The 72,089-nt window shown below is 31.6% G+C and overlaps 4 protein-coding genes across 4 annotated transcripts in view; 2 read left to right on the top strand and 2 right to left on the bottom strand.

The window, feature by feature from the left end:
* LOC133819709 (myosin-6-like) overlaps window positions 1-9,816 on the bottom strand; it is a 14,246-nt gene extending 4,430 nt beyond the window's left edge. Inside the window, exons 1-26 of the mRNA XM_062253014.1 lie at window positions 9,246-9,816; window positions 8,350-8,478; window positions 8,036-8,179; window positions 7,660-7,805; window positions 7,414-7,570; window positions 7,182-7,240; window positions 6,877-7,036; window positions 6,294-6,443; window positions 6,082-6,218; window positions 5,842-5,988; window positions 5,644-5,745; window positions 5,192-5,249; window positions 5,011-5,112; window positions 3,900-3,937; window positions 3,648-3,774; window positions 3,357-3,527; window positions 3,138-3,269; window positions 2,924-3,033; window positions 2,768-2,828; window positions 2,379-2,556; window positions 2,040-2,245; window positions 1,702-1,821; window positions 1,344-1,442; window positions 403-633; window positions 132-271; window positions 1-8 (exon numbers count right to left, since the gene is read on the bottom strand). The exon at window positions 1-8 is cut by the window's left edge and continues 107 nt beyond it. Of these exons, the coding sequence (XP_062108998.1) occupies window positions 1-8; window positions 132-271; window positions 403-633; window positions 1,344-1,442; window positions 1,702-1,821; window positions 2,040-2,245; window positions 2,379-2,556; window positions 2,768-2,828; window positions 2,924-3,033; window positions 3,138-3,269; window positions 3,357-3,527; window positions 3,648-3,774; window positions 3,900-3,937; window positions 5,011-5,112; window positions 5,192-5,249; window positions 5,644-5,745; window positions 5,842-5,988; window positions 6,082-6,218; window positions 6,294-6,443; window positions 6,877-7,036; window positions 7,182-7,240; window positions 7,414-7,570; window positions 7,660-7,805; window positions 8,036-8,179; window positions 8,350-8,478; window positions 9,246-9,248 (3,115 nt within the window). The 5' untranslated portion in view covers window positions 9,249-9,816. The remainder of the gene's footprint in view (window positions 9-131; window positions 272-402; window positions 634-1,343; window positions 1,443-1,701; window positions 1,822-2,039; window positions 2,246-2,378; window positions 2,557-2,767; window positions 2,829-2,923; window positions 3,034-3,137; window positions 3,270-3,356; window positions 3,528-3,647; window positions 3,775-3,899; window positions 3,938-5,010; window positions 5,113-5,191; window positions 5,250-5,643; window positions 5,746-5,841; window positions 5,989-6,081; window positions 6,219-6,293; window positions 6,444-6,876; window positions 7,037-7,181; window positions 7,241-7,413; window positions 7,571-7,659; window positions 7,806-8,035; window positions 8,180-8,349; window positions 8,479-9,245) is intronic.
* A 26,575-nt stretch (window positions 9,817-36,391) lies between these two features.
* On the top strand, window positions 36,392-37,571 carry LOC133819708 (small ribosomal subunit protein uS2m). Its single transcript, XM_062253013.1, has 2 exons — window positions 36,392-37,091; window positions 37,196-37,571. The coding sequence occupies exons 1-2, from the start codon at window positions 36,493-36,495 to the stop codon at window positions 37,233-37,235; spliced, it is 639 nt and encodes a 212-aa protein (XP_062108997.1). The 5' UTR covers window positions 36,392-36,492; the 3' UTR covers window positions 37,236-37,571.
* Window positions 37,572-48,695: 11,124 nt separating this feature from the next.
* On the top strand, window positions 48,696-51,359 carry LOC133819705 (uncharacterized). The gene is made up of 2 exons (XM_062253011.1): window positions 48,696-49,786; window positions 50,798-51,359. The coding sequence occupies exons 1-2, from the start codon at window positions 49,210-49,212 to the stop codon at window positions 51,046-51,048; spliced, it is 828 nt and encodes a 275-aa protein (XP_062108995.1). The 5' UTR covers window positions 48,696-49,209; the 3' UTR covers window positions 51,049-51,359.
* A 313-nt stretch (window positions 51,360-51,672) lies between these two features.
* LOC133819706 (uncharacterized) lies at window positions 51,673-52,247 on the bottom strand. The gene is made up of 2 exons (XM_062253012.1): window positions 51,989-52,247; window positions 51,673-51,895 (listed from the first exon to the last, which is right to left on the bottom strand). The coding sequence occupies exons 1-2, from the start codon at window positions 52,175-52,177 to the stop codon at window positions 51,770-51,772; spliced, it is 315 nt and encodes a 104-aa protein (XP_062108996.1). The 5' UTR covers window positions 52,178-52,247; the 3' UTR covers window positions 51,673-51,769.
* Window positions 52,248-72,089: the final 19,842 nt, after the last annotated feature.

Below are 72,089 nucleotides of genomic sequence, written 5' to 3'. Positions count from 1 at the left end.
CTTCAAGCCTGAGAATAGATTATGGCAAATATTTATTTAAAAAACATTAAACTCAGCAAAGCAAGAAAAAAATATTATGAATAATGAGCGAAAGGGTGTATCTTGGCAAAAATTGATAATAGATATAAAACCTTTGCATGGCAGTCTTTAATGCAATTATCTTTGACTCTGCATCCAAAGCCTGCTTTAACCGCTCTTCACTAAGCTTGCTAGATTCTTCAAATTTTTTCTCTGTTTCATCAATTTTCTTTTCCAGAGAATTCACCATAGCCTACAAAGTGTCACAGCCAGCGTAACGTTATTAAGCATCAATGAAAAAGTTTGTAAGCAGGTATCACTTCTTTTATGAAGACCCAATATCTGATTTGGAGCAGCAAACGAATATGAGTTTGATAACCCTACCTTGAGCTGCTCATTTTCAGCAGCAAGCTTATTCATCAATTCATTATCAATAACTGGAACCTCCTGGATGACTGGAACCTCTTGGATGACTGGAGCCTGTTCAGCTGCTAACTTTAAAGCCTCACGTTCCTTACAAAGAAGTTCTGTTGTTTCTTTAAACTGGAGTTGCATCTCTTGCAAAGCAGAATGCAGTTTTGCATTTTCCTGTGTTTTAGCTTCCTCAATGTCAGCCTGCATTAATGATGCATCAATTAGAATACAATAAGAAATAAAGATATACAGTTCCCAAAAAGCTTTTTATTTTTGCATCAGATAAGGAACAAAAAACTTCACAGATATAAACCATTTTCACATAATCATCTTTTACGGATATTTTTGTTTTCAAACATCAGCAAAAGAAAGGAATATATAGGTTGAAAATAGTCTTTTGGAGAAGTAAATAGTGAAAAAGAATTACACACTAAGCTTTAGAAATTTTATAATAGGTTGTTTTACAATGAAGATAAATATTTTGTGAAAAAGTTCAATACTGGAATCTTGTCAACCCTCCCCAAAATGGATAGCATAAAGTAATCTGTCGTTTGGTGAATAGGATAGTGTAGCATTGGATTAGACAAAAAAAAGGTGTTCATTTGCAAACAATATAGAAGATGGATAAAAAGTTGAAAAAATCATTCTATTGTTTCTCAATGGAACTTAGTTATCACATGCTAAGTGGATAAATTTAGTAGTTGAATTAATCTTTTTAATATGTTTTCTAAATTACATAGCCAAAACACATGGTAAAAGCATCAAACTCAATCAAATCATATCCATCATTTCAATCAAACATGATACAAGTACCATAAATATCAATTGATCTCTAGGAAGATAACAACTGGAAAAATAAAAGCAGAAAAATAATCTAAAATAAAAATTAGAAAAGAAGAAGCAAAGCTTACCCTCATTCGTTTCTCTAGCTGCAGACGCCAGGTCAATTCTTCAACTTGCTTTTCCAGCTTATTTTTGGCAGCCTGAAGGGCACCAGTTTCCTTAGCAGCCTGCAAAAGATTGGATGATATCAAAATATATTAAAAAACATAAAATTATTGTCAATACATGAACGCACATGAGTTCTAGGTCTAAAATCAGGAAGAAGAAGAAGAATATAATTTTAGCAAGAGAATTTCGCAAATTGTAACCTCAAACAATTTCATAAAGCAGTAGAACAAGCATGACATCAACAAATAACACTAGAATAGATCTCAATGATGATGAGAAAACCTTAGAAAGGGAAAAGAAATAATAAAAAAGAACAACCATTTTGAGCTTTCGTAATTCTCTGCGTGCAACTTTTCCTCTCCAAGCACATTGTGTGGTCACTGCTGCTTTCTTTATCCTCAAATAACGGCAGCGATTTAAGTATTTCCGGCATTGACTCTGACATAGTCCATAGACAAGAATAAGTTAGCATAGACAATATAGAAAATGGAAATACAAACCACTATCTTTCAATTTAATACTTCTAAAAGTAAAAAATAATCAGTCATATCCTATAACATGCCATGTGCCCATAAATTCAGTTGGCATATTGCTCAAATTTCAGTTGAAATAGCTCTTTATAGTAACTGTATATCAATTACACATGATATCTTTACCTGGATAATAATAGCAGCCCTTGTCTGCTTCCGGAACTTAAGGTCACTACGAGCAGCCATCCCACGTATACATGTTTGAATTAAAACAGCTGAAGAGTACAACTTTTGGTATGCATTTTTAGAAAGACACATGCGATAATGTGTCTGGATTTTAACAGAAGCAGCCTCCCTTCTCTTGCATTCATACTGATAGCGTGCAACTTGTCCTGCCATAGATCCAAAGAAACAAAACATTAGTCATATAAAATTTTGTATCAATGGATAATAGTCTATGTTCAATAGTCTCACTAACAAGAAAGTGACTTTCACTAACAAGAACAAGTGGAAACTATTGTTTACCTCTACAAAAGGCTTGAATCTGAATGGAAGAAACCCGTAACAAGATAAAGCTTTTCTGAGCAAGATAAGATCGAACTTTCCTCTGTATGACACTTGCTGATCTTCCTAAGACCTCACTTCGACAAGCATCCAATTCTGCCATCTGGCCAGCTCTGAGAAACACTTTGGTTTTACCAATCTGTCATTGAAATAGTTAAAACACAAACAGATCAGAAAAATTTTCCATTACAGGTAGCTTCTAACCTTAGAAGTAGAATAAGATTAGTTTATAAAATTCTAGAACCTTTGAAACTAGGACTGAACTGCTAAGGAAAATAAAATTCGGGGTGGGTAATTAGGAACAACAGTGGATCAAAATAAAAGGCAGTAAGTAATCTACAAATGATTACCTGATAACCCTTGAGATTCACCTTCTCTAGAAGGCGCTTACAAGCAGTTACTTCATCGCAGCTAAAAGTAGACAATTTTAAAAATATACACATCACTTCCAGAAATCCAAAAAATAATACTAATAATAATTATGTCCTGAATTTTGATTAACCTACCTCCCAGCAAAGACATTAGGTGCCAAGATGCCAAAACGACCTACAAATTCACGAAATGGCTTTCTTGTAGGATATCCAGCACAACTAATCCTGATGGCCTCCATAACTCCCTGGAATAAGATATTTATCAATTACATCATGTGGATAATGCAACCAAACATAATCAAATGATAGTGAAACAAAAACATCTGAAAGACCATAGTAATATACTTACCCCACAACGAAGCTGCTGCAAAATATTGTTATTCTCAAATATAGACGGCTTTAGAAGATTATTGGGCTTTACACATCTTATGTAGTGTGGCTCAGTGACACTCAATGTTTCAAGCAAAGATTGTAGTTGTTGCTGTAGAAAGTACAAGAATGATGATAGTCACCATCAAGGAACTGACCTTTTTTCCCAAGGATATACATATTAGGACAGAAAACAGACCTTAAAGCGAGAACCTATTGAAGAGAATTTTGATGATTTGGAAGATTCTTCTGGTAAAGGAGGGAACAAGCCTGAAACAAAAGAACAATTGGAAGCACCCAAAAGTTCTTGATGTTCAGCAACAACATAATCTTTGTTCTTATCCAAGAAGAGCTCCGTTTGATATGTAACCTGACAATAAGATTTTACCGTGGATATATATATTGAGCAATTTTTTGCATCCTCTTCTACATGATTAAATGATTATGACATTTTATAATATAAATATATAAAATTGAATTTTACACTTACTTCTCCAGCATAATGACAAATTGTGAAGTCACTGCGTGCTAATTTCGGCTTGCTAAATCGTTTGTGGTCTTTATAGGTTTGATACAGCTTCTGCGCAAAAGTCTCATTTGTTGATCTTGGAAACATACTACAAATAACACAAGCTGTCACAACCTCACTAACATAGAACAATACATCTAAAGTAAAATGTAAATATTCCTATCTTAAAAAAATGAATGAAAGAGGTTATTCCATAAAAGCTTGTATATATACCACGCCTCATCCAGAAGAGCAATGATTCCTCCAGGTTTCTGAAATAATGGAAGTACATATATATTAAAATAGAAACAAAGAAATGAACTTCCAACTACTCTCTCATTCATCAAATGATAGATTCTAGCAAAGAGAAGAAAAACATGTCTATCAAATGACAATGTCCAATATCAAGCAGCTATTGTATAGCAAAAGTCAACATGGAATTATCAAAAGCTGAAGTATGTGACAATTAATTATTTGAAAGAATGTGTATGTATGAATTGCTATACTGAATACTTGTGTGTGCAAGAAAGCCAACATGCTCTAATACCCTTCTTAATTTTTGTGAATTGAAGGGGCCCAAGGTAGAACAATTTATATGCCTCACCAACTGATTGAAGTTGAAAAATCCCCTCAAAAAAAAGACCACTCTATGCTCAGCAGGGAGGGTAGGGAGTTAAGCAAATCAATAACTAAGTCAAACTTCAAAAATAAACTCTCAAATTATTTCAATATTTGACAGATCATAGATATGTCAGATTCAAGATAAATGTTACAGAAAACACAGTTTAATAAAATTTTACAAATAAGACTCGTACTTGTTATAAATCCATACTAATAAAGTTCCCAGATTTTTTTTTTTTAAAAATGAACTTGTATAAATATATGAAAAAATACAGGTCTGATAGAAGATCAGATTGAAGAAAATTACAACAAGAAACTCCAGTCTCTAGCAAACTCAGTCAGCAAATAAAAACACTTTTAATTCTTTCACATTGAATAATCAAATAACTACCCAATATCAAACTATATCTAATATTTTCCCGGACAATCCCATATAACTTTAAATCATTGAATAACCAAATAACTACCCAACATCAAATAAAGTTCTCAGATTAAGATGCATCATATTCAGTAATGTAATAATCTAAATCATATGGCCTGAAACAACAAAGAAACTACATGTCTTAGAATCATCATAACAGCAAAAGCACTTGTATATTAAAGATATAAAGCCTCAAGGACCAAAGTTGGAAAGATCATAATTGATTTTAACACAAGTATGCCAAGAAACATGTTTCATAATGTGTATATATATATATATATAAAAAAAAAGACAGCAACCAACCTTTTCAATGAGATCAAGAACATCTTGATTGTCTATAAACTCTATATAACTCCAGTCAATTTCTTCTTTCGTATATTCTTCTTGCTCCATCTTGAAAACATGCTGTCAAATAGTAATTTAAGTAAGCCAAAAAAGGTTTAGCAGATTCACTAAAACCAAAAGTAGATAAATCTTCTCAAACCTGATTAAAATGTTGCTGTAGTTTTTCATTTGTCAAATTGATACAGAATTGCTCAAAACTGCCGAACCAGATAAAATAAGAATCAGCAAAATACTAGAGGTGAAATCAAATGCTAGCAGTAAAATCTAAGTGAAAGTGAGAACTGAGCCATAACCCAAAGGGTTCCCTAATGAGAAAAAAATGTGTTTTCACAAGAGTAAACCATACAAAGAAAAGAGGTACAACATCACCTCTATTACCAAAAGACAGCCCTGGCAATAACATTTTCCCGATGGCTTATTTGCACAAGTAAAACCACTCAGCATATAATCAAGAATATTAACAAAGGAATCAATTTTGTTATACCACAAAACAGAAATTCTGCCTAACTAAACAACTCTACCACCTGGAACACAGTGATTTAGTGCAGTCCTCTCTAAATAACAAAAACAAAAGGCGTACCGGTTAAGCACCTGTTTGTCTTGAAACTCTCAAATCCATAAATATCTAGAACCCCAATCAAGTTCTTCGAATCAGGATCTTGACCAATAGAGTTATTGATCTTGTTCACAAGCCTGGGGAATTCAAAGTTCACAATATGAACAAACAATCAAAATAAATGCAGCTTATTATTTTCATTCTTCATGAGTGTATTGACAATTTGACATTACCAATCAAACAATCTTGAATAAACAATTTTAGCCAGAGCATCTCTACTGAGAGCTGCAGAATTTGGATCCAAACACTTTGTTATGGTCTCATCACGGGTCACAATCACACGTTTGCATAAAGAGTCCTCAAGAGACTTCTCATTGCACCTAACAAACGTTGCAGAATGAACTATTAGCATTCATCTATCCATGAATATCCAAAAGTGCATTTTAGAAAACAGTATAAAATAATGATCCCACATGAAAAGCTCAGCTGCTGTTTTGAGATGGAACCGTGATTTCTCATCCTTGGGTTCAGAGGAATCTGATTCTGTCCCCTTTGAAAATTCGATGTTCCCTAAGTGGAGTATTGCAGCCACAACTCGGAATATTGCATCCTGGAAAGAAAAAATATTATAGATCTATGCCAACATTTATATATACACATGTATATTGGCCACCAGAAATGCAACCTGATCATGAGACCCAATCCCAACAATATCCATAGCTTTCCTAGTTGCAAGGTACTCCTTGGAATCGTCCACTCCATCCAGTTCATAGCAATGTGATTGATTTAGATAATGAAATGTTCTCGGGTTCCCTAACTTGTACTTCTCAACATCCTAACAATTGGCAGAGGTAGAAAGTACATGTCGGAGAATAATAAACATGCCAATTATAATCAAATAAAAACCAATCAATACATGAATTTCACATGGAAGATTAGAGAAAGAGCACTGTAACTGCTGTGTTATTAGAAAGTGCAAAAGAACATTTATTTGTTCATTAGACATTGCATAAAATGACATAATTTTGCTATCAAATTTATTACCATATTTTGTTCGTTCCAAGGATTTTACATGAGCTAATTAATAATTTAGGTTAGAGCAATGAATAAGTTAATACAATCTTTGGCACAATATTGCCCACAAAGCATTATGGTTGTCTCTAAATTAAAGTTTTGCGCCAAAGTAGACGTGATGATTAAAAATCAGTAAATATGCACTGCACAATTATCTTTTTAAACATTGTGCACACAGAAGGAGACCAACTTGCCTCTGGTGGTGCAGCACAAAGCATGTAAAAGCAATGGTAATTTCTCTCAGGATCAGACACTTGACAAACACGAGATCGTTCCAATAAATAAGTTCTAATAGCAGCTCCTGATATTCTTCCCCTGTTGTCAAACTGAAGCTCCACAAACTTTCCAAAACGACTGCAAATATATTACACTCACTTCAGGTAGAAACTAATACGATTAAACAATATGTATATTTGGAATATAGGGAAGGAATAAACACACCAAATTCCAATGTGATTTCCTACCCCGAATTTTTTACAGGGAATATAAATGTTCCTACCTTGAATTATTGTTCCTAACAGTCTTCGCGTTACCAAATGCTTCAAGAACAGGATTAGACTGCCACCAAAGAAAAAGAAACAAATGTATTATTCTAGTACAAGTGCAAGCGCAGCTCCAAGATGAAGTCATGCAAGTTACACTCAGAAAGTGATATTAGAAAGATTACCAAGAGAAATTAGAAGCTCCAACTAAAATTACCCACTTGAACGAATCATTACAAAAATTATTACCTCCAGCACTTGCTGCTCCACAGAACGCCCATCAGTTGCAGCTCTTCCACCCATATAAGCAAGATAACGCATAAGCATCTTTGTACTCTCTGTTTTACCAGCTCCACTTTCTCCACTAACCAAAATTGACTGGCTGATTCCCTCATTAATCATCAATCTGAATTGTTTTTTGAACAGTGAGGAGAGCAAAAACATTAAACTACTCTAACAAGTAACATGAAACAGACAACAACATTAGGGAAATACCTGTATGCATAATCTGCAATGGCAAAAGGATGTGGGCTTAGCTCACCGAAAGCAGCCCTTTTGTACTGTTCCATCATGTGATTATCATACAAATGAGGTAGTCTTCGAAAAGGGTTAACCGCTATCAATATATTCCCTGTGTAGGTCTGCAAACACCATTACATTGTTTAATTTCATATGGAAAACTGAAAGTACCCACCTAAAGAAACAAATAAATGCATCCATTGTGCTTCCCAAACGCCTCTTAGCGGGAAAAAGGGCATGCAATTTTAGATAAGAAAGTGAATCATGTTGCCTATAGAAAACAACTATATAATTGAACATGAACCCACAAACACTTGAAGTGATACAAGGGAACCAGAATCACAATACTCACATATATTTCATTCATGTCATATCGACATTTTAAATTATAAAGAACCCCTGGTTCATGCAGGTAAGCCAGCCTCGTCATATCATCTACACCGCATGGAGGGAATTCTGGATCCTTTGGAAAGACATTGGATGCTTTTGCAACAATCTACAACAGAACATAAAATTATACATATACAGTTCTTATTAAATTCCAAACAAAACATTCTGAGTTTTCTTTCTCCCATTTACATTTGTATGAACCAGATGCTTCATAACCAATAACACATAAAGTTCTAACACAATAATATAATATGAAGGCTCAGAAGCAGGACTCACAGTTTTTCCTGAAGTAGCATTTATTTTAATCCCTTCTTCATTAACTTCCACAACTTCTCCATCAATCCAAGCTACCTCAGGATCCTCTGACCAGACATGAGATCCAACTGCAAAATTGACCTGAGCAGCCTGTGCCACCAAGAAGATCATTAGCACATCCAATTAGAAATAGCAAGGCCATGTCCAACGTACTAAAATTACAACCAATCAACATATGCAAGTAAAACTTCTGCCTCTATAAACGCAGCAAAGAGGGATAGCATCCGTCAAAAACACTAAGTGCAACACAGCTACAGCATGGAGACTCTAAACTACAGTTGGGTTGTGTACTTTCACATCGTTTCACATTCTCATAATCTATATTAGTGAAATATAAAACAAATCATGGGCACCTGCCTAACAATATGCTATAGTTTTCTGTCTCCTAAAGATTGTAGGGTTCAGAAAGTGTACCAATATCAAGTAACAAAAAAAAAATAACAATTCAAAAATTCTGGCAACAATCAACAAAATGCAGAACTACAGCAATTGAGGCCTTGCTTACCCTCCACCTACTTACTTTAAATTTTAAAAGTTAAGTGAGGAATAATATCAAATATCATCAATTACATAACAATTAAAACTCTAGAAGCAACATTTTACAAAAACAAATAAATAAAGATGAAATAGTCTGTTCATAAGAAAGAAACAATGTTTTCTTGGAAAAAGATTGAAAGAAAAAGTTGTGATTGTTATTTGTTGGTCAATTTATGTTTGACACCATGAAGTTCCTAATAATATTACATTAAATATATGCAAAACAACTCTGACAGGAGGATTAAAGAATGAAACAACTGTCTAACCAACAAAAAAGCCATTAATAAAACTTCAAAAGGAGAAATGATTAACAATCATACCATTGCTCAATAATAATGTCTTTAATAGATTCAGATCGTGGGGGGCCTAAGCTGCTCAACCCTAGATTCCGTTAGCGAAGGAACGAAATCATAGGGTTTCCCTCAATCAAAAGATCCAATCTTTCTCCTAATTGCTCAAACCTTATATCAAGTTAGAGTTTAAGATAACTTCAATGCAATGCAGCTCCAGTCATACATATACACATATTACGTAAAGAGTCGCCACATGAGAGAAATGTCAATGTCAATGTGAACGTAGCTGCAACAATGGCGAAGCTGAAACCGGTCTTGAACGCTCTGCAACTATTTTTTTTATATAGAACCAAACAAAGTTTGAAAATGGCGGAACCAAAACCCAAACTTGAGATTCAAGAAAAAAGTAATGGCAATGGGCGAGGGTGTGGATATGGTTGGTTGGAGACGAAGAAGAAGGAGACGAAAACGACGACGCTTCGTTGGTTGTCGTTTTAGTGGTGGTGGTCGTCGTTTTGATTCTGGCTCTGCTGTTAAGTTGTTGAGAAACAATGGAAGAATTGGGGAGAGGAGATCCGCTAGAAGAAGATGGACACGTGAGAACAAACAAGGGCAACAAATTATTTTGTAATTATTTAATTAAAGATTTACAAAATTAATAAAATTTTTCGACTAAAAAAACAATATATATATATATATTATTTTTGTAAAAAAACCCTCCACACACAAAAAAATATTAATATTAAGAATAAAGTCAAAAAGCAGAAAACGTGAACGCGTAAAAACACATTACCAATTTTGGACTTCCAAAATTGCCCCGGGTTGTTTTGGTATTGCATGGTGCCCTACCTTTTTAAGATTTTTTTTCTTTTCAATTTTTCTTTTTTTTTAATTTACTAAAAAAAAAGAAGTCTATTGCAATTATTTTCATATTGTAGACCAAAAAAACAAAGTAAAAAATATATGAAAGCTATAATTATGGTGCATATGCTATTGAGAATTGCTAAGGGGCAATACCACAAGAAGGTGGCATATTATAATTCATGCAATTTAATATCGAGTATCAATTATTTGAATTTAATAAATATTATAAAGTATTGCTAATAAATCATAAATATAGAGTATCACCTCATGTAGTGTTGGACATCTTAAAATGTCAAATAATAACACTCATATGTACATTGAATTGTTATTATATGTTGTTCGTTTATTTTAGGTAGGTTTATGTGCTCATTATTTGCACCATATAATTAAAAAATTACAATTGGAGGTAGATATAAAATCCAAGATTTCCATTTCCAACAAAATTACTTTGTAGAGATTAATTTATAAATAATAATATTGAGAATTATTTAAAATTTATCCTAATTTTGGTAATAGTTATTTTAGGATTTGGATAACCACAAACTTTTACTCTTTTGGTTTAGTGAGACTTAATTAGGCTCAAGTTATTGGTATTTCCAAACTTAAGCAAAAAAAAATTATTGTTCTGTATTGAGAATTTCTATTAAGAAACATATTCAGAATTTCAAACATTAACAATATGAAAGTATGTATTGTTTTAAATATATATATATATTTATTAATATTTTATTAAATTTGTATAATTATCATATAAATTTTAAATAAATAAATGATATTATATATAAAAGAATGACATTAACATATTAAATGAAAAATTAAACTAAAATACTGTTTATAATTTTTTAAAATATATATATATAGTGAGCTACTATAGTGAATCCACTTTTTTTATAACACTTAGCCAGTTTGTGTTTTCTACACCTTGATAATTTTTTTTCCAATTTTTTTATATGACAGTATACATTATAATCATTTAAGGTACCTTACAAATTTTCAAGAAATTTCGAATAATTTAAAGTGCCGAAAACAATGTTCAAACAGTTAACTTTTACACGCGTATATAAAAAAATAAGCACGTGTGCAACAAACTGTTTGAACCCTATTTTTTGCACCATAATTTATTCATAATTCCTTAAAAATTTGTAAGATGTTCTAGATAGCTGCAGTGTACACCGTCAAATAAAAAAATTAGAATTATATCTATACAGGTGCCGAAAATAGAAAAATGATGCACGGGTGTTGTCAGAAAAGTGGATGCGTTGTAATTAGGGGTGCATGGCGGACGGGTTTTGGGCGGTTTGTGTGATTTTTTTATTTGGCAGTTTGAGAAAAATGCAACCCATAACTGCTCAATAAGTGTGCAGTTTGGGCGATTTTTTATGGGCGGATTTATGCGATTTTATGGGCGAGTTGAGTTCATTTAAATATCAAAATTATCAACTTATGATATTTAACAAAACAAAATATTGTAAACTATAATGTTCAAACTTATATCATCTTTACTCATCAATGTTATTGTGAATAATAATTTGATAAAGTATTATAGTATATCAAACTTGAATCTAAAACTTTACAAAAAAAAATTCTAATAATTAGTACAGAATTATCTAAATTATACAAATTATAAATGGTATTGAATTCATCAATTCACACATTAATAATTTAAACAGTTTGAGTTTTGTTATGAAAAATTTCATTAATATTAAATCATTAATACAAGTAACACTATTTCTTTGTTCATCTATTTTTTCCTGAACAAGTTTTTATAGACAATTCCTAAGTTACCATTATTAATCTCACGGCAGCGAAAACTTTCATTAAAGAAAAAGTTAAATTTTTTACTACCATAAATATATATATGTATAAATATAAAGAATGCAACAATTCATATCCCAATACCTAATATCTCCATCAAACATATTAAAAGGGTCACAGACTTTATAATTTTTAATGAGTCATTTATGAGTTTTATTTTTATATTTAGATTATTACTAAAAATGTATATACAAAAAAAAAAAGTAGCGGGTGCAAGTTTGACCCTTCTTATATTATTGCAACTCATATTCAACCCATCTGGTGGCGGGTTGGGTTCAACCCAACCTAATTTCGACAAGTTTTTTAATGGGCGGGTTCAAAGTAAACGTATTTTGATGGGTTGGGCAGGTGGTGCAGATTAGCTGAAATTTTGTGCACCCCTAGTTGTATTCACTTCCTATATGTATAATATCATAACATTTTTAAACATAAATAATATTTTATTATATTTAAATATATATTAATATAAGTATTAAATATTTACTCTTATATTAAATATTATAATAATAACAATTTATAATATTTGAATTTATATTAATATAATTAGTAAAAAAATTAAGATTATATATTATTATCATAATAATATTTTATAACATTTAAATTTATGTTAATATAATTATTAAATATCTAATTTTGTACTATATATTATTATAATAGTGATATTTTATAACATTTGAATTTGAATTTATATTAATATAATTATTATATATGTAGTTTTATATTAAATATTATTATAATAATGAAATTTTATAATGTTTAAATCTATATTAATATAATTAATAAATATATATTTTTAATTAATTTTAAAGATATATTCCATTAAATATTTAAAATATCATGTTAAAATCAATAATTTTCTTTTTTTACACATTTTTTATATAAAAGATATTGAATATTAGCGTTTATAGACTAAAATAAGTGTGGACTTAGGGAACTTTTACTGTATAATTTTTTTGCTTTCGACACATAGATATACATAATGTAGTGATAAGAGATATTAATATAATATCGGATTTGTATCTATATATATTAATATATGATGTTAAATATTTATATTGTATAATATCCAACCTATTTATATTAACTAGAAATACATAATTGTGTTTGGGCAGATTTTGTAATGATTAAAAAATTTATATTTTAAAATTTTGTTGGGGAGATTGTGTGGCAAGGAGTCTTTTTTTACCCTACTCACACAATATATTATTTATATGGACACGTGCACGCTTCTTGACCCTAATTTTTTTTTATGATTGTATTCATTGTATAACAAATAATTAAAATGTTGAAAAGAAAGTTTAAACAGCTTGTTGTATGCATAATTTTATTCATATATTTTTATTATTATACACTTTGCATTATTTTTTTTATAAAAAGTCTAATTTATGTTTTGTGCCATGGTTATTTTGGCCGATTACCCTTTATTTTTAAAAATTAACGTTTACACTTCGTGTTTTATTAAAAAGTTAAAAATATAAATATATATTGATTATTTGAACACTATATTTTGACTGATTATCTCTTTTGAACTTTTATAATTTAAAATTAGCATTTTGATCATGTATGTATGTAAAAAGTTCAAAATTCTTTATTAAAAAGTAAATTATATGTATAATATGTTTTGTGTAAGGGTTCACACCATTCTGAACCTTATTTTTTAGCTAATTACTCAATTGGATCCTTTTAAATCTCATGTTTTGTCAAAATGTTAAGAATATGAATATATATAGATAGATTATTTAAATCACATGTATGTTGGTCGATTACTTATTTTGACCATTTATTTTTAAAATGGTAAAATAAATTATTAAAAATTTATTGAACAAAGAGATCTTATTAAATTTTTTTTTAAAAAAAATATTTGACTATAATAGAGTAAATCATAATATATTTTCTTTTATATAATTGTGTTATGGTTTAATTTTTGAATCATTTAAACATATATATATATACTAGATGCAATCAACGTGCAGTATGCACGTCTGCTTAGTTTTATTTATAGAATTTATTAAATATTTTTATTAAATTTATATTAATGTCATATAAATTTCAAATAAATATCATATTTTCATTAAATAATTTATTTATTTTTGTTTAAGTTTATGTTTCTTCTAGTTTTTTAATTTGGGAGTGACAACAAGAGATTATATATTAAATGTTTAATGTAATATTAAATATTATACGTGGATTTTAAATTTAAGTTTCATGCTAGTTTTTGTAAAAAAAATATTTTGTTAGTAATTGACAGTAGATTATATTATATGTTTAATATGATATTATTATAATAAGTGAGTTTAAGTTTAATTAAATTTTATTTAAGTTATAAATCGTATGATTTCATTATTTTTAAATAACTATCATTGTAAAATGTAACGCCCAAACTCCAGGGACCGCTACAGTGCACATTGCAAACAGTGCTAAACTCGCTAATCGAGTCGTTTGGTCTTAAACGTGTAACTAAGTGTGATTAGCGGTTTAGGGATTAAAAATTTCGGTTAAGATATAACGTTTCACTAGAACGTTTAATATATACATTGGGATCCCAAAAATATAATTTCAGAGTCTATTACAAGAAAATATTTACAACAGGCCATTCTAAGCGGCAAAGCAGGGTTTAACCCTAGTTCCACTTTCAAACCTCGCCCAAGTATTGGTCGAGCAGCTGCATATGTACACATCATCACCTAAGCTCTCCAACTCAAGGATGGTCCAGCTTTCTTTTCCCCTTACCTGCACCACAAAGCACCCGTGAGCCGAAGCCCAGCAAGAAAACTCATATGCTCATAAACAGTCATATCATGATATCAAATCATATCTGGCATGCCTAGCAAACATAGCTCTATTCAGCATGCAAATGAGTTCAAACGATGCTGGGGTATCCAGAATAAGAAATCATGTTCTTCTGATTGGAGGACTATCAAGTCAATCCTAATCAGATGAGTGACTGCCAAATAAGTCACTAATCAAATGAGTGTCGCAACACTTGAGGTTCCGATAAACCATGTTGAGTGACCAACAAGCAAGTCACTAGGGACCTCAGTGCCTAGGCCATGCATATGATTATCAAAATGATCATATAGAGCTCATAGCTCTGATTAGATGAGTGAATATCACTTTGAGGTCATGTTAAACCATACTGAGTGACCGACAAACAAGTCACTAGGGGCCCAGTGCCTATAGCCGTGTAACGACACCGTTACCTGGGCTTTCCTGCCATGGCTCTTATCAAATGAGTGACTGACAAGCATGTCACTAAGGGCCGGTGCCCATAGCCATGTGACCTAACAGTCACGGGGCTCGCTGGCCCTAGCTCTAAATGGCTAGCCTTTGGCTAGTTAAGCGCTTGTTTATATTCATCGAACTTGGGGTCGGTCCTGCATTAATGCTCTTTGAGTCATTCAATGCAGAAGGTCGATTTGATCTAATCAACATGGCTTGCGTGGAACACGCTAAGGCCCTCCTGACTAATGAGTCAACGCTATGTGACCAGTGTCTAGTACCACTGCCGAACCTGACTAATGAGTCACAGCTTCACATTTGATACTAACACCTTTGCCTATTCTGACTGATAAGTCAGTGCCATGCACAAGTAAGCATTGCTACCAAACATATATCATATGTCACACTTCCAAAGATGAGGCATTTAACATGCTTACTTAACAACTGCGAGCATAATAATGATCATGCGCAAACACAGAGACTCAAGCACTGACCAAGCTCATATTCATCATTCATGGCATGCCCTAATCTCATGTATCTCGTGCTTCACGTGCATCACATTTAGCCAACCAGCATGCCTCAATAATAATCATATGCAAATGGGCAAAATTGCAAAGCATTCATTATGCTATCAATGTTTACATTTAAACATCCAACATGCATCAATCATAGCCATGCATGTCACACATGGGGTGCAGTTTTCTTACCTCATATTCGAGCTAGAATAAATAAAGGAACGACCCTTGAGAACGATCAACTCTTTGATCCTTTAGTGGTCACCTAGTCATAACCAAATATGAAATCTTATCAATAAAATAAATCATAAAAAAGGTTTATAATCTAAAACCACACTCCCGGGATCCATCCCGCACTCTCGGGAATCTTAATATACTCAAACGGGGCAAAGGAACCAAACCGCAATCCTTAAAAGTCATTCCGAGCCCTAAAATAGGCTTGCTGAAAAATGGACCAGCGCTGCAGCCCTATTTCCCAAGTCAGAGAGCCCAGCTCTCTGCCCTGCCTAGCGCTGCTGCGCCAATTACAGACCAGAAACTTTCTGGTTCTTCTTCCTTGCGATTTCTCTTAAAACCAACCCTCCAAATCAATCCCAAACATCACCCAAACATTCAATTCAACCCCAAATCATCATCTATATCACACCCTCATCAAAACCCACTCAAACTTACACAAAAACTTCCATGAATTCCCACCACTAACACCTCAAATTCTCAACTAAAAAACCATAAGGAAAAGCAGAGTATGGCTTGTTTTCGTGGATGAATTCCTTACCTCAAGCTTGATTTAGATTCCCTTCAATGATTGAACCAAAGTCCTAAGCCCTCAAGCCTTGCTCTCCTAGCTTGCTACCTCAAATTGGCTCTCAAAAATCAAAAGGAAGAAGGAGGAGGAATAAGTACGGGAGAGAAAGAAAGATGAGGATGATGATGCTCTATTTTCTTTTCATACATTTTCTACAGCCTTTAAATGATACATATCCTTTGCCAAATGACCATATTGCCCCTAGGTCAAATAAAGGCTTCTAAAGTCATCCCAAGGGTAAAACCGTCCTTTCCCGCTATCTCGTTAATTATAATTAACACCCTCTAATTCCCGCTACTCTCAATATTCTCCAATACCAATAATTCATATCCCGTTACCCTTTAATTCCCGGCAACGTTCTAATCACCAAATTATCCTGAGACTTACTCCGAGCCCCGAACTTAAACCCGTTATGACTAGACAAAAAACTTGCATTCCATTATCGTCTCATGCCGAATGGGTCGAACCAATCCACATATAATGTGGTAATATTTATAATTCACCCCCATGCATAAAAATACACAATCACGCCCTCAACGGGCCAAATTACCAAAATGTCATTTGCAATTAAAATATGAACCCATATGCATGCATACACCATCATATAATAATATAATTCACATAAACATGCATATAATCATTAAATATCATAATAAATCAATTATGACCCTCTCGGCCTCCTAATCAAGGTCCTAAACCTTATTAGGAAATTTGGGGCATTACATAAAATATCTAAAAAATACTATGTTTTAATTTGTTTAATTATTTATTATTTTTAAATAATTATCATTGTAAAATATCTCAAACATATCCTATTTTATTTATTTATTTTATTTTATTTAAGTTTAAGTGTTTACAAACCACCGTTAAATATAAGAATGTTCTATTAAATATAATAATATTCCGTTAAAATTAATATTAAAAAAATAAAAAACCGTTAAAACAAAGAATTTCCCTTATCTACACACTTATTATATAGAAGAGATTTATATATGCATGCACGTTTCATTTTAATTATAATATTTTAAAAAAAAATATCTCATATAAAAAGACATTTAAATATCTCTATTTAAATTGGTTAATTAATTTATCATTATATATAGATGTTTAGAAACTAAGATAAAAGAAAATAGAGTTAATAGTAATTAATTTATCATTATATATAGATAGATGTTTAGAAACTAAGATAAAAAAAAAATAGAGTTAATAGTAATTAATTTATTATTATACATAGATAGATATTTAGAAACTAAAGTAAAATAAAAGAGAGCTAATTACTATTATTATTATTTTAAAAAAAATTAATTAAAAATATATTGTTTTTAGAAAAAGTTGAATAAAAAATGAGAAAAATTAATAAAATAGATAAAGTGATTTAAAGCAATTTTAGAGTACATTTATATAAATAAATAAATTTATAATATTTAAAAAAATTAGAAAAAACTAAGAAAATACATCATCTTTTTTGGGCTTTAATTTATATACATATATTATATAAATATATAGATTTATAATATTTAAAAAAAATACAAGTAGGGAAATTATAATATTTTTTATAATGATAGAAAATTATAATTTTTGTATACACTTAGTAATTCTTTCACTTTTCTTTAGTAATTATGTCACTTTTCTTTAATGTTATATATGTTTGTATAATTCACCTTAAATTATATATAATTAATCAAGATTTAGTTAAATCAATCATCTTAAGAAAAAAATATTAATATTTGGACAAATTTCAAATCAAAGTAAATGAATGGTTTATTTATAGCCTAAAAATATAACCCCACAATGATTTGTAAATCATGTGGGACTATAGAAATTTTGAAATTATTAATGAATTTTTTTGTTAAATAGAAAGATTAGAAAAACCATAAATTATGAGAAAATAGATAAATCATATATTATTAATTTTAGGAAGTCACGTCATTTCCGTATAATTCTCATTTATATAAGTATATAACTATATAGATTTTTTATATAAGTATATAGATATAATTATGTGATGTTAAATATTTATAGTGTTTATTTTATTTTTATAAATTCACCAACTCATAATTATAAGAGTTGCTGTAATGGTGTGTCAAATTGGTGATGCATTGTTAAAATTAGGTCACTCTACAAAATAATTGCTCCAATGGTGTGCTAAAAGTTGTGCCAAATTTGGCACATGTTAAAAATTGTGTCAAATTTAGCACACAATATAACATAATGCATATTTTGCAGCACCATAAATGCTACATTTTGTTTATTTAATTTTATGTAATTTTTATTATTTTAGTATTATCTTTATCTATTATTATTTAATGTCAAACTTTTTAGTTTATTATTTTATTATTATATTTAACTATCAATAATAAAATATAAAGAAAAATTATTAATTTTTGTATATTTTTAATAAATATCAAATGGGTATTAATGAAATATTAATTTTTGTATAAGTTTGTTTTAACAATTGTGCATGAGCATAGTGCTAAAAATTGTGTCAGATATATTTTTGTGTCATAGCATAATATTTACATTTGGAGATGGTATAATAAAACTATAATGGGTTATTTATTTTGAGTAGTTGAGTGACTTTGAAAATTGTAGAGGAACTTAGGATAGAAGTAATATTAAACTCAAGTGTATAAAATGATTCATTTTACCCTTAAAATACACGATGGACCCATGAAAATTATTAACTTTACCCCTTAAAAATTTGAAACAAACATGAAAAGTGTTTTAGATTCTCATTCTCACATTCACTTTACCATGTACCAAACACCTTCTAAAGGATTATTTTGTTCACTAAACCCATTAATGCGATTCCCTTTTTCATTACATTTTTTATTTATTTAACTCTTAACTAACTTCATATGCTGGCTTAATTAATAAACTATGAGCACATTATTAACCTAAAATTCACAAATGAAGTTAGTCGGTTTTTTTTAGAAAGTGTATAACAACTAATTAATTAATTAGCCTCGAAAATAGATGGTGTTGCAGCTTAACCTAATAACCCCAATGGTACTTTAATCAAAATATAAAAAAAAATCATTATATTTACATAATATTAGTGAATTACATGATTATTTATGTAATTAATTCTCTCAAATCTACAAGTTTTATTGTTAATTATGATACTTAAATTTGAAGTACAACAACATTTGATCATAATATCCAATAATGCAAGGTAATCACTATAACTTATTAACTAAAAAAGTTTGAATAAACTTTAACTAATAAAATCAAATTGAATGGTTTGAAATTATATTGATTAAAACTCAACAAATTTTTAAGGTTTGTCGTCACCTATTAAATATTCTAGTAAGTGTCGTTTTTCTTAGACAATATGAAAGTGAATATTGTATGTATTACTTTATCTTACAATTCTGTCAAGATATGGACCCTTTATATAAAAATATAGAAAAGAAATTTGGTAGGGAATGAAATAGAGGTGCGTCCGTGTGTTTCTTTTGTGTTCTCCTACCGTGAATAATTTTCGGAGTGATTTTTTTTATAACCGTGTTTATTCTAGTTATTTAGAATATCCTGCAAATTTTTTGAAAAATTTCGAATAATTTACAATACCGAAAACAAGATTCAAAACAAATTGTTGCACGTGTGACTAGTTTTTTTATGCGAGTAGAAAATAGTTTGTTTGAACCTAATTTTTGATACTGTAAATTATTTGATTTTTCTTAATTTACAAAATACTTTAAATAACAACAATATACACGATCATAAAATAAATCAGATAAAAAATTATTTAGGATAATAAAACACAAAACAAGTGTATCAGTGCACCTCTTTTTCTAGCCCTACCATACACACAACCTATAAATAGGGGTGTTCATATAAACCGCAAACCGCGGTTTGGAACCAAACCGCACCGCACCAAACCGCCAAAAACCGTAACCAATGAAACCGTTTTTCGATGGTTTGGTTTAACCGGACCGCTCAAATTTAATGGTTTGGTCACGGTTTATAATTTTTTAAAACCAATTAAACCGGACCGGACCGTGATTTTTTCTAAAAAAATAATTTTTAGAAATGATGGTTCGAAGGTTTGAACCCCTACACTTAAGTTAATATAAAGTCTACCAAACCATCCAAGCCAAACAATTTAATTGTTTAGGATATGTTTTTAGTGGTATTTAATACACGCACAAGTTTCCAAAACTAAAAAAAAAAGAAATGTAAAGTCCCACATTGTTTAGAAACTAAACATTTTTTTTTCTCACTTCTATAAAATGATTCAAAATACTTAAACTTACAACAACAAAGACAATAAGCTTCTTGTAGACTTTTATGGTCTTAAAAGTAAAGCTAAAACTATTATTATTTAAATATAATTATTTAGTTAATTATTTTATAATAAAAAAAGTTTTAAATTTTAATAATTTAGTTATATGGTTAAAACCAAACCAAACCGCACCAAACCGTTTATTTATGGTTTGATTTGGTTTGGTTTTTTAATTTTAATGGTTTGGTTTGGTTTTTCATTTTGAAAAAACCGCATGAGCGGTTTGGTTTCAAAAATTTTCTAAACCGCACCAAACCAAACCATGAACACCCCTACCTATAAATATATATAAATTGGTCATTTTACTATAAAGGTATTCAAATTAAGGTACAATAATGATACATGGACCACGTAAGGGACCCAATATGGGTCACATGTAACATCCTATATAATTAACAATTTATATAATAATTTTATTGAAAATTCAACACAGTAAAATGTTTAATTTCTTCACATGTAAAAAGTTTAAATTCTAGTAAGATCCCAACGAGCATTTTAGAAATAAGGGAAAAAAAACCACAAAACAAAATCATGACCTACCCCTTTTCAAAACCCACAAAAAATCATGACTTAAAGCCATTATAAGTTTCCATCTCTTGCATATTGACCAACTATACTTTGTTTTACTTCAATTGAAAATAAAGCCGAAACCACTAATTAATGTTGGTAAAATTACTTTTATTATACATGATAATTATGAGATTGAAAACCAAACTTTATGAGAGCATGATATATTAACGACTAAATGAAGGGCCCGTCCTAGTTCTTAAAAAATTTATATATAAATAACATTTTTAAATTCTGGAGGTCTTTGTATATATAAAAAATAATATTTTTAAAAAATTTGAGGTCTCATTATGTGGGAACTCTAGGCACAGACCTGACCTGCTTATACTCGAGGCGAGACCGGACCTGACTAAATAATATCCATATAATATTATAAATTTAACACCACTAGTCTTAATACATTAAAATTATTATTACAAGGTAATAACAAAGGTTTATATTTATATATACACACACTTTCAACAAGATGCCATCCCAACTTCACACCTATTATTCTTTTAAGATATAATGTTTTATTTATTTGGTTAACAAATATTCGGAACTAAGATTGTAATTATAATTATGGCAATTTCACTTTGAAGACCAATAAAACTAATTGTACTCGTGTTCAAATCACTTAAGATGGGATTAATATATTAGCAATTGATTAATCACACAACGACCCTAATTAATTAATATAATAAGTGTGTTGTTAAAAATGGAGGCAAAAGAAAATTATAAATAGTACATGGTTACAATTTAGTTCCATTGTTTATAACTATCATTTATTTTAAGCATGACCTAATATAGCTAAGATTAAGCTAAAAAAGGCATATCATCCCAACTCATAAACATGTGTGATGATGCATCATGCTTTTAATAGGGAAAAAGGCAGTGTTTTATATTAAATATTGTGAGAACTTTTATTTATTGAAAAGGAAATTAGGTGGAGCAAAAAGTGATACTATACTTAAATAAAATGTCTAATCAAGTGGTCTACAAACCATAATTAGATGTCCTTTACATTTAAATAACTACTTCTTTTTCAAACCCAACTACTTCTATTTCAAACCCCTTCTGTTACAATGTCACATTCTGACATTGGTAATAATAAATTTCATAATATATAATAAATGAAAATATCATTTTGGTCCGACTTTTCATATATTTTTTTAAAGAGAATTTACTATTGATGGTTATTGTGTTTTTGTAAAATATTATTTTGATATTTTTTGTTTTTAATTATATTTATATGGTATTTTGTATTTTAAAATTATACATATTTAATATTCTAGACTCAGATTTGATAGATAATTTTTTTTTATATGATCAAACTATCATCAATTATATATAATTAAGTAATTAAATTTAAATTTAGAACTTACATAATTGACAGCAGTTTAATTAAATTGATAAAATTTTATTAATTAAATTTGAGTTTAGAGTACCAAATATGTACGATTTTAAAATACAGGGTACCATATAAGCATTATTGAAAACAGAGAGTACCAAAATGATACTTTGCAAAAACACAGGGTACCAAATAGTTACCTACCATTTGTTAAATGATAATTCATATTTTGTATTTTATAAAATTAATTAAAATAGTACTTTAAACTCAATTTTGATTAAAATATTTTTATTTATAAGATTAATTTTTGAGTCATTAGAAATGTATTGGGTTCAGTAAAATGAATAAATTAGTTAAAAAATCGATAATAAAATATTATATTTTAATTTTTTTTATTAAAATTAATTATAAAATTTTATTTTATTTTATTTTGTAAAAAATAAAAAACAAAACTAATATTTTTCCATATAATAATTATCATTAAAACTTTCAGTAGAGAGGATAAAATGGGTATTTTGTAAATGTATTCGGGGGCAAAATCGGAAATTAAAGCTCCTGAGTCCTGTCATTTCAAATAATTTTTTACCAAAATTAGGTATGAGATAATATTTTGATTCATTTTGTAAAACACAAAATTTAAATTGTCATTTAACAAAATATAAAGAACAATAGTGTATTTAGAAAAACACACATACTAAAATAGTATTTTCCAATATAATAATTAACATTCAATGGAGAGGATAAAATGGGTGTTTTGTAAATGTATTGGGGGCAAAATCGGAAATTAAAGCTCCTGACTCCTGTCATTTCATTCCAACCGTATGGGGCACAACTAAAAAAACTTTTTGTCAGTTGGGGTGAGCCGAATTGGTGGGATCCACAGATTTTGAATCGGACGGTCAAGATCGACCGATCTGACGGTGGGTCCCACCTGTTAAGCTCCGTCAGATACGGAGACATTTTTGTTTGTCGGAGATAATCAAACGCAGTTTACTTAAATAATTACACCTTTTTTTTTGGGTCACGACTCGCTCACGTTTTGGCGAATCGCTATGTGATGACGTGTCGTGGGCCACAATCAAGCCGTTCGTGTGGAAGTGGGAAAGTGATGGACGGTGGAGATTTCACGAGGTGGGATGTGGGTGATATTGACCGTTGGATTAAGTGGGGTTGACCGCCGTAGTTGGCGGAGTAAGATATGTGTGTAACGTTTTTCCGCTTGGTGTGGAATTGAATGTGCATGAGATTTTCTAACCAAACAAATATACCTTAAATAAATAAATAATAATTATTATAAACTTGTGACTAATATTTTAACTTTAACAATTTAGTACTCAAATGTCGATTTTTATTTCATCATTAAATCATTTTTTTACTATCATATTCGAATTTACAAACAACTCAAATATATATATATATTTATGCACACCTAGCTAGCTAATTTAATTTTAAAATTGTTTTATTTATATCAACATTAAATTATGGGTATACCCATAAAAAATAAAATATAGTAAGTTTTTTCATATTTGATATTTTTTTTTATGAAGAACCTTCAATATTAATTTCTTTTCATTTCATTGATAATATAATTGTTAGGATGATAAGACTCGGATAAGTTTTAATAAAAATGTCTATATTTATGATTTTAATAGTGTATATTGTACTTAGGTATCAAAAGTGGGGTATCATAAATTGAATTAAATTTTAAAATTATATATTCTACTATTTTTTTTAGCAATAAAAAAGTTATTACATTAATGAGAAAATAAAATTTTCCTCAAATCAAATAAGTTTATTGTTTTTCATTTGTTAAAATGAGTCTTATGAAACTAAACACCATTTGCCATTGGACATGGCCCAAGCAGCTAGATAATGAACAACATTATGGGTACAATATATTTATTATTTAACTTACTAAGCAACATAAAACATTGTATTGACGAGATTTTTCATCAATTTAGAATTAAAAGAAAGAGATTAAGTAATAAGAAAACAAGAATCTAGGAAGAATTCAAATATAATTGAATAATAATTAATCAAATATGACATAAATAATCGATTCTTTAAAATGTGGAGCTAAATTACAATTCAAGACAGGTATTTCCCTTGTTGTTACACATACTCGAGCTGAATCAAACGTGTGTAAACCTCTGAGTTGTCACATATCCCCATCCGATATAAATAAACTAATTTTAAAATAAACTTTCAATGTGTTATACCTGATTTTTGAGGATAATATATCAGCTCTTGAATTTTCCTTGTTTTCAAGAATATAGTTTAGATAGGAATAAATGGAGATCTAGCGCTTAGTTTTAATAGGGTACATCTTATTATCAAGGTTTGCCTGAACTTTAGGGGCCCAATGAAAAATATGGTATTTTTGCAAATTAGTGGTCCTTTTGTATAAAAAATATTGGTATTTTTTAAAAAATTGGATCTTATTAGTTGGGGGCCTAAGTACAAGTCTGGCCCACCTATGCCCAAGGTCGGCCATGCTTATTATGAGAAGTAACCTCCTAATAGGTCGAAGCATAATATTAGCTCGGGTAATCGCCACTTGATGATATTAATAAGACAACATTTAGTTAATGCTTTTATTAATAAAATAGTAGATGGTTACTAATATAGTAACAACATGTCAACTAATAACCTGCAACTACTAAGAAACTAAAAAATATTAGTAACCAATTACCAAACCCAAAAAAAAAAAAGCTTAGCTAAAACATAAAAAATAACATCAATCAAACAAAAAAACTAATAATATAATATTAGTAATATTACAATAACTAGTTACCAAACCAGAAAAATAGAATCAAATACTAAACAAAGTCAAATAACGTACGGTAAAGCTAAAAACCAGCAAATTCAGTAACATGTACTAGTAATATCAATAATCAGTTACAAAAAAAAAACACTCATATATGAAATTAAGTAGAAAAATGTTAACAAATAAGTTTCTCATAGTTGTACTTATATATAAAGAATAATGATATGTGCACCAAAATTATGCACAAAAATATTACACCAACTGACGTGATACTGTTTACACTGTTCTGCCCTGAAATAAATTTGACTGGTATAATGAAACTGTCACGTCAGTTGGTGTAATGTTTTGGTGTATAATTTTAATACACACATCATTACTCATATACAAATTCAATTAAAATATCTAGTTAAAACATCAAAATTAAAAACACCCCAAAGTTAAAAACAATGCCCCTATATTTTCAAAGTTGGGTATGCTTTTAATCTTTGAACTTCCCAAGTGTATGTGTACACATCATAGATGTGTAAATCTAAAAAAAAAAATACCCATATTTTAATTTTTTTTTACCCAAAACGAACACCCGAGTGAAAAGTTATGTACTTTCTATGAATTACATCGAGTTATATCGAGGTCGCATCGATTTTCATCGAAGCCTATCGAGGTAGATGACTTTTTTCATGAAAAACATGATTTTTGAGGGCCCATCGAAGTGGACATCGAGTTATATCGAGGTGTATTGAGGCATGTCATGAAAATCATGATTTTCATGAAGAAAAAAAATCATTTGCCTCGAACCTCGATGAAAATCGATGCCACCTTGAGAGGCCTCGATAGAACTCGATGGAACTCGATGCAATTCAGAAAGTGCATAACTTTTCACTTGGGTGTCCGTTTTGGGTGATTTTTTTTATTTGGTTATTTTTTTGAGATATACACGTCTATGATATGTAAACACACATTTGGGAAGTTCAAATATTAAAAACACCCCAAAGTTAAAAACAATGCCCATATATTTTACAAGTTGGGCATGGTTTTAATATTTGAACTTCCCAAATGCGTGTGCACATATCATAGACGTGTAGATCTCAAAAAAATACCCAAATTCAAAAAATAAATCATCCAAAACGGACACCCGAGTGAAAAGTTATGCATTTTCTATGAATTGCATCAAGTTCTATCGAGGCCTGTCGAGGCAAATAACCTTTTTAATGAAAAACATGATTTTTAAGGGTCAATCGAGCTAGGCATCGAGGTATATCGAGATATATAGAGTTTTCTGTAAATTTTTATATTTCAGATCTAAAAAATTGTCAAAAAATTGCAAAAAAAACAATAAAATCAAATACAGACTTGCTCGAAATGCATATATTAGTGTTTTTCTAAACTTTTTACTTAGTTTAAGCTTTTAATCATTAAAGGCAAATGAAATTAGAAAGAAAAAAAATAGCAAAAAGATGGCAAGAGAGCTTCCATGGTGTTCGTGGGTCGATGTGTGGTCTTCAAATTTGAAAGAAATAGAGGTGGGTGTGGTGTGATTGTGCTATGAAAGTGTTTGAGAATGCGAGAAGAAAGAGAGAGAGAGAAGATAGCTTCGTGAGGTGGGAAGAGAATTAGAAAATCTGGTAGGGGTGCTTTTAGATTTAGGCCCCTCGTTATGCATAAAATCTCAAATTTCTCATTATAATTCATATAACCTTAATTTTTTCCATAAAAATAAAATATTTTCCCTCTACCTCCCAAAACAAAAATCATATCAATATGCACACAACAAGTTACCCGTTATTCATTTGTTGCTTTTTTTTTTTCTTCTTTGGTTAACTATCAAATAAAAATAATATTATTATAAATATTATATATATAGATGCCCATAGTAATGGAGAATCACCAAGTTAATCAAAGTTAAATATCAACATTAACTATTAATTGTATTTGTGATACTTACTTGATTTTCTTATATCATATTTATCTGTATAATATGGTTCAATCCCCATTGAAATAATACACAAGAGCTTCACTCTATCTTTACATCTCTCTACTACTCTGTCTATTTATTTTATTTGTACTTTATATTTCAGTAATCTTAACAGTTTTATAACACGTTATCAACACGATTCTCTAACTATCATTGTTTGCAGGTTCAAAATCTTATCATGGATCTCTAGCCATAATCATTTGTTGAATCTGAACTCGATCGATGATTCAATCTTCAACCACCATTTTGTGTTAATATCAAAATTCATCATCAAGTCTCTAGTCATCATAGTTTATTGAGGTAAAAACATTTTTGTGTGAATGTATGTTTATATGATTACCATACTATATGTTTTTATAATAAAAAAATTGTATATGTGATTTGTTATTTCACCATTGTGATAGTATTAGATGGTTTAATGTCTTGTTATCATAAATATGATAATATTCATATATCTCTTTTATATAATAAATGTGTAGATAACGAAAATTATTGGTTTTAATAGTTTTTTACTTTTTTAATGGAATATTCTTATATTTAACATAATATTATTATATTTAATGGTAGTTTATAAACACTTAAACTTAAATAAAATAAAATAAATAATTAAAAAAATTAAAATAGGATATTTTTTAGATATTTTACAATGATAATTATTTAAAAATAATAAATAATTAAACAAATTAAAATAAGATATTTTTTAGATATTTTACAATGATAATTATTTTAAAATAATAAATAATTAAACAAATTAAAATATGATATTTTTGAGATATTTTATAATGATAATTATTTAAAAATAATAAAATCATACGTTTTATAACTTAAATAAAATGTAATTAAATTTAAACTCACTTATTATAATAATATCGTATTAAACATATAATATAATATATTGTGAATTAGCAATAAATTTTTATTTAAAAAAAAACTAGCAAGAAACTTAAATTTAAAATACACGTATAATATTTAATATTACATTAAATATATAATATATAATTTTTTGTTGTCACTCCCAAATTCAAAAACTAGAACAAACATAAACTTAAACAAAAATAAATAAACTGTTTAATTAAAATAGGATATTTATTTCAAAATTTATATTTAATAAAAATAATTAATAAATTATATAAATAAAACTAAGCAAACATGCATATTGCACGTTGTTTGTATCTAGTATATATATATGTGTGTTATTAGTATCTCACATATTTAGGACTGTTACACTGTGTGTTTAAAATAGTGTTTAACTAAAAAATGTAATTAACGCCAATAAAATGTTTAGGTGCTAAAAAATTGGTCAAAAGAATTAAACTTTTCATTTAAGTTATAAAAATATTTACATGGGATCCCAAAAGAGTTTAAACAAAACATAATTACATCAATGTTCACAAAATAGTCAACCTAGGTGACAAAAATGGAGCTTTGATCTAAGTCCTTCGAATATCTCGACCCTGACGGCCGGGTAGGCTGAACATGTATGTGTCGCTCCAAAGCCCTCCAACTCATGGCTGGTTTACTTTCCCCAACAAGGTATAATAGATCTCCAATTAAGCAATGGCAATAAATAGCACAATTCATAAATAATAAACAAACTTATTTCAGCATATGAATAATTTACACGGCCTATGCCGAGCAAGGTGCATCACTGGGGCACCAAGTTACGGTCTATGCGGGGCGAGTGTGTACAACACCCCCATAATGGCCCTGCCATCACGACCTACATTTCACATGATGATTATCGCCGAATACGGCCCATGCTGATCAACCTCAGATAAATATGATGCAATCAGATGCAACAAATACAAATATAAATATTACTATGCCCATTGTTTAGCTCCACCATACTTATCGTGTTCCCCTAATAATATTCTAATCAAACGACAATAAAAATGATTGTATACAATGGGGAAAATACAGGGTCATTTTCCTTATATATATATATATATATGAATTTTTTTAGGTAGGGGAATTACTTTTGCAACTATCATAGAGACATTTTCTATTTTTGGCATTTGGAAAAATTATAACCTAATTTTTTTTATGATGGTGTACATTATAGTTATAACAAACATCTTACTAATTTTCAAAAAAATTTCGAATAATTTATGGTGCCGAAATCAGAGTTCAAACAATCAATTGCACTTGTGCTTGATTTTTTATACGCGTGGAAAACAGACTATTTGAACTCTAATTTCGGTACTGTAATTTATTCAAAATTTTGTTTATAAATTTGTGGGATGTCTACTATAACTATTAAATATGCTGTCATACAAAAAACAAATTGGATTATAATTTTTCTAAGTGTCGAAAATAGAAAACGCCCTTATGGTAGAAGAGCAAGAGTAAGGATGTTCAAGATTTAACCGATCTAATCCAATCCACACAATCCAATCCAATCTAATTCACAAAGTGCGAATATCTACACTTGTGTGAATTTGATTGGATTGAGAAATTTGTATCAATTTTGTGTTTATAATTTCCTTCCCGTTCACATGCATGCTCATAGCTCAATTTATATTCATTGTATTTGTGGGAAATTCTAAGATGCACCCATTTCATGTTTTTGGTACCAGGATGATTTTCCAAAATTTTGCTAAATGCTTTAAATAATTACAATGTATGTTATCATAAAAAAAATTACATTGAAAATTATCCAGGCACCGAAAATACAAGGGTGCACCAGTATACCCTTTTTTGCGGTGCACTATAGCAACGTCCTATATTTGTAGGTTGATAAAAAAAATATCTATTATTTATAATGAGTGGAAAAAATGTGTCACGTTTGTCACTTCAAAAGTATTTACTTGATTATGTTTTTTCTCACTTTCAAATTCAAAGTTCCACTCTTAGAAGATGATTTTTTTTTTCTTTTTCTTTCTCTCATAGGGAATCTCCAACCTTGCCTTCAAACTCACTTTTATTTTATTTTGAAGCCAAAATCATTCTCTAATCACACTTCAAAATTATCTTCAAAATAAAAAAAATTACTTTTCAACTTCATTAATAAAGATGACACTATTCAATCAAAGCCAAACTAAATTATTATAAAATAATTATTTTATAAAAAAAAATTGTTTCAATATTTTTATTAATATTTATTGATTAATTTAAATTGATTATTGATGATTAAAAAGAATAAAAGAAGAATATTATCTTTTGAAGTAATGAATTAGAGATGAAATAACAATTTAATGTAATAAAAATGGTAAAATGAAGTTGAGAATGATTTAAAATAGAATTTGGGTTGGAGATCGCAAAGCATAGGAGAACTTTTTTCTTCAATTTAAATGAGAGGTGCCTTTTGGATATTTGGGAATAAATAGTCTAACAAATGGGTAATGTATATTTGTTTTTATTTTCTTTCAAAATAATGTGTAGATATTAGATAGGATATATTTCATCATTGATCTTGATTTTATTCCCTCTTGTTTGTCTCTGAGTAGTTTGTAGTGTCTAGCTTTGTCTTGTATTGATTTTCATAAATTAAAAGAGGAGCCTCTTGCAAATATATAAAAAAAAATGATTATGCGAAAACAATACCATCAATTAAAGCTGCATTTTCCGAGTCTCTTTTCAAAGAAGTTGATAAAAATATCAATGAAAAAGTTTACAGTGAAGACAATGATGAAGAATATGAGGATTGGATGCATGGATGTTTGATGTCTCGTTTATGCAACAAATTTAATAATTATTTTTTTTCAATACTTTTAATAATTATTTTAGTATAATAGCAAGTATAGGTCGAATCCATGATGATTATTGTTCGTTTTATTATTTAATAATTAGCACTAAGACTTAAAATATGATTTAGATTTTGAACTCAAAATTAAATAACATAAATTAGAAAACAAATAAATATTGATATTATGAGATTAAGAAACAGTTAAAGGTTAATCTCCATCCTCAACAATCATTCACAATCACTAATAATAAATGTTATTTTAATTTCTCAATTAAACTATTAATCCCGTAGATAACGCTGAAGCAGACAATTATCACAATCTCCCTATTACAAGTAATCAACGCGAATAGCTCAATAATTAACTCTTTTAGCTAAGCAATAAATATATGAGGCATACAATCTATTTAACTTAGATAAAGCTTTAAGTCCTATGGAGACAAGTTAATCTAGACAATAAATTAATAAAACATATAATTCATTTAACCTAGGTTCTATTTTTCATCACAATCAACAATTTTTTTGACATCACTATCAATTGCAATTTATCACATATACTTAGAATCCTAAACTATTAGGTGAGTAGTAATTCTAAGATGACAATTGAACAATGTAAAACCTTAATTAGTTGGCCACCTAACAAGAAATCACAAAATTCATAACATTCAATTGGAAAAATAGAAACAATTTAATATTGAGAGAAATTAAAAAATAATATTCATTATCAACAATTAAGAATAAATGTCTTGGGTTTTGAATTAAGCCTTAACCTAAAAATAACCTTCTCCATAATAGTAATCATAATTATAATTAAAATTAAAGAGATTAAGGGAAGAAAAGAAACTAGATTGATGAACAATAGTGTTGTAGTGTTGTAATATTTTCTCCAGCCCTTTCTGAATCTTTTTCTCTCCTAGATCGTAATAAAAACTTAATCTCAAATTAACCCTAATAATCTTTTATAGTCTCCTTTAAGTTATATTTAAAATGTAATTAAAAATTTGAAAACAACGTCGTAGGCCACGACCTAAAACAAAATATGCACAAAATCTGTCACGCAAGCCGCGACCTGAAAAAACTGGGCAGCGGCCCAACTCCACTTTTCTACACAACAAGCAGCAGCCTAAAATCTGGGTAGCGGCCTGTTGACCCTTGATTTGGCCAACAACACGGAGTAAAAAATACGACAAAAAATGAGATGATAATCAAGAGTTTAATCTAATGGTAAAGAATAGACACAAACGATTTATAGTGGTTCGACCCCAATGAATAGTAATGATCTACGTCCATTTAGTGCTATTATTAATATTGAATCCAAATATCGTGATCAAAGAACTAGGGTTCTTGAGTTTCACAAGCCTTAAGAGAAATATAACTATTTGGAGGATAATCACTCTGTATGCTCTTTCTCTCAGTATTAAGGAAAAAAAATAAAAAAGCCAAAAGTCCCATCATTGAGCTATTTCATGCATATTTATAGGCTCAAAAGAAATTACATGGACAATAGGCCATACCTATGCTTGTAGGTCAATAAAAATTATATATATATTTATATATATACATATCTATGAGAGGAAAAAAGGCGTTCCACTATATTTGTTTTTATTTTCTTTCAAAATAATGTGGAGATATTTGATAGGATATATTTCATCATTGATCTTGATTTTATTCCCTCTTGTTTGTCTTTGAGTAGTTTGTATTGTCTTGTATTGATTTTCATAAATTAAAAGACAGCCTCTTACAAACATAAAAAAAATATGATTATGCAAAACCAATACGAACAATTAAAAAAAAAAACTTAAAAGTGTCTCTTTCCTAAGAAGTTGATCAAAATATCAATGAAAAAAGTAATAGTGAAGAAAATGATGAAGAATATGAGGATAGGATCCATGGATGTTGAACTTGAGAAAAAAAAAAAACTTTAAAGTGTTCGTTTTATTTTTATAGTCATTTTGTATACAAAATAGAAAATTACCTTATCTTTTACTCAAAAAAAGAAATTTCCACTTAATAATGCTACCTTATTACATTAATTTTTATTTCTATTTTAATATAGTTTGTCTTGGAGTTTACTTATATTCTTTTGAATGAACAAAGTTTACAAATTATTATTTTGACAAAAAATATGTTCCTCACACTCAAAGCCCATTTTCACCTCCCCAAATAAACACCTCAAAAATAAATAAAAGTGGATTAGTATCAAATATTAAATATATGAAATTACACCAAATATGAGAATTTTTTATAAACTTTGAAATATATGGTAGTTTTTTTTTTTTAAAGTTTCTTATGGCATATTTTTTTTATTTACATTTTTATGGGAGTTTTTTTCCCATATATTTGTAAAACTTTATTTGTAGATCATATTTTATCTTTTATACTTTTTTTGGTACCTATTTTTTATTATTTTGAGATTATTTTTTATAATTTTAATTTATTTGTGTTAATTTTTATCATTTCTTTTGACTAAGTTGCATACTTGTGGCACAATTATTTGAAAGACCACCAGAAGAAAAAAAATGAAACAGAAACCAACCTCAGACATATTCCTCAAATATAATATAAAAACATATATAATTCTAATTTTTTTGGGGTAATCATTACTTTAGTTTTCCTTTTTTTTTTTTTTCTATTCTCAGCTAAAAAAACCAGAACCGACCTAGGGTTCTGCGCAAAGATGACGGCAGTGGCCGTCTTGGGTCTCTGCTTCGTATTCGTATGGTCTCTGTTCTTTTCGTCTTCATTTTCCTCTTCAGTGGCCGCTCGAAGAGAAAGCTTCGATGACTTAGCTGAACCTGTATCAGGAAGCTCGAGAGTACGCAATTTCGTCGTCGCCGCCATCTGCATCCCCCCTCCGCCGCCGCCGCCATCTCTGCACAACTGAGATTTGAAGTTCTCCATTTCTAGCTTGCGAGAGAGAAAGAAAAAAGCTCAGAGTTGTGAAAATGGAGGACAGGGAGGGCTTTTTATTTTTGTTTTGACTCTCTTTGCCTTTTCTTGGGGTCGTGAATAATAGTTATTAGCACATATTTATTTATATTTATTACAATATATTTTTTTAATAATATATAAAGTTTGATGTTTTTGGAAGAGTTTGAAGGTGGTGGTTAATGTAGTATTAATAGGTGTATAGTAAGTAATATATTAATTTAAAGTTGTGAATAATAAATAAGAGTGAGGAGACAAACAATTTAAGTTATGAAATATGAATCAGTGTGAGATTGTGGAATGTAGATGCTGCCTGATGTTATTGTTGCTTTCTTTGACTGCCCTCTCATTGTTTCCAAAAATGCATTATAACTGGAAACTATGTAAGTAGTTGTACCACCAAACTAACCTCGCTTTTTCTAAGTCTACTACTACTGTTTTTCAATTGATTCCCTTACTTTATTTTTTTATAGGGTAACCAGTTACTACCTTCTTCTTCTACTACTACTTCTTAGATTAATTTTTTATTTTCTGAGTTTTTTTTTAAGTTTGGCTCAGTAACTAGTTATCAATCAGTTATTTTAATAGGGGTAACCGGTTACCTCCTCCTTCTTCTTCTTCTTCTTTACTGGATGTATTCTGATCTGTTTTTTTTTCTTCCAAATCTGACAGTAACCAGTTACAATTCACTCGAGTACTTGCCATGACAGTTAAAATTGATAGTAGTATCCGGTTACTGCCACATTACTAAAAAATCTAAATTGATAATCGTAACTGGTTACAGCGAGATTTGAATAAAAAAATCAAATCTAAAAAAAATAACCAATTGCTATGGTACCTGGTTACTTAGTCAGGTGTGAAAACAAAATCAAATTTAAACAAAAAAATCTAAATTAATCGCTACTGTAACTGGTTACACCTAGGTCTAAAAAAAATCTGATATGAATAAAATGATTCAGGCGTCATGGTACCTGGTTACTTAAACAGATTTGGAAAAAAAAAACCCAGAAAAATCAAAAGTTTTGTTTGATTGTTTTTTTATTTCTTGTACTTGTATTCTGGATAAATTTTGTAAACCTATCGATACATTCTTTGAGCAAACGTTCTAGTTCTATTTCTTTAAATAATTAATAAATACATAAATATTTATGTTAGAATCTTATTTAATGAATGTTTGGCTGCTAAACCTATTGATCTAAACATCACAGAGAAGAACCTTTTGACAACTTTTGCCATTTTCAACCAAAAAAACTAATCAGCTAACCTAAGCTTTCATATATTAAAAGTACCATAAAATATTCAACTATCTAGCTTCTTATACTACCTTAGTCTACACTAAATAATAGCAGTCAACTTTTCTTAAGTACATTTCTTAAATCAAATCAAATATGAAGACAAGTACCTGGTTACTTAAACAGATTTAGAAAAAAAAAAAACCCAGAAAAATCAAATATGAAGTCAAGTACCTGGTTACTTAAACAGATTTAAAAAAAAAAAACCCAGAAAAATCAAATATGAAATTTAAAATCACATGTGAAAAAGAAGAAAACTAGATTTGAAGAAAGAAAAAGAAGAATAAGAAAGACCAAATAAGAAGAAGAAGAAGAAGAAGAAGAAGAAAGAAAGAAGACGAAGAAAAAGAAGAAAGAAAGAAAGAAGAAGAAGAAGAAGAAGAAGAAGAAAATAAGTTCGTCGTCGTCGTCGGAGGCAGCAGCGGAGGTAGGATCGCCGGAAGAAATCTGAGATGACCATTGAATTAGGGAAGAGAAAGAAAGAAATGAGAAGAGAGAGAGATCGTGAGGAGAGAAGATAAAATAAGAGAATTAAGTTTATGGTAATTTATTTACCATATTTTAAATTTTTTTTCCAAAACTTACCATATTTTGTACAATTATTTTTTTTCTCATAAATTTAGAAACTATATATATTTTTCCCATATTTATGTAAACTTCTCTTTTAAATAAATAATGATAACAATAGTATGATTTAAAAATTTGATATTGGAAGAAAATATATTTTTAATCATTTTATTTTACTAAAACTTATCTGTGAAGTCCCAAATAAATAAATTTATAGAAAAAAATAAAATACCGATGCATCTTTAAATGCTCTTTTGCAATACAATAAGATTAATTTGTAATCTTACTCATTTTTCAATTTGAATAATAAAGTCTATTTGATAATTATACAAAGTCATTTTAAAAAATGACAAAAAAAAAAGATAAGTTACATGCAGGTCCAAAAACTAGTCTTTTTTTTCTCAAAAAATGCAATATGGGCCTAGAATCCCAAACTGATGCTTAGAACAGAGAATTATAGCCCAACCTCTTAGACTAATAATTATAAAAATTGTGATGTCGTTTATGTTACTTTAGCGTCGTTTAAAGTTTAACCTTGTCGTTTTGATTGTCTGCTCTGCAATACTGGACTGGACTGGGGTTTTGTTTGGGTAACGAACTGTGTTTTGTGTTCTCTTCTTTCTATAGATCCCTGAAGCAGTCGGCGTTCGGAACTCGGCGTCAATGGCGTGGCGGCCGCTCCACTCGATCGTGATACAGAAGCTGCTGAGCACGAATGCCCAGTTGGGGCGGCATGTGGTGGCTGACCATATGAAGGTATTCACCTACGGAAGGCGCAACGACTTGGCCGTCATGGACTCGGATAAAACCCTCATCTGTCTCCGCAACGCCGCCGAGTTCATGGCGTCCCTGGCTCAGCAGAAGGGAAAGTTCATGTTCGTGAACACCAACCCACTCTTTGACGAGATCATTGAGCAGATGACGAAGAAGATCGGCTGCTACTCTCCATCCATGAACTCTCTCTGGCGCACCGGTGGGTTTCTCACCAATAGCTACAGCCCCAAGAAGTTCCGGTCCCGTAACAAGAAGCTATGCTTTGGTCCCACACAGGCCCCCGATTGCCTCGTCGTCTTCGACTCTGAGCGCAAGTCCTCTGTCATCCTTGAGGCCCATCGCCTCCGCATTCCCATCGTCTCCCTCGTCGACTCCGCCATGCCCTTGGATTACTACTCCAAGATCACCTATCCCGTCCCAGCCAACGACTCCGTTCAGTTCGTTTATCTCTTCTGCAATCTCATCACCAAGACCTTTCTTCTTCAGAGGTACAATAGTTTATATCTATACTTTTTGTACTGCACTTTACCTGTTTGATGTTTTGCCGCAGTGATTAGTATTAACCATTTCGAAACTTATTATGACTGTGCAGAGGCCAGGACAACGATCAAAAGCTCCTTGCTTCTTCTTGAGGCCTATTTCTTCTTCCGGTAACAATAATAATGATAATGATCAGTTTTGTCTACATACAATTTTGTTTGGTTTTCTTAATCTTTTAGCCAAACATGGGTGCTGAAAGGTGTTTGATGTTGCTCCACCTTTACCAATTTCACTGATTAAATCCTTTATTATTGTTAATTTTGCTTAGGAAATAGGAACAATGAAAACATTGTTGGTTACGTGTAGTAAATTTACATTATTTCAATGTTTAGACGAAGAAAATATGTCTTCTACATTTGAAACTTGAGGGTTGTCGCTGGGAAAGCATTTTTTTTTCCTTTTCATAATTCATTGTATGTTTTGAATAAGTTAACTACAGGTAGTCCTGCTCGGGACATGTATGCCATTGTCAATGTTACACTGTTGTAGAAGTATGGGTTAATAGTTTTTGTGGAGCTGTTTTAGGAGGTTTCCTGGGAGACTCTGTTGCTGACCCTTCTCTGTTTTATGTCCATTAAACTAATAAAACAAGATTTTGAAGTTTCTTCCATGCTTGTCAATGGTAATAATCCATGATAAGTACCAATTAGGATTAATTAGAGGTGATTATTTTGAAATAAAAGTAGTAGAAAGTAAATACTTACTTAAGAAAAACTGGAAATCCTGAAAATGAGGCATGGGATTTGAAATGTAACTTCAGAGTATAAATAAATAGGATCATTTCTACAACTAGAATTGCTGAAAGTAAAAGTTTTAGGGAATTAAATTGCTGGAAAGCTAATTGGGATACGTGGAATAATTTTAGAGTAAAATGGAATCAACTGGAAAATAAAAGATGGTCCAGTATTGAGTGACTTACGGGAAACTAAAGTGCAGAAATTTAAATAGCACAAGATAATAGCCAGGTAGCAGCTTTATTAACAATCACTTTGTGTTAGAACAAGATTTACCTCTTTATAAAAAAGTTTAGACTAGCTCAATATTTGTAGAATCATCTTTAATTATTAGTTTTAAAATTCTAAATTAGTAAAAACATGAGGATTTAGAGAGAGAATCAAAATATGAGGTTTAGGAGTTTCAGTAATGAGATGGGTACTAATGTGATGGGAGAATTATGAAAAATCAAGTTGAGAATCGTTGATATAACAGGGCAGAGATTTTCTTAAGAAATAGAGTTAAGAGTATCGAGTGAATAAATAGAAACAGGGAAGAGAGAAAATGGTTTGGATCAAGAGAGATATTCATGAGAGAAGGTAAGAACTTGTGTGGGTTTTATGTGTGAAAGGGATGTGATGAACTGGTATTGGAGGATGAAAAATAAAGTGGTTGCTGAACTATAAACTAGAAATGAAAGTTTTGCAAGAAGATGTAAGCTGATAGGTAATCTGAAGGTTAGGAAAGAGAAAAAGGATGACAGAGGAATTTGGTAAAATATGCTGTATATGCAGTATGCAGAAGTCTTGATCGATTTTTTTTGTAAAAGTGGGCTGATATATTCTATTGTAGGCAATTACAATACCAGGAATTAGAGTTGGCAGGTGTAGTCTTCTCAAATTGGCAAACAGCTTTTAGACCTCCTTTGCCAATTGGGAAAAGCAGATAGAGTTTTTCATGATATTGCTATCACTCAGTGGCAAGTAATCTGTACTACTCATAGGATTATATGGTATAGGATTCTTCTATTTTATACTCTTGAGTTTAACTTACCACCTATCTGATTTCTGTAAACTAAATTAATCCATAATGAATTATTTCTTTCATTTCTTTTTTTTATTTTCTTGTAATTTCAATTACTTTTACTGGTACTAATTTGATATCTCTCTGTCAACCTAATTGTCATGGCCCATGGGTGTTTCTCCCTCTTGCTCTCATTGATTAGGTAAGTTTTGCTAGTTTTGTTATCTAATTTTGCGTTATCTGTTTGGTTGAATCCGGAGTTTAATTGAATGAATTTGGGGATGTTATCATGGTTTGTAAAACTATGTCTTTATGTTTTAGTTCATATACTAACTTATATAATATGAAAAGAAAGTTGTATTCCTCCAAGTCTTTATGCCTTTCACTGTGGATAAAATGTTGAAACCCAGCCGTCCTTATCAGTGCCTTTCCCCTAGTTGGTGTGTTTGTTGTAAAAGGGCGGCTGAATCTGTATCTCATCTATTTTTGTTTTGTGAGTTGGCCCAGTCAATATGGTCAAAGGTGTGGGGTGAGTTGGTGCCATCCTTCTTCTTGCTCTTGGTTGTTATGTTGTGGATTAATGGGGGATAAGCGTTTGAATAAGTTGTGGAAGGTTACAATATTGGCTTCTTTTTGGGCAATTTGGTTAGAACGGAATAGCAGAATTTTTGACGAAAAGTCTAGTCTTTGTGACTTCATTTGGGAGAGAATTAAGTTTTGGGTTGCCACTTGGGTGTATCGCACAAAGGGTTTTGAGGGATTATCCTTTTTGGATCTCTTTAGAGAGTAGAAGAGTTTTTTGGTTGTGTAGTCTGGTTAGTAGTAGATGTTGCTTTGTCCTTGTATTTAGAATTTTAATTGTACCAAGGTTTTCCTCTGCCATAAGTGAGGGTTTTTTATTTATTTGAGTGGGGGCCTGACCAAGTGTTTGGTCTCTTTCTCCTTTTTTTTCAAAAAAAAAAAGAAATGTTGAAACCCAGCCAACTTTGATGACCACAAAAGCCAAAGACATCACTTATTTATTTTCTATCATCTTTTAAATTTCTTGGCCTTATTATTATTTTTCTGTAGATTTATTTTGAGCAAAAATATATTGAAGATTGGATGTTTGAATCTAATTAAACATTTGATGTTTCTCGGGCAATCCAATGTAGAGAGAAAAACATATTAGTAATGAAAGAAAAGATAAGTTCATGTTAGGATAAGGGATATGGATTGTATTAGCCATGACAGCTGGCTGAATTGTATAGTTTAGGTGGCAAAAGGGAGGGGATTGAGATGGCTCTAGAATGTGTTAGGAATACTCTAGTTGTGGAGAGTGTATAAATAGACGAAGAGAGGTTTGTAGTTGGGTGTGGAATTATTTTGTAACTGCGGGAATTCTTAGAATTCCTTGGGAATTTTAAGGGATCCTTGAATTTCCCCTACTATCTTCCTTTATCTTGTATTTCTGAGATTGAATATCAATAGTCAAGGCTTACTAGCAAATATTTGCCAAAGATTAACATGTAGAAGAAAAATCTGCAAATCAAAAAGAAAATAAAAAAAGGGAAAAGAAGAAGGAAGAAAAATTTCTTGATGAACATAATGTTAAGGCATTAGAGCTAGAGTCAAATTTAAGTGATCTTGTTGATGTAATAAAAGACTTTCAAAAGGTAGACAAAGTATTGCAAACAGATTGTTCAAAAATTAGGTTAAACAAGTCATGTGATGGAGGTTACATGAACTTTATGGCATAGTTTTTGAGCAGCCTGTTTTTAATATTTGTCCATATTTCGAATGTCTTCTCCTAACACTTCAACGTGATTACGTAATTTTGATTCTATCTAATGCATTAACATTACGTTCATCATGGATTTTTTTTCTTCTCATTTTCCTTTTGAATCATAAATATTTCATCTACACAATTTTCTATGACCAATATATTAAGTTGTCATTTCTACAATTGTTACAATTGAAATTATCTCTTTTTTAATTGATAACATGTTTTTAGATTGCTCTAGAAACATCAAATGTTTGATTATATTCATGTAATCCAATCTTCAATATTCTCTTCCTCAATAAACAATAACAAAAATAAGACGAAAAAAATAAGATGCTCTTGTTCAAAGGCATACAAATTTGGAGAAAATCATTATTTAAGTATTTATATATGAGAACTAAACAAAGAAATGACATAGCTTTAGAAATCTAGTTAATGGTTAGTGTAATGAAGATTAAGATTAACTATACTAAGTGAGTTATGGAGATCTAGTTTTCACTTAAATAGATTGTATATATATATATATATAAAGTCATTAGGTGATTGTGTATCTATGAGATTTAAAAATAATAAGAAAACACACTTAAATAAATTAAGAAATCAGGTTTGGAACAAAGTATTAGAAATAAAATTAGGTACGAAAAATAATAATGTTTTCTATAATATTATATGTTGAAACTAATTTTAATAATATTGATTATTTGTAAACTATTAGATTAAATAACAGTTGAAAATGAATGTAGAGTAAAAAATAAATAAACTATATATATAGTGCTTATAGTTGTAGAATAGTAATTTATGCTGCAAACCATAAATGGAGCGGCCAACTTGATAGATCTGAGTCTGACGATGAGACACATCAACATCTATTTATTATAGGATGTCCCATTCTAACTAAAAGCCAAAAAGTTGAACGAGGAGAAGAAACAAGTTTCAGGTTTGTTAGACTTTTCCAAAGGGGTCTTTTCTATTATATCTCTTTATCATAATCTTTGTTGTTTGTACTAGGCAATGCTTGTTTAATAAACTTAAGCTTCAAGGACTTATTATCTGGTTATGGTAACTTAGGCATTGCTTTCTTGTTTGTTGAAGATAGTCATAGCAATTCTAAAGATTAATAAGCTTTTCATTAGTTAAACATACCATAGTTAGTCATATATATTTCCATCTCTGCCACAGTTTTTTGAGACATATCAGAACCATTACAGATTCTTTTATCATAAAATTTATACTCTTCTTCTTTTTTGATCAGAACCATCCATGTTATGTTCCCTAATTTTGCTTGGTGTAGAAAAAGGAGCCAAGAATGATTGGCTTTGTTTTGTATTGAGATGAGAGGAATGAGAAAGTAATGATAATATGCTGTTTGGGGTGACTTTTAAAGGATTACAAATTCTCAATAGTTTTTTCCATTAATGCATTTTGTTCCATTCCAAGTAGTAGTCTCTTTGCTTTCTGACTATTTTTCTATGTGAAATGACATGCAATTATTTTTCATGTGGCTTGTTGGATCTCTTCCCTTCTTATAGGTAAACTGACATTTAGATCTTGTTTGGATTCACTTTATTTTTAAGTGACAATGTTGTTTTCCTTTTCTATATCCAATAATAGAAAACATATATATATATATATATATATATTATATTTTGACAAAAATAATAGAAAACATATTTGACAGATTACTCTATGCATAGAATCACCGCTATAATAACTAAATAACTCAGAACAAGTGGTCATATGTTATTCTACACTTGGTCCACCATTAGTATACTAGTCAACTGTAAAATTATACTGATTTTTTTTTTGAAGTATTTAGAAAATACTGAGATGGTAATTAATTACAAAATTTAGCATTTTGACACCGGTTTTAAAAGTTGATATTTTTCTTATCATGTTTTAGAAAACTAGCATTATTCTGATTAAGTTCATTTTGTTAAGTTTTAGTCAAACTCTAAAATGCCCCTTTATACAAAAAATAGAGCAAACTTCTAAGAAACAAAGACCAAAATTTTAAGGATTGAAAAATATACTACAACTATGGTCTATAGTTCTAGTTGATTTTTTTTTTGTTCTTCAACAAAAATGAAAGAGAGAATTAATTCATGAAATAAGAATGAATAGATACCTACTAATTGTTTATTTTCTTTATAGTGTAGAAGTAAGAACTGAAAAGGTAGTCAAGAAATTGTTCAAAAAAAAAGTAGTCAAGAAAGTATCTACATAATACTTTTTTGTCTCTCGGATTTTTTTTAATTTAAATGTAATTTGTATAAATTTCTTGTTTGTTCCTACTATTTTTTTTTTACATATTTCCCCAGACTTTAATTCGCACTTGTCAGTAATTATACTAGTAATCAAACGATAATTGCTAAGGGCATCATTGGTGTCTAACTCCACAAGAAGTTGGCATTCTGTTAGTAGTGCAATCTAATATTCTGTTCATGTGGTGTTGGACATTACCAAATACTAAAATGATTTCTGTAATGGATGCTTGTCGTAAATTAACTTTATATAAAATCAACATTGAAATAGATATTTAATTTTATAAAATGCTTCTATTACTAGTTTGTGTGTATAATGTTAGACTAAACAATATGATTAGTGTCTAATAGTTAGTCTAACTAGTTTTTTTTTTTTTCTTAAAAAAAAAACTCAAGAAATACTATAGAAGATCTCATTTCTCAAACTCTGCAGAAAACAAATCTCAAGAACAAATAAAGAGGCCTTTTCTAAGGTGAAATCTTAGAAATTTAATCAAATCGACCAAATATATTATTCATTGTCTTCTTTTATTTTTAATTTTTTAATTGTATGGCCGTAATATTTTTTTTTATTATTGTATACTATAAATTTTGAAATCCTATACGTAGGCCTTGACTTTTTATTTATTTATTTATTATCATTTATAATTCGTATATATTATACAAGCAATTAAAATATAAAGATTCCTAAATCAATCAATAATTTGTCAGATAAATTGAAAAATTAATTTCTTCAAAATATTATTTTTCCCTAGTCCCAATATTTAATTTATAGAGAGATTTAATATTTTATGTATTTGGTCATCTACTTTTTAAAACATAATAATTAAAATGAAACGTACAACCTTTATAAAAAAAAATGAAACGTACACGCATTACGTATTTAGATACATGTGTGAAAAAAATTACGTAAGAAAAAAGTGTGAATATTTTACCAATAATAATTATATGTGTTACAAATTTTTAGTAAGTTATTTTTACCCTTTTTTATCATTATAATCAATATAATTTTAATTAATTTATTATGTTTTTTATACTTTAAGAAACTAAAACTATTTTTGTTTTAATTTCATAAAACTTTATTATTATTTTTTTCTACAATCATTGTAATATTACTTTTAGAAGATAAAAAAATATTATAAATTAATGGTAATAAAATAAGGATAACATATTTAGAAAAAGTTTGAAAAAAAAAAAGAAAAAGTAAAGTGTTATATTAATTTTGATTTCTTTTGTAAAATAAATCACTATCATTAAGTTTTTTGAAAATAGAAAATCAAATACGGTATTAATTAAAATTTGAAGAACTAAAATGTTTTTTTTTTTTGAGTTGCTAAAAAAATGTTTTTGTTAGGGAAAACTAAAATGATATTTTCTTATTATATAATTACTCCGTATCATATATAATTGTTTTGATTATTTTTTTTAATCAGGAATTGTTATAATTGTTTTGATATAAATACTTGTAAACGTACAATATTGGCATGAAACATTAAGTTTTCTGCAATATTATTTATAAGAAATATTATAACTTACGTGCAAGACATTGCCTTGCCTATGCCTTCAGATATCAATAAATGTTTTATCAACAGCTCTGTATTTAATATGTAGCAGTTCCCAATGGTTATTGGTTTGGTAGCTATGTGTTTATTTATTTATTTAATTAATTAAATAAAAGCATGTTAAACTATTATCAAGAAACTACAAGGTTGCCTGTATTCTGGTAGGGTCCTACCAGTATGGTTATTTTGTATTTTCAATCCGTAAATAATTTTTGGTACTATTTTTTTTAATGATTATGTATATTGTAGTTATTTAGAGTATCTTGCAAATTTTTAGAAAATTCTTAATAATTTACAATACTGAAAATTAGGTTTAAACTTGTTATTTTCTATGTGCATCAAAAAATTAGTTACATGTGGAACAATTTATTTTTAAATTAGTTTTTTGTATTGTAAATTATTTGGAATTTTTTTAAAATTTACAGAATACTCCAAATTACTACAGTATACACAAACATAAAAAAAAAATCGCACCAAAACTGTTCACGGGTTGAGAACACAAAAGAACCCCACCGATAGAGCTCTTTTTGAAGCCCCTACCATAGAAATTTTCATACTAATATATGTCATTTTTCTAAAAAATTGAATTATTTTGAAAAAGATATAATTGAAACAAATTGAATGTTTTCAACGAAAAAGAATAAAGGGTAGATGAACATAATTCTATAATGGAGGATGAAAAGAAGATTTGAATGGGCCATTAAAAGTCGATATATTCTTATACCAACTCTCCAAACTGGCCATAGCAATAGGCCATAAAATTTTATTTTTCGTACTGATTGAAAATTTTCATACCTTCAATTAAATTTTATTTAATTTTAATTTAAAAAAAAAAAGATAGAAGTGTCCCTAACTCATTTGCTAAGTCAATGAGTCTACTGATTTAATGGTTGAGATTAACAAGCGAAATTAAGTGACCCACACGTTATTTGGAAAAATTAGGTTTTATTTTATACTGTTTTGGGTCTGTATGAGTTTATAAATTTGTATACTTTGTGTTTTGTCTCATTATCTGTTCAGACTCTGTGTTTTGACAAATTATTTTTTGGACCCTATGTTTTGTAAAATAGTTCAAATAGAATCTTAAATCCAATTTTGGTCAAAGTTTTCTCAACTGAAATCACAAATAATTCATCAAACTAATAATTCAGAACAAAAATAAAATCATTCTACTTAAAAATTGTGTTGTTATATTCAATTTTTTTTCTTTATCAAAATTGAGATTATGGGTCTATTTGAATAATTTTACAAAATATAGAGTCCAAAAATAATTTTTTTAAAATACAGGATCCAAACAGATAATCAATAAAATATAAACCCAGTCTTTATTTACCAATTTGAACCATTCATAATCAATAAGACCAAAAACAAGAGCCCAAACACTTGAGTTGATTTATCATTTCTTTTACTAATTTATAAGGGGTGTTTGGTACGAGAGTTTTTTTTTGTGAAAATGAGAATGTCAAATCTAACACATGTTTGACAAATTTATTTTTATTGATTTGGAGGTTTGTGTTTCTAGGTGGATCCCATTTTTTAGGTTGATTTGAGGGAAATCTTAACACTTTTTAAATACTTAAGTTTCACATTCTCTTAATCTAAACCCTCTCTAATTCTACTCCCACAAACTCAAATCAAATACCAAACACCCCTTAGGATTAAAAAAAAAAATTGAAATTGTTTAAACCAAAAAATACATAAAAAAGGAAAAAGAAAATCAATGCATAGAGTGACAAATTTATTAAAAACTATATTCCACACCAACCCAAACCGCCTAGAGGAACATTATTTGTGCTAACTCCCATGCTACACACACCACTTTGACTTAGTTGAAATGGATGTTTCTTCTTCTAATAGATCCAAATAATTTGTGGGGAGGAGCTCAAGGCTCTTGCATAGGTTAGTGGGATGTCCACATCTAGCCACTACACCATCTTCTTCTACCATTTGTGATTATGCACACTATAGCTAGTTTATAATAATATAGAATAACTTCAAAAAATAAAGCCCATATATTATTATCATGGGTTGCTTTGCTTTCTCTTGTTTTGGTTTGGAGTGCTTTATGAGAAAATGGCTCCAATATTCAATATCCATGTATATATGAGCAATAATGTTTCAATAATCAATTGATGGAAAATTAGATTAAATGTAATTAAACAAAGGAGAAGCCATTAAGATTTATGAGACTATTTATTGATTGGGAGTGCTTTATGAGAAAATACCATAAGGAGGTAGCATACTGCTGTTGGTGCAATCTAATATTGGGTCCTACAAATTTGAATTTAATAAGTATTATGAGTTATCATTAATCAATTATAAAGTGTCACCTCATATAGTGTTGGACACGTTAAGATAACAAATAGCAACATTCTTTATAATAATATAGAACAACTTCAAAAAATAAAGCCCTTGTATTATTATCATGAGTTGCTTTGCTTTCTCTTGTTTTAGTTGGGAGTGATTTATGAGAAAATAGCTCCAATCCAATATTCATTATCTATGTATATATGAGCAATAATGTCTCAATAATCAATTGATGGAAAATTAGATTAAATGAAATTAAATGTAATTAAACAATGGAGAAGCCATTAAGATTTATGAAACTATTTATTGATTTGGGGTGCTTTATGAGAAAATAGCTCAAATATCTATGTATATAAGCAATAATGTCTCTATAATCAATTCAAGAAAAATAGATTAAATGAAAATGAAGAGCTTTGATTGAATACAATTAAATGTTAATTAAACAAAGGAGAAGCCATTAAGACTTATGGAACTATTTATTGGTTGAGAGTACTTTATGAGAAAATAGCTCAAATATTCAATATCCATCCATGTATATATGAGCAATAATGTCTCCATAATCAATTCAAGAAAAATAGACTAAATGAAAATAAACAACTTTGATTGAATTCAATTAAATGCAATTAAACAAACAAAGGAGAGAAGACATTAAGACTTATGTCACTATTGACCCAAAAGATAAAAGAAAAGATTTTAGAATGGACAAAAGATGGCCAATCAATCAATTTGGAAAATGTGACCGCATTTTTTTTCTTCTGATTTTATTTTAGGGTATATATTTTTTCTTAATACGTGATTTGTCTTTATTATCTGATTGGATCCTGTATTTTGATAAATTATTTTTTGGACCCTATATTTTGTAAAATTGATAAAATAGAACTCTATACCCGATTTTTGTCAATGTTTTCTCAACTAAAATCATAAATAATTTACCAAACTAACAATGCAGAACAAAAATAAAATCATTCTGCTTAAAAATTATATTGTTATATTCAATTTTTTCTTCATCAAAATTGAGTTTAAAATTTTATTTTAACTATTTTACAAAATATAGGATTCAAAAAATAATTTATGAAAACACATGATCCAAACAGATAATGTAACAAAACACAAAGTCTAAAAAAATAAAAACCCTTTATTTTATTTGTTTTCATAAATTCTTTGGCTCATAAACACATGGGAGTAAGGGAGTTGGATATGGCAAGCTAGTGAAGGTAACTAAGTCTGCAACCCCAATTTAATGTGGATGGGCCTATTACTAGTACTACTACTGGTAGTAGTGACTCCATATAGTGCCTGGTTGAAGTCCAATTCCTACCCACCATTAACTGCAAGTCATTTTCAGCCAGGGAATCCAAAGGTTGAGACTTGAGAGCCATTAAACCTGTTTGTTCATTTGTGATGCTGTGTCTTATGGTTATGAAAACAGGCAGTTCTATTCTATCTAATCCTGGATATAGGATGGCACATATATGCTCACTGAAAAATTGTCTCTGTGATAATGCCAAATGGGTTTTGGTGTTTCTTTGTGTGTGATTCCAATTCTACATGGGAGTGGATAATTTTGATTTCTTGAATTGATTTTTGAGATTTTGGTTTGATACCCATGATTTGTTTTGTATCAAAGACTGGATTAACTATTATAGAACTATCATTTGCTTGTTACTTATTTGTTAAAAGACCCAATACAGATTAGTGTAAAACTAGTTGATAATTTTGATTTCTTGGAGTGATTTTTAACATTTTGGTTTGGTACCCATGATTTGTTTTGGCATCAAAGACTGGATTAGCTATTATAGAGCCATCATTTGCTTGATACCTATTTGTTAAAATACCCAATACAGAGTGTGATAATTTGAAGGCAATAGAGGTACTTTTGAGTAGTGTTGTGATTAGTAACAGAGTATAAAGAGCATGGAAAGATTGTCAGTAATGGAGGACTAGTTTAAACAGTTAAGAATGAAGCTAATGTGTCTGATTTCGAAACCTCTATTCAGGAATTTGAGATGGCAATCATACCTATGAGGAATATATGATTAGTCCCATCGAAGTTCGAAACTGTGGTAGGATGCTCATAAGGACAAGTTCTTGTAATTTTCCATTGTAAAAAAAAAAGGTGTAGGACCCATTAGAAGCTGGCGTATTGTGTAATTATTGGTGTGTGATTTCTTAGGGCTAACCCACACTTGTAAAAGATTTTGCATGTGACTTATAGTGTTCCCGTTTATACTTGCATATTGGTCATGTCAAGTGTGTCCAATCTGTTTGTATAAATCACTCAAAGACAGCCCTTCACGAGAGTTCATTGACTCTCTTTCCATTAATAATTAAGTTATTGAGTGAGTGGAGCTAACTCATCATATTCTCATACCTTATTATATAGGCAATCACAAGTAGAGCTTTCTCCATTAATGGGGGGAGCCTTTGCTTAGAATTTATGCCACTCACACACTTTCCCTACTACTCCATTCACTTTCTCAAATTTCTAGGAGAATTTACCATCACTCCTATCAGTGTTCCCAATAGAAGTAGTAAGAGAGGAGTCAGCTCTAAAATGGGTGGGAAACCTAGCAAGCATAGGAGGGGTTTGTGTGAGAAAAATGGTAAAGGGTTGAAGAAGAAGAAGGTAAAGTTTATCCAAGAGGAGAAGAGTAGTAGTAGTGAGGCTAAGTACCTAAGGGTGAAAGAGAGTCCAGCAGTGTATGAGAAAGAAATGATGGCTTTTGCTTTCAAAAAGGCTGAGTGGAAGCAAGAGAAGAAGAAGCTGAAAGAAGAGGTGAAGATGCTGAGGGCTTTGGTGGGTGAAAAGGAAGATAAGATTAGAGATATGGAAGAAGGTTTGGTTGTTGATAAGTGTACTACTGTTGAGAAAGAGTGGTCCTTTTTGGGAGCTAACTTCTTGGTGGATCAAATGGAGCAGGAGAGAGCTAGGAGAGATCAGACTGTTGAGAAATGGAAGCAGCTCTACTTGGCCATAAAGATGGAGCTTGATGATCTCATTCAGAGGACTCATGGTAAATCTCTCTCTTTCTTTCTTTCAATACACACACAAACACAGTACATCTCACATTAAACACAACACTAACTAACTAGGTATGCATTGTATATGAGACTGAAAACCATATGTAGAACAAACATTATTCTCTTGTGAAGTCAATGTTGAAGCTATCTGGGATTTTGACATATATATTAATGATTCTGTTTCCTCTACTTTTTTTTTTCCTTGTATGAATTAGTCTTTCCTTTCATGGACGGCATTCAGTGGGGGATCTGCTGGGCTTTTGTTCTGTTCTTCTTTCTTTAATATTTGATTGTAATTAGTAGTCTATCAAAATGAATTGGGGCCAAAATATCTCCCAAAAAGACAAAGAAAAAGAAAAAAAAAAGGAAGTGCTTTTGTTTTGTCCCAACCGTTCATAAAACTTCAAGCCTAAAAAAGAGTGTTGGGAATTTTCCTCCTTTTCAAGGTTTTTTGCACAACCAATATGAGCCAAAAGTTAAAAGTTAATATCATAATAGTGTAAAAGTATAATCACTTCACAGTTCTTTTTTTGTTTTGTTAAGTTTTTAGTTTAAAGTTTAGTATTTTTAAGTAGCAGCTTCCTATATCTCAGAGCACTTATTCCTGTTGAACTATTTTGCATCATGAAAAAGATAAAAGGTACAATTTTCAATGGCTAGCACCAAATAATCTATTTAATAAATTTGAACAGGTAGAAAAATCTATTATTTGACCAGATCCAACATTGATGCTGTGGCTAAAAATGTTTGTATTGGGACACACATGTGCTCATGAATAGTGTTTATTCCTGACAAGGTTACAAATCTCTTGTATTTGTATAGGTCTTACATGACACGTTTTGAGAGTTCTGAACTTGAGCTTAGCTGTACAGTTCTTGATGATTTACCCAAACATGAATTTAGTACAACAATCCCAGATTGCTAAAAATCATTATTTATTTTTTTATTTTTAGCATTATATTTTGCTATGGAGTTTGAGTCACCCTTTTTTGTGAATGTTGCAGAAGGTGGATTGTATTGGAGAGCAGAGGAGGAAGACATGGCAGAAGAGCTTAAAAGAGAGCTGCAAGCCAAAGAAGAGACCATAAATGAGTTGAAATCAAAGTTGGTTTCTATGGAGCAAGAAATGTACAAGAGGGACAGAGAGGTTGATATATTGAGGCAAAGCCTGAGAATCATGACCAGCAAAAAAGTGGTGCAGATAAACAAGAGTTTAACCAAGAAAACACTTGTCACACAAGGTGGGAAATTGTAATTTCCTAATACAAAATTGCTCATGTTCTAAAGGGGAACAAACAAACAAACAAAAAGGAAGAAATAACTGAGCAAATTCACTAGTTCAATGAATATGCATGAATAGAGAGAAATGAAAGTAATCTACAGATGACTCCAATATGATATTTGGAGCTTGGTTGTACATAGGCTAGGCATTCTATTAGCTTAGCTGTGACTAGGCCAGCCTAGATTGAGTCCCTTGTTTCTTTTTTTTCTCATTTTCATTTTTAATTTTGTTGGCTTATGTTTTTTTTTTTTCAATACAAGAAAGTAATTTTCAATGGTTCCAAATGAGGATTGTGTTGGAGTTTGAAGGTTCACATATCCAAACAAGTTATGTGAGGTCTCTATTACACTCTGGTACTGAAAAAGATAAGCCTCAACACACTTAAGGGGAAAAGAAACATGTTAAAATTCATGCCCAATATTACTGGTTTGTAGAGTTGAAAGTGATTGAATTGCCACTTCTTTTAAGCAATCCATTAGCCTTAGATTGATTTTGTATTATGTCGTTATTTGTAGGGTTCTTCTATTCTTGACCATTGGATGAAAATTCAATGGCTCTGATTACGGAGATGGGTTTAGATTCTTTTTAATAAGTGCATATAATAATATCACATTATAAAAACATTTGTAGACTAATACAGTACAACTAATATGAGCTTAATTAAAAACAAATAAATAAATAATTAATTTAGGGATTAGGCAGATTTGTGGATTTTGGCTTTGGCATCCTCAGCAGCATCAGCAGCCTCAACTTGCATCTTTTCAGCTCTGAGCTCAGCTTCAGTTGCTTCCCTCTCATTTCTTGCAGTGGCTTTCTTAGTCTGATGAAAATTCAATTCAATTCATTAATATTAATTCACACAAAATTACATAATTGAATTAAAATAAAAAATAATTGAATATTAATTAATTACCAAGCCAAAAATGGAGGCCTTGAAGTAATGATAACCCTCTTTCAAGGAGACTAAGAAAGATAGGCAACCCTGTTTAGCGGTGAGCGACGTCGTTTGGACATTACCACGATCACCATGTCTCTTGGTGGTGGCGGCGGCGGCGGTGGTCGGCGGCGGCGAAGCAGGGGATGAGACTGTGATCTCTTGCATAGCTCACTGTTCAGTCAGAGAATTGAGAAAAAGAGATGATGAAACTGTAACATCACCGCTTCTTTGTTTGTTTTTAGGTCCATTCCATTTGGTGCGTGGAGCCTCGAAATCGACCCACGTTTCTGTCATTCACCAAACTTTTCATACGACACGTCTCTTTTATTAAGCTTATTTAAATGAATAATAATTTATTGAACAAGGTTTCATTAAAACAAAACTAATCACAGCCATTACTGCAATAAAAATGTAAAGAAAATTACCGGGGGACACCACTGGTACTGAATTGATATAAAGCTATTACTCCAATTCAATATCCTATTTTAGGTATTTGAATTTAATAAATATTATATAGCATAATTAACCAATTATAAGGTGTCACATTAGATATCTTATGACAAATAGCTATACTCAAATATAAATGAGTTAATCCCATGAAAAGAACAAAAAAATACATTAGTGCATTTTTTTGTATTTTTGACCCGGAACGATTTTTTGTATAATCTTATAGATTATAGTTATTTAAATTAACTTGTAATTTTTTAAAAATATTTAAATAATTTATCATATCGAAAATAATATTCAATATAGCTATTTTTTATTTGCACACAAAAAATAAATATATATGTAATAATTTATTTGAATTTTATTTTTAATATGCTAAATTATTCGAAAATTTGCAGAATCCATCGCTCCGATTTTGAGAGGAACACCAAACAATTTTCCTAAATCTATATAAAGTAAATTCTCAGTGTAGTCAACCTCAGAATAGTGAGGTCAAACTAAGTTTATTACTGCAAAGATTATAACAATATTTTGATTTAAAAAAAAAAGGTGTCTGTATAGAAGTTATTATACACAACTACAAATACAAGATGAACAATAACTAATTTTAAAGAATGAATTATTATACTCAAATAATTTTTTGATTTTATATTATATTTACAAATAGTCCAAATTGAGCTCCCAACGAAAACAAATTCTAATTATGTAGACTTTCCTTCTTTTGAAAATTTGTAGAATTAAGTATTGTGTGAAGCTAATTAAATTTTAATAATATAGATAATTGCCTTATAGAATGGAATCAAAACACATGAATTGCCTTCTAGAGTCCGAGGGGGCCAAGAGATATTTTCACTTTTTTATTTTATTTTTATATATAAATATTATTAGATAACCAAATATTGGTATGTAATTAAGGCATCAATGGCGGAAGAAAAATTTCAAGGTATATGTCTAATAATATTTACTATTTCATTTTTACGATAAATTTAATAACCCTTCCAAATATATATTATTTTATATAATTTTGACAATAATAACATTATTGTCTATTAAATTTGTTATAGGAATGAAATAAAGTATATATACTATTAAGTAAAGGTTGAGATAAAGTATATATATAAAAAAACAATTACGCTGAAAACTGTTCAAATGTTGAAAACACAAAAAAGTCCTACGATAGGATTTTTTTTGAAGGCCCTATCAAAAAAATTTCCTTTAATGTTAAAATTAAATGCATTATTGTATTGAAGAAAAAATATACAGAAATTTCAGGGTATATACTTAAGGAAATTTTTTTGGTAGGGCATTCAAAAAGAACCCTACCGTAGGGCTCTTTTGTGTTTTCAACCTTTGAACAATTTTCGGCGCGATTTTTTTTTATGACCGTATATATTGTAGTTATTTAGAGTATCCTGCAAATTTTCAGAAAATTATGAATAATTTACAGTGCCGAAAACTGAGTTCAAACATGTTATTTTCCACACACATAAAAAAATTAATCACGCGTGCAATAATCTATTTTTGGCACTGTAAATTATTCAGAATTTTCTGAAAATTTGCAGGATGCTCTAAATAACTACAATATACATGGTCATAAAAAAAAATCACGCCGAAAGCTATTCACAGGTTAAGAACACAAAAGAGCCGCTCTTTTTTAAAGCCCTACCATAGAATTATCCCAACATTAAAATAATGTTTTAGTAACACCACAACATGCAAAATCTCGTATTCTCAACAGTGTTGCTCTATACATATACATATAAATATATATATACTACATAAGAGCACTCCCATCCGATGCTCTACTTTATCCTTTAAAATACTTCCCCAAAACACACATTTTTCTATTTTACCTCTAAGTTTTACATTTTACCATACATCAGATTCTCTATTTTTTTCTCTATATCATTTAAATATTATATTTTCAAACATTTTTTATTCATTTAAAATATTTTTTATAACTATCAATAATATCCTAATATATTTTAATATTATAATATTAGGTTAAAGGATGAATAGTATACATTAAATATAGCTTTGTACTGTAGCTATATCTAAAAATATTTGTAAAATACATCATCCAATGTATCCCCATTTTTGTTAGTTTTAGCTATTTTTTACATATTTTGGTAATTTAACTCACCCAATGTGAGTGCTCTAATTAGGTAAAGTTAACTGAGATCAAGGCACTATAAGAATGTGTTTTTAAAATAATAATAAAATAAAAGTTGGTCCATTTTAAAAGCTTATGATGACGTAAGAACATAAGAATTGAGTGTTAAAGAAGCAAACAAACAAAGATGATCACCATTTATGTTAATTAGGAAGTTTCCAAAAAAACAAAAACAAAGAAAGAAAAAAGATGAATGAGAGAATCTAAGCCACTCATAAAGATGTGGAAAATGCAAGGAAGTTCACATATTGATATTGAGTTAAACACATTATCCAAAGTAAAAGCATTGTACAATAATTTGGTCACTTGGTTTGGCATTCTTCCATTCCATATACCCACTTACATTCCTAACTAAATTACAAATATTTGGACCCATATCTATCTATCTAGGCTAGGCTCCTCCAATTTGAAATTTGTAAATGTAATTATTATCAATTGACAAACTTTTCTCTTTCTTTTCATAATAATTTAACCTAGTTTTTTCAGACCTAAGAAAATGCATTACTTGTACTTTACACAAAAACCTTTCTATGCAACTAAAATCCAGTGTGAAAATAAGATTTTAATTTCCAAATAAAACAATAATAGTATGGTATGGGTAATCAAACTTGAATTGTAGTGTTGTTCTGATTTGTCAAACAAATAAATATTGTATTATATTGCTGTCACAAACACACATGCCATGCTTATTATGATAAATAATAGTTAATTAATTTTCAACCTCTTTTTCATCAAATGCTAACTATTTTAGTCTACTAATACCATTATTGATATCACTTTTCCTAAAAAAAACAAAAAACAAAGAAGCCGAATGCATTTTATTATATACTATAAAATTTATTTTAGGACTTAAGTCTTCTAATGAATAATAATCATCCAACTAATTTAATTATTAATGTGACAATTATTAGATGAACGAGATGCATCTCCTAATTTAATAAAATTATATCGTTCGATTTTCTATGGTTAAAAAAATTTGTTAATTTTAGTAGTTTTAAGCAAGTTAAACTTATGAATCTTATTTATTTTTTCAGGTGGTCTATATCAATCTTTCAAACGCTCGTATTTTTCTAGAGAAGTTTTATTCTTTGTCTTCATAAAATTTTTCAGAAATATTTTTTTATGATAACTCTTTTTTTAGAAGAGTAATTTTATTTATTTATAACTCATTAAGTTTATTTCATTTTGAAGTAATTTATAAGTCTATAAATTTCAATTTTTTTTTTCAACTTTGTGGAATTCGGGCTCTAAGACTTTTAATAAAAAAAATTATTATATTGTATTGTTGGTTGTGATTTGTCATACAAATTTATATTACATTGCAGTCAGAGACACATATAACATGCGTATTATAATTTATACTAACTATGCCATTATTGATATCACTTTGTCACTTTAGAAATAATAATAAAACTATTGATGTTACTCTATGACCAGTAGTGATCCCCTCAAAATATTCTTTTTGACTTTTGCATCCATATAAAACTATTTTTAACCCTACCTTACTCAGTCTATTGGGGTTCTTCAACCTCCTATTATAACTTTGGGTGATTCTAGGCTCACCCTCTAAAAATTGGTATATTGGTGCACTCTTCTTATTTTTAGTGTCGGTATAATTTTTGGCAAATTTTTTTTTTTGTTATGTATATTATAGTTATTTAGAAGAACCTGCAAATTTTTGGAAAATTTTGAATAATTTACTGTGTCGAAAATAAGGTTTAAATAGTTTGTTACACGTGTGATTATTTTTTTTATTCGTATGGAAAATAACATGTTTGAATCATATTTTTTGCACTAAATTATGCATAATTTTCTAAAAATTTACAAGATGTTCTAAATAATTACAGTATACATGGTCATAAAAAAAATCATCAAAAATCATTTGGCACCGAAAATAGAAAAGAGGTGGACCAATGCTCCCAAAAATAGGGGATACACTCTAGAATTTCCCTATAACTTTATATGAATTGCTCTAAATATATATATATATATATATTATCCATATATTTTTATGTATTGCTATGTTGAGTAGTTATATCTTTTCTATATAATAAGTGGGTAGATAACGGAAATTTTTTATTTTAACAGTTTTTTATTTTTTTTAAGAGTAACTTTAACTGAATATTCTTATATTTAACTGTAGTTTGTAAATACTTAAATTTAAATAAAATAAAATAAATAATTAAACAAATTAAAATAAGATATTTTACAATGATAATTATTTAAAAAATATAAATAATTAAATAAATTAAAATATGATATTTTTTTAGATATTTTACCATGATAATTATTTTAAAATAATAAATAATTAAAAAAATTAAAATATGATATTTTTGAGATATTTTATAATAATAATTATTTAAAAATAATAAAATCATATTTTTATAACTTAAATAAAATTTAATTAAATTTAAACTTAATTTAATAATATTATATTAAACATAATATATTGTGAATTAGCAATAAACTTAAATTTAAAATTCACATATAATATTTAATATTACATTAAACATATAATATATAATCTTTTGTTGTCACTCCCAAATTAAAAAATTAGAACAAACATAAATAAAAATAAATAAATTATTTAATTAAAATATGATATTTATTTCAAAATTTATATGACATTAATATAAATTTAATAAAAATAATTAATAAATTTTATAAATAAAACAAAAGGCAAACGTGCATATAAATATATCTTTACATTTTTTTTTTGGTTATGTAATCTCTTATTATCCTTAGTTACAACTTTTGTGCCATCAGATTTAATATATAGATTAAATATTAATTCATCAATGGTATTGTTATATATCAAGCAAAGTAAATATAGAAAATAGTTAGTGATTATGATTTGCGCTTGTAGTCGCACTTGCCTTTTAACATTTAAATAATATATATCAATAAATATTTCTTTTTTATTTGTACTAATTTATTGTTATGAATAGGAGGCAAGGAAAATGGACATAAAAAGCATATTTTTAGTTTTTTATGTAATTTTAACATTTGGTTGATATTAAATATTTTGAAAAAAAAAATACAAAAATCATTAATCTATGTACTACTAAAAATCTATTTAAATGTTTTTCCATAACAATTTTTAAAACATGTAACAAATGACTTATTACTTGCAGTAGGCAGAATTGGTCCAGGCCCAATATTTAAGCCCAGCCAGTAAAAAAATCGCCTCAATTGAATACAGGCCCAAATATGAATGTACAATGGTCTCAGTCGAAATGGGCCACTCAGTTATATTATTAGAGGAAATTACACTAAATATAAACTTTGAAAAATATGGTACTTTTCTTTTCTTAAGTTTTTTATGGAATATTTTATTTGTATACCATATTTTATTTTTTATATAATTTTAGTAGTTAGTTTTAATATGCTTTGAGATTATTTTTATAATTTTAATCTATTTTTATTATTTTTTATCATTCATATTCTATAAAACATTTTTTTACATTATTCTTTGAAAAAAAATGTGAGAACTTCATCATCATGTTTTTTATTCCCATTTATTTTTATTTTCTTCTATTTTTTATCTTCTTCAATCAATATTCACTCTACAGTAACCGCTTAGCGCTATCAAAATAATTTTTGTGATAGTAATCGTATGCCACTGTCAACTTTTTTTAGTAATGTGGGGTAACTGGTTACAACTATAGAATCAGTTTTATTTTTTAAGTGGTGTTGTAGTAACTAGTTATAACTATAAAAATAATTTTGATTTTTTTAATAATGTACCATTATCAAAATACCAACTGAATTGTAACGGGTTACTTAGTGAGATTTGGAAAGAAAAATGTTATTAAAAAAATAAACTAAATTAATCGTTAAGGTAACTGGTTACAGCTATATCTGAAAATATATATATATGAAAAAAAGAACAAGTTGCAATGGTAATTGGTTACTTATTCACACCTAGAAAAAAATAAGATCCAAACAAAAATTTTAAAGTAATCATAATCGTGACTGGTTACAACTAAATTTGAAGAAAAAAAATTCAGATCTAAAAAAGACAATCCAGTCGTAATGGTACCTGGTTATTCAGGTATGTTCTTCCTGTGCATATATATATTTGTATGATTATTTGTTAGTAGTGGTTGAATTCATGAGAGATTTTTGTGTTCACCCGTATTCAAATTGGCTCCAATGTTGTCCAACTAGACCATGGATTCTCTATATATGGATAATATAATTGTAGATATTGGATTTGATGCTATGTATGGATATATTCTTTTTTCGTGGGGTGGGGGATGGTGGTGGTTTCCAAAATTTTGCTTACAGAGTACATTCTATTACATGGAATATAACACTACAGCTAATTATGCATTTTTATTTGATATATTTGTGGTATATTTTTGTTAGTTTAATTTATATGTTACTTGGTAGTTTATATATATATATATATAAATCGGTATATTTTTACTTTATTTTGAGTATAATTGGTATACTTTTGTTTATTTTGGATATAGTTTGAGTGAACGTGTGTGTATATATATATTTTGTTGTGTGGGTTGAATTTTAGTATTTTTTAAGTTTATTTTGGGTTGAGGTGGAATTGATTATATTTTTTATATATGTTGGGTATATTATTAGTTTATTTGGAGTATATTTTTAGTTTATTCTGGATGTACTTTGGGTACATATATATATTTTTTAATTTTTTTTTGTTGTGTGAGTAGATTTTTAGTGACTTTTTTAGTTTATTTAGGGTATATATTTAGTTTTTTAGCTATATTTTGGGTTGATTTCTTATTTTACTTTGGTTATACTTTAAGTATATATATATTTTTAAATAATTTTTGTATTTTTTGGTAATTTTTTTGAGATTGTGTTTTTGTTATTTTTTTATTTATGTTGGGTTGATGTCTAGTGGATTTTTAGTTGCTTTTTTTATACTACATTACAACATGTTGATGTCTAGTTATTCTAAGGTATATTTTGGGTTGATTTATAGTTGAAAATATTTTTGGTTTAATTTTAGTTTTTTTCCTTAGGTTTATATATATTTTCTTAAAAATAATCGTTGGGTTTAATGCTAATGTTTTTGGCTTATTTTTTGTATATATTTAATTGTTTTAAGATATAATTTGACTTTATTTTTTAAAGATAAATTTTTCTATGTTGTTTTTTTAGTTTATTTAGGGTTGCTGTCTAATTGATTAGTAAATGCCTTTTCCAACACTATATTGATATGGGGCTACTTTCTAGTTGATTTTAAGTTGTTTTTTTTACACCGTTTGTTGTGGGAATAATGTTTAGTTGAAACCGTATTTTTGTAATTATGAAATTTTAAAATCATATATTTGAAAACTTCAATTAGTAAAATTAAAAAAAAAAATAGGTGTCATAAAAATGTAAAAAAAATATATACAAATATGTATTTATGAAAAAACCCATAAAAAATAGAAATTACATGTTATATGACTTTTTTTGTCATTTAATTTTTTAATAGAAATTTTAAATTGTTAATGATTTTATATATATATATATTTTTAATTTTAAATATATAAAATTTTCTTTCCTATATAGATAATTAAATTTAAAATTAAGCCACAGTGTTTTTTTCACATTTAAGTTGTATTAATTTTTGAAAAAGCCAGATGAGATATTAATTTTTGAAAGTTAATTTTATGTGGTAATACCATATTTTTATATATTATGGATGTATTATAATACATCCATAATATATAATAAACAATATTTTTACAAAATATTTTTAAAAAGATACCATAAAAATGTATTATAATAAACAAAAGTAATGATAGATGCACTCCCAATTTACACGCTCAAATTACACACTGATGTGTTATTAATCTCAACCATACAATTAAATATTGTGTGGTCCCCACTTAAAATGATTGAGATTACTTACACATCATGATGTGTAATTTGCGTGTGCTAATTGGGAGTGAATCTATCTCTACTCAATAAAAAATGTTTCTAACTTTTTGGAATATGTGTTTTGCCTCATTATTTATTTGGATTTTATGTTTTGACAATTTATTTTTTGAACCCTATATTTTATAAAATGGTTCAAATAGACTCCTAAACCTGATTTTGATCAATGTTTTTTTAATTAAAATCATTAATAATTTACCAAACTAACAACTCATAATAAAAACACAACTATTGTGGCGCCCCTAAACTTCTAATAAAACTAAGTGCTTTGATTAGTGTGTTGGGAGGGCACGTGGGGTAATTACGAGTGAATTAATTGATTTATGTGATTTATATGATTATAGGATTGAGTTTGCATGAGTATGCGTATTAAATGTGTTTAAAAATCAGTTTTTGAAAGGGTTTGCAAGACAAAGCACTAGGCTTAGAACCAATTCTTACTTTTGATTGGAACCGTGGTAGTAGTTGGAGCTTTCAAAGGGGATTAACAGCTGTTATCAACCTCAAGCAAGCTAGGGAGTTCGTTTTTCAGAGAGGTAGGCTACCTTTATTTGAAATTCTCTTTAAGTTCTTGGTGTTCATAAGTGTTCTTGATGAAAATTGAAAATTTGAGTGTTTTTCCATATTTGATGATATTAAGTTGTTTATATAGTAGATTGATGATAGAAATGTGTTAAAAAAACTAAGTTATACTCTGAAATTGAATTGAAATCCACAAATCTTGTTGATTTTTTGAGTTGGGAAAAAGTAGGATTTTAGAACCTAAAATATTGCAATTCTTGTTTAAACTTGGAATTTGTTGATAAAGTGTTGTTATGGAGGATATATGAGGTGTTATGATTGCTTTAGTGCTTAATTAAGGGGATGTTATAGGTTTGAGGTTGGTTTGGGCAAATTTGGGCTTCAGAAGTCGCTGAGAAGAACCTAGATTTTGTGGGTTTTCACAACGTTGCCGTAGCGCTGAACCAGGCATAGGGCACTTTTTGGTTCTTTCCGCCTGCCGCGGCGCCAAGGGTCGGCGTCAGTGCAATATGAGGACAAAATTTTTTTTCTTTCTAAGTTTGGGAATTAGGTTCAGGGGCTCGGGGGACGGTTCCATTACCTGGTTTGATGAAATTGGAGATCCCGAGAGCTAGGGCTTAGTCTTAAAGCACGTTATCAGACTTAGTTCTTAACAAACGTACCATTTATGTTGTGAGTATGGTTTCCAAAAGACTCGGGAAAAGGATCACACTCAAGGTCGTTTCATATTTCACGCAGGACTCGAGGTAAAAAAACTGACACATGCACCGTGAATAGGGAAGCGACCCTGATTTGTGTACGCGGTTATAACCGCGCGCTGATTCTAAATAGAATTGTGTGTTTCCATTTTGTGATTATACTTGGGATATCTGTTGTTATATATTTTTGGTTGTGAATGATCGGAAATGGGACCATAATCTGACGATAATCATGTGGAATGTAGGTCGTCATGGTAGGACCACTATAGGAATGTGTTACGCACTTATTCGAAATGGGATGTATAACTTGTTGGAATATTATTGTGAGTATATTCATAATCTCTGAAAACATATATTTAATGTAGATGCTTAATTGAATACTTGTTTGCCTAGTTGAGTTTTTTTGTTGGACTTTGACTCACGGGTGCTTTGTGGTGCATGTAAGGGCAAGGGAAAATTGGATCTGTTATACCCAGATTTCGAGCCATGAGGATTGTGACCTCGAAAGCTGGATTCATAATGAGTGAACTCGTAAAGTCTGGAATATGTTCGAAATCTAAACAGCGAGCCTACGAAACAGAGACGACTGGTAGCCTCGAAATCCTCACGAGCTCGAAGGATAGGGCCCGAGGTGCATCTGCTCTCTGGGATGACCTCGGGGTCAGGGCTCCGAGCCTGATGCGCGTACTAGCTCGAAGCCATGTGGCCTCGGGAAATGTCATAGCTCGAAAGTCAGTAAGAAATCTGGGAGAAAATGGCCTTGGTGATATAGGATAATAACTTTGAATATCCTAATGAGTCATCAATGGCAAGACGCAGTCTACATTTATTGCTGAAAATTCCCTACAATCAGGGGATATTATTTGATTAGTTATATGCCCCCTGGTCTTCAGGGGACGTTTCCTTTTACATCGGATTGCAGGTATTTAATGCCATTTAATCTATTTGCAAATATAGAGTAACTACCCGAATTATGTGGGATGGTATTCTGCAATCTTCTCTATAAATAGAGAGGTCATGTACCATTGTAAAGGATCGAATTTTTGTAATCTTGAGGAAAAACTCTGGAGAATTCATCCTTGAAGGATTTTCAGAGATATTCTTAAATCTCAATAAGAAAGACTCGTGGACTAGGCAGATTTAACTGTTGAACTACGTAAAAAATCGTGTTTGTGTTATCATATTTTTATTGGCCATTACTGATTATTGTTTACGTGCTCTTCTTTCACTGTTGGCGAAAAACGGCGTCAACAGTTTGGTGCTTTCATTGAGAGCCTTAAGCATTCATTCCTGAAAAAGTCATGGCCACTACTAATCAGAATACACCTGAAGAGAATTATCCGAGACGTCCTGGGAAACAGCCGATGGAAAACCCAGATGTCGAAGAAAGGAGTGGATCCTCCGATTCTAGGGGACCACCTCCTCCACCAAGAGATGAGGATATGTACTACAATCCTGAGCGATATGTTCCTATAGTGGAACTCGAGAACTGGCAACTGAAACAGCAGTTGGCAGAGGCCAACAAACGGAATGAGGAGTTGGTAAGGATAGCCGCAGAGGCGCAGATGGCTCAGCCCCCGCCTCCGCGTGAAAACCAAGCCCCTCCTCCAAGGGACGTACACATTCCTCCCCGTAGACCCCGTGGGCGTCCATGAAAAGATGCTGCCACGAGGAGGCCGGCTCAACCTCCGGCACCGGTAGAGCCATCCGCTCCACCTAGGCCCCAGAGGAGTACTCGGGCTCGGGCCCCGGTTAATCCACATGTGGAAGCGCCTGGGGGAACTGAGAACAACCGAGCCCCTATAGAGGCTCGGACTCAAGCCCCTGGGAATGCACCACACACAACCAACCCACTCGGGCAAACTCCGGACCATCTAGGCCGAGAAATGGGTGGCAGCCACCGTCGCCCATACGGTTCCCGCCATCACCAATAAGATATCCTTCGCCCCCTCGCAGGAATGCTCAACCAGTTTGATATCAGGGCGAAAGGCGTGCGAGAGGGAGACAAGGAAACGAGGAAGCTTTCCAGGAGCAGAGAGGCGCCCCATCAGAAAGAGGTCAAACATCCCGGTCTCGCACGGTAGAAATGAGGCGGCATGGAAGAAATCCATCTCGAAATAACTATGCGACGAGTTTTACTAGCGATGACTCTGGAGATACCAGGTCGGTCAGCAAGCATGACCGAGGTCGTAAGGATACTGGAAGCCGAAGAAACCGCCCCGACCTGCGAGAACACCTGAATCAGAGTCGGGGTAATGTCGACCCGATAAATCCGGACCTAAGGGATCGCTTGAATAGGCGCAGAGATCCCTTACGAAGGTGCGAGCCTGGAATTGTGATCGATGACAACCGACTCCAGATAGTACCTCTTGCGGACCCAGTCCAAGAAAGAATTGATCAGCTTGAAAAGGCCTTTAGGCTTTTGAAAAACAAGCAAGAGCATGATCGATATGAAGATTCTGATGAGGAGCTTGAACCATTTGCTCCCCATATTTCCAACACTCCATTTCCACAAGGGTTTCGGATCCCTCACATCCCGAAGTTTAAGGGAAAGACCGACCCATATAGTCATCTGAGTACGTTCAACACCATAATGAGAGCCAGCATCGTGGGTTACGAGCTCAGATGCATGTTATTTCCAGCATCATTGACAGGACCAGCTAAAAGCTGGTTCGAAAAATATAAGAGACATTCAATAACCTCTTGGGAACAGCTGTCTAAAGACTTTAAAAAGTAGTTCAAAGCCATGATGGGGGTTCGACCTGAGGCGTCAACCCTAACTAATGTTCGGCAGCAACCAGGCGAAACATTAAAAAGTTACCTTACAAGGTTTAATTTGGAAGTCGCCCGAGCTCAGAATGTGGATGACAGTGGACACTTAATGGCTGTCCAGGCCGGAGTAATGCCAGGAAGCGCCCTCTGGGACGATATGCAAAGAAAACCGGTGAGGTCCCTAACCGAGTTTAATAGACGAGCGCAGAGGTTTGTCAATGTAGAGGAAGCGAGGTCGACACTTAATGTGGCTTCCCAGCCCGAAACTACAACGATAAACGTAAACTCTGCCTCAACCTCGGCAGACCCAATAGCTTCAAAGCCTGCTGTGGAAAACCCTTCTAAGAGAAAAAAGAACGAAGGAAGTAATCCCGAGGCCGAAGGAGGAAATAAAAAGAAGGGGGAGAGATATTTCTCCGTGTATAGAGTGTACACCGAGCTCAACGAGTCTCGGGAGAACATATACCTGGCTAATGAAAACTAGGTCCCCTTTAGGCGTCCGGACCCGATGAGAAATCAAAAGTCCAAGAGGGATTCAAGCAAGTATTGCCGATTTCACAGAGACACCGGGCATACTACCGATGAATGTCGACAGCTGAAAGACGAGATCGAAGGATTGATCTTGAGAGGTTACTTTAGACAATATGTCAAGAACCAGAGTACTAATCAGGCGACCGCGAACCAGAGAGTCGCCGCATCGCAGCCCGCACCTAACAACAATTCTCGAGCTCGGGAAGAGGATAGGCCCCCGCCAATTGATGGAGAGGATGTGATAACCATCTCGGAAGGGCCTCACCCCGCAGGAACAGGCAGAAATGCCCAAAAGAGATATGTTAACGAGCTGAAGACCGGGGACGGGTCTCCCTACGAACCCGAACCTAGAGCTCCAAAAAGCCAGAGAATTGAAACACAACCAATAACCTTCACTGAGGAAGACGCGTCTCATGTCCAGTTTCCTCACCATGATCCGCTGGTCATCACTCTCCAGCTGGCCAATAAAAGGGTCCACCGGGTTCTTATAGACAATGGGAGCTCAGTTAACATCCTCTATAAAGCAACCCTCGAGAAGATGGGACTCTCCCTTCGTGACCTGAAGGCATGTGCAACTACTTTGTACGACTTTTCAGGAGAAGGAACCGCTTGTATGGGCTCCATCGAGCTCCCCGTAACCTTAGGAGACTATCCAGTCTCGACAACTAAGATGATGGAATTCGTGGTAGTGGATCTACCTTCAACCTACAATGTTCTGCTCGGGAGACCCGCCCTGGTCGGGCTGGGGGCAGTCTCATCAGTAAGGCATCTGGCCCTTAAGTTCCCGACGCCTAGCGGTGTTGGAACATTAAAGGGAGATCAATTGGCTGGGAGGGAATGCTACAGCATTTCCCTAAGAGGAAAGAAACAGACGAGTGCACAAACACTCGTCATTATCCAAAATAAAGACGGGATAATCTTAGAAATTGATGAAGAAATCAATCCAAGGGTTGAGGAGAAAGATGATCTCGAACCCTTAGAGGAGCTCGAAGAAATTCAGCTCGAGGAAGCTGATCCCCCGAAAAAGGTGAAAGTTGGGAAACACCTCCAAGATGAGACAAAATAACAACTAATTTACTTTTTGAAGAAGAACCAGGATGTCTTCACGTGGTCGCACTCGGACATGGTGGGAATAAATTCGAATATAGCTAGCCACACGCTGAATATAGACAAAATCTTCCCTCCGAAGCAACAAAAGCGAAGACAACTGGACGAAGATAGAAAGAAGGCACTAAAGGAGGAGGTTGACAGGTTGAAGGCAAACTGATTCATTAGGGATGCCTTTTACCCTGACTGGGTAGCCAATCCGGTGTTAGTCCCAAAACCCAATGGGACGTGGCGGACCTGTATTGACTATTCAGACCTCAACAAAGCTTGCCCGAAAGACTGTTTTCCGTTACCAAGGATTGACCAGCTCGTGGATGCCACGGCGGGGCATGGCCTGATGTCCTTCATGGATGCCTATTCTGGATATAACCAGATTCCCATGCATGCCCCCGACCAAGAACATACGAGCTTCATAACGGATAAAGGGCTATACTGCTATAATGTCATGCCATTCGGGCTCAAGAATGCTGGGGCCACATACCAGCGGCTCGTGAACATGATGTTTTCAGAACAAATAGGGAACAACATGGAAGTTTATGTTGATGACATGCTTGTCAAGTCTCAACTCAACAAGAACCATGTTGATGACCTCGAAGAGTGCTTCGGCATGCTCCGAAAGTATAACATGAAGCTAAATCCTCAGAAGTGCACTTTTGGGGTGTCTTCAGGAAAATTCCTGGGCTTTATCGTGAACTCTCGTGGAATCGAGGCCAACCCTGACAAGATCCAGGCCCTAATTGACATGCCTTCGCCTCGAAGACACAAAGATGTCCAAAGTTTGACCGGAAGGATGGCGGACCTAAGCAGATTCATCTTGAAATCTATGGACCGTGGTCTACCGTTTTTCAACCTATTGAGGGGAGGCAAGAAATTTGAATGGACGGAGGAGTGCGAGCTGGCCTTTTAGGAGCTCAAAAAGCACCTTGCAGAACCCCCCATCCTGTCAAAACCTGTTACGAGAGAAGTACTGTACCTATACCTTTCCACCACCGAACACGCGATAAGCGCAGTGCTAGTTCGAGAAGAAGATAAGGTACAAAGACCCATTTACTACATCAGTAAAAGATTACTGGGGGCAGAGTCGAGATACCCCCTGATGGAGAAGCTAGTGCTTAGTCTAATTCATTCATCTCGTAAACTCCGCCCCTACTTCCAAGCACATCCCATCCATGTGTTGACTGATCAACCACTTAGGCAAGTCTTGTCTAAACCAGAAGCTTCAGGTCGACTTCTTAAATGGGCGGTTGAGCTCGGACAGTTCGAGATCACCTACCACCCGAGAACGACCATTAAGGCGTAGGCGTTGGTGGACTTTATAGTGGAATGTACTGGTATGACCAACGACGAAGTCATAACCCCGGCCCACGAGCTGTGGAAATTATACGTCGATGGCTCATCCAATGAAATTGGATCGGGGGCAGGAATCATTTTGATTACCCTCGCAGGAAGCAGATTTCATTATGCCTTGAGATTCGACTTCAAAGCGTCGAATAATGAAGCTGAATATGAGGCTTTACTCGCTGGACTTCGTGTAGCAAAAGAGCTCAAAGCAAAAGCTATACATTGCTACAGTGACTCTCAGCTCGTGGTTAATCAGATCTTGGGTGAATACCAGGCTCATGGCACGAGAATGGCAGCTTATTTAGAGAAGGCAAAATCTGCATTAGAGCATTTCGAGTTTTATGCGATCGAACAGGTCCCCCGAGAGCGAAACTCAAATGCAGACGCTTTAGCTCAGCTCGCTACCTCCGCTGAGAATGATGAACTAAACGTTGTTCCCATAGAACACCTCTCGACACCTAGCATTAACGAGACGGAGGAGGAAGACGTATGTATGATTGAATCCGAGCCTACGTGGATGACCCCGATAGTAGAGTATCTCGAGACCAGCGTCCTTCCAAAAGACCGGAACCATGCTCGAAAGTTAATGTATCAGCTTCCCCGATACACCATAATGGACGGAAAGCTATATAGAAGGGGGTATTCCATGCCATTACTACGGTGCGTAACTCCACCCGAAGCCAAGAGGATCATCGAAGAAATTCACGAAGGGTTCTGTGGAGATCATACTGGGGGGCATAGCCTGTCCAAGAAAATCATAGGCCAAGGATATTTTTGGCCCACCATTAATTCAGATTCTTTCGAATATGTAAAGAAATGCGACAAATGCCAGAGATTCGCCACGATTCCTCGAGCTCCACCATCCGAGCTGACCATGTTGACATCCCCATGGCCATTCGCGGTATGGGGAATCGACCTCATTGGCTCTCTCCCAACTGGCAAAGGTGGTGTAAAATATGCTGTGGTCGCGGTGGATTACTTCACAAAGTGGACGGAAGCTGAACCGTTGGCAACAATAACTTCCAAAAAAGTCCTTGACTTCGTGGTAAAGAACATTGTATGCCGATATAGGGTGCCGAGGAAGATTGTGTCTGACAACGGGACCCAGTTCGAAAGCGATTTGTTTATCAACTTTTGTGAAAAGAATGGAATAATAAAGATTTTTTCGTCAGTAGCCCATCCTCAGGCAAATGGCCAGGTCGAGGCTGTAAACAAAACTCTCAAGAGTTCATTAAAGAAAAAGTTGGAGGAAGCAAAGGGACGTTGGCCCGAAGAATTGCCCCAAGTCCTATGGGGTTATAGAACCACGGCTCGAACATCAACGGGGCACACCCCATTCTCTCTAGCATACGGATGTGAGGCTATGTTGCCTATTGAGGTCGAAATTCCAACTGTCTGAATTCAAATTTACGACCAAGACTCAAACCACACTCATCTCGAAGAAACCTTAGACTTGATTGAAGAAAAGAGAAACGAGGCTCAGCTAAGGAACGCTGCCTACCAACAACGAGCTATTAGATATTTCAACAAAAGGGTTCGAGATCGAAAATTCGGTGTGGGAGATCTGGTGTTAAGACGCGTATTTTTGGCAACACGAGATCCAGCAGCTGGTGTGCTCGGACCGAATTGGGAAGGACCATACCAGATAGAGTCATTCATCTGGTCTGGTGTTTACAAGCTGGCGAGATTGGATGGGAGCCTGATACCGCGAGCATGGAATGGCGAACACCTTAGACCTTACTATCAGTAGTATAGGAAGTGTGTTGCTGATAACCATGATTGATTATCTGTACTAATTTGTCTGCTTTTGAATTCCATCAAATAAATATCTATTTCGTTCAATATGTTATCTCTTTTTATTTTTGCAATCTCTCTTAATTTAATAACCTATGGTCACACTCATAGGATATTAAGGGGGCATCATTGGTATATATACCATCTGCTTAAAAAATAAAATAACATACACGAAAAACATAAAAGTATTTGGATGTAACGAGATACGCGAGCTTAAATAGTTTGGACAATCAAATTATCAAAAGAATAACGTTTGGATTTAACCAGATGTGCAAACTTAACAGGTTTGGAGCAAACCAGCCAAAACTAATCGACGATGAGTAGGAACCTAAACCTACTTCGAGGTAAGTCGAGATCGAAGCTGGAATATCTTAAAGGAAAATAGTTTCTTCCCCCTCATTACGTGGCTTCTGGACAGCCAAATCCTGGATCGCCGTAACAAATTCATGAGAAGGTTTTCCTGAAGCTGTGGTAGTGCGGGTTTGGTTGCGCTTTACCACCTTCTGCACCGCTCTGCGAGCAACCTGTGGATCACGTTCCTGAGGGAGTCTGTTGGATTGCTTCACCCTCATCGTCGACTGAGAAGCTTGTCGAAGGAACTGTTCCTCGTGAAGAAGATATAAGGCTGAGCGGGGGAGGATCTGCTTGAAAAGGCGAAGACGGTCTTCTGGAGTGCAACCAGTAGACGAATCTGGTGAGGAATCGCTATTTAAGGGAGTCTCGATTGTTTGCGGGGCGGATGATTCGGAGTCCGTATGATTGTCACCTCCCCTATAGTCAGAGCGATTCATCTACAAAAATGAATAAAAAATGGGGAGGTGAGTAACCATACAGAAAAAATTCATCAAAAATAAGAACTATTTTTATACTTGGAAAATTTTGTCTAAGTTACAAAAATATAACGCATATGGAAAAAATAATTTTAATGCTCAAAAGTGCCTAAAAAGTACTTGGAGTGTTGAACTTATTCAAGTTTATAGAAGGGGGCATTTTTGAAGTTTTCCTATAAGGTTAAGTTCCTTATGCATGTAAGGTAATATAAAGAGGTTGGTTATGCACTTGGAAGGAAAAAAGGCCAAGGCCTAAGGAATTATGTGTGGTCCGATCGGACCACATTTTGGGCTCAAGAGGGAAGTTCTATGCATCCGATCGTACATAGCCTAGCCAAGAGGACATTCGACCCTACCTCCGTGCGAGCCTAACATCAAATCGCCTGTGACACGCCCGATCGGACGAGACATGACCAAAGAGGCGTTCAGAGCTCATGGGTCAAGGAACCATCCATCCACGTGAGCCCAGAGCAAAATAAAATTGGCCTGATAGGACACATTCTAGCCAGGAGACGTCCTGCCTCGCCACCGCGCGAGCCTCACGCGAAGTCCCCAGGACGTCCGATCGGACGTAGCACGCCCGAGGAGAAGATGTTGAGGTCCGATCGGACGTGTGCCTTGTGCCTCCGAAACTCCTAGCCAGCAGCAACACTCTCTGCTCGATCGGGCATGGGTGTCTAAAGGGGTTCAAACTTGGCTGTCAAGGGAGTTGAGCACTTAATTGCAAAGGGAAGAAAGTGTGGTCCGATCGGACCACACATTTGTCTGAAATTTTTTGAATGTCCGATCGGGTATGAAAAGAAAGGCAACCACTTCCAACCTTAGACGAGAGCTCCGATCGGACGTGCGTTCCGATCGGACCTAATGACTTACCCACAACTCAAGAAGGCGTCGTTGGCTAAGGTGCTTTGACGTGAGCTCCGATCGGACCTGATGGATTTTGTACGCCTCAAGAGAAGCACATATGCCCAGAATTTCTGGGCAAAAACCGAGTGAAAAATGGTCCCTAATTGCATGCTTTGCCTACCCCTAAATCCAAATCAAATGGGCAAAGCCCTAAAAATCCCTAGTCTAAACACATTCCATCATTCACACTAACAAAAAACAAGATCAAAGCATAAAAGTGAAAGGTTTTCCTTCATGATCTTAGAAACCCATTACACTATCAAAACCCTCAAAACCCATATTCACATTCATGTCAAAATAGCCAAATTGTCTTGAAATTCCTATGAAATTAGGGGTGAACTCGGGTTACCCATGCCACAAACCTCATCAAAACAACAAGCAAACACATTGTACAAAACATTTTCAAGAACTTCAAGAACATTCAAGGCACACATGCATATTCGGCCATGGCATTTTTTTTTGAGAATTTCTAAAAAAAAAAAAAATATAGCAATCTAAGAGGCATGGAGAAGAAGACTTACCCAAGGTTGGAGAACTTTGGGTTTGCTTAAAGGTTGCTTGAAGATGAAGAGCTCCCCCTTTTGAGCTTGTGAAATCGGCAAGAAGAAGGGTCCTTGGGGATTTCGGCCAAGAGAGAAGATGAAGGGTTCTTTGAGAGTAATTTTTGTATGTGTGAAGAAAAGAGTGTAAAGTGTGGATATTTAAAGGGAAAAAAGTGGGTTTTTTATTTACTTCTGAACCTTTGGTATTCTGGGACTATTTTTCTCTCCACGATCATGGGTGGATTTTTGCAGTGATCGTGGGTCTGCTGCATGAAGATGAACAGTTATTATTTTTTATAATGACGTCAGCTGGAGAAAAAGTTTATTACGTGAATAAATCACATAATAAACTTGGGGGGCAAATGTTATCCCAAAAATTTGGAAAGAATGACGTGGCAGTAAAATTGGCACATGGCATGAGTTAGTGGGGTGATCTGGCTTAGTAATGGCCCAATACATCAGTTAAGGAATTGGACAGATAGTCAAGCCAAATACATCCGACCGAAG

This window comes from Humulus lupulus, chromosome 2, assembly GCF_963169125.1.
Source record: "Humulus lupulus chromosome 2, drHumLupu1.1, whole genome shotgun sequence".
Classification (NCBI taxonomy): Eukaryota; Viridiplantae; Streptophyta; class Magnoliopsida; order Rosales; family Cannabaceae; genus Humulus; species Humulus lupulus.
This window is presented reverse-complemented; position numbering and strand designations above follow the sequence as displayed.

Coding starts and splice junctions, on each gene's coding strand:
- LOC133819708 (XM_062253013.1), top strand. CDS start 36,493: ATGGCGTGGCGGCCGCTCCACTCGATCGTGATACAGAAGCTGCTGAGC. Junction 37,092..37,195: donor AAGACCTTTCTTCTTCAGAG/GTACAATAGTTT, acceptor ATGACTGTGCAG/AGGCCAGGACAACGATCAAA.
- LOC133819705 (XM_062253011.1), top strand. CDS start 49,210: ATGCCACTCACACACTTTCCCTACTACTCCATTCACTTTCTCAAATTT. Junction 49,787..50,797: donor TCTCATTCAGAGGACTCATG/GTAAATCTCTCT, acceptor TGAATGTTGCAG/AAGGTGGATTGTATTGGAGA.
- LOC133819706 (XM_062253012.1), bottom strand. CDS start 52,177: ATGCAAGAGATCACAGTCTCATCCCCTGCTTCGCCGCCGCCGACCACC. Junction 51,896..51,988: donor AGGCCTCCATTTTTGGCTTG/GTAATTAATTAA, acceptor AATTTTCATCAG/ACTAAGAAAGCCACTGCAAG.